This window comes from Ovis aries, chromosome 8 (assembly GCF_016772045.2).
Source record: "Ovis aries strain OAR_USU_Benz2616 breed Rambouillet chromosome 8, ARS-UI_Ramb_v3.0, whole genome shotgun sequence".
Classification (NCBI taxonomy): Eukaryota; Metazoa; Chordata; class Mammalia; order Artiodactyla; family Bovidae; genus Ovis; species Ovis aries.
The window spans coordinates 75,312,393-75,384,481 of record NC_056061.1 but is presented as its reverse complement, the minus strand read 5'-3'; the positions used below and the strand labels follow the sequence as shown (position 1 = coordinate 75,384,481).

General features: G+C 43.4%; 1 protein-coding gene across 1 annotated transcript; it reads right to left on the bottom strand.

Annotated features, from left to right (window-relative positions):
- Window positions 1–32,847: 32,847 nt before the first annotated feature.
- On the bottom strand, window positions 32,848–67,245 carry IYD (iodotyrosine deiodinase). Its single transcript, XM_004011409.6, has 5 exons — window positions 67,049–67,245; window positions 48,854–49,045; window positions 46,762–46,921; window positions 41,170–41,326; window positions 32,848–38,622 (listed from the first exon to the last, which is right to left on the bottom strand). Exons 1-5 carry the CDS (start codon window positions 67,218–67,220, stop codon window positions 38,440–38,442), a joined length of 864 nt encoding a protein of 287 aa, XP_004011458.2. The 5' UTR covers window positions 67,221–67,245; the 3' UTR covers window positions 32,848–38,439.
- Between the last annotated feature and the right edge of the window lie 4,844 nt (window positions 67,246–72,089).

Below are 72,089 nucleotides of genomic sequence, written 5' to 3'. Positions count from 1 at the left end.
GGAATGAAGGGTTGAAACAGGGGTGGATTAATCTTTTCTATCCTCTATGCCCCCAAAGGATGTCAAATCAGAAGTTCAAGTTCACCTAGGTGGGCAAATGCTATCAGAGCAAAAGGAACTTTGGTGCTTCTCCTTGACCTTTCTAAGTTTCAGCTTTCGATAATGTTCTGACCTGATCGTGCCTTACTATCTTATTGATGCTTTAATAGTTTTAAGAAGATAGTTTAAAATCTTTTCATCCAGAATTTTTAGCTGTCTGAAGAAAGACTGATCCAAATAACAGAGTCCACCATGCTACCAGAAGCAGAAGCTGAGTACCTGTATGGAGTAACAGCCAAAGAAAGGATTTGGGATGGGTGGATTTCAGGAACGTGGAAGGAGATTCAGGAAACATCTTTAGGAATAAGAAAAGCTTACTCATGTCTCCTCAGAGGATGGTGGTATCTCCCCATTGTGCTGGATGGTGGCAAGAGAAATCCCAGGCCAAAGCAGTATCTTTCAGGGAACAGCATCTGAATAAGCTGCCAGGTGATGAGTCAGTTTTTCACTTTCCTTTAACTCGCCACCACTTTCCCCAGTCTGTGTAGTCAGAACCATAGGAAAACAGGACCAAGATGCTCTCTCCATCGCCTCCAGCACCGCCACTCACACTGTTCTCATCTCTCTTCTCCAGACTCATCCCCCCTCTCCCTTCCCCAGCTTCTTTAAATGTGGCCTTCTTGGCATTTGGCACTCTTCTCCGCATTGTTTTGGCCCTCTCCTGGGTCTATGCCCCTCATGCTTCCTAGCCCCACTTGCCCCTGGGCTGCCCACCTGGGTGAGCCCTCAGAGGATGGCCTGCTGCTGACATTATCAGAGCTTTGAGCAGCAGCTTGATGGTCCATGAAGGCTTCACGGTCCTCTGCACTAGAATCTTCTACTCAAATTCAAAATGTGAAAGTTAATTCAGTCTCCACAACCTTTTTTCACTGTCCAGTGATCCGTTTCTAGGGTCAATGGCATTTTAAATGCTACTGGAAAGTGCAAGTTTCAATTTCTTACATTTACCATCTTGTGTGACTCATTTAAGGGTTTCCCTGATAGCTCAGCTGGTAAAGAATCTGCCTGCAATGCAGGAGACCCCAGTTTGATTCCTGGGTCTGGAAGATCCACTGGAGAAGGAATAGGCTACCCACTCCAGTATTCTTGGGCTTCCCTGGTAGCTCAGCTGGTAAGAATTTGCCTGCAATGTGGGAGACCTGGGTTTGGTCCCTGGGTTGGAAAGATCCCTTGGAGAAGGGAACGGCTACCCACTCCAGTATTCTGGACTGGAGAATTCCATGGACTGTATAGTTCATGGGGTCGCAAAGACTCGGACATGATTGAGGGATGATTAGCTAGCTATGACTCATTTAAAAATTCAATGGAAATGAAATATATGCCACTCTGACTTTAATATCTTTTGTGTGTAGCCTTTACATCACACCCAAAAAAAAAAAAATCTCCATTTACAGGAAACATACAATTAAAGCCAATAACTTCTTTTTTCCTTTTAGTCATATAACTTACTAAGATACAAAGATCAGCTTTAGGGGCATCCAGGGATAAACAATTAGAATCATATTGTGTTGGCAATTAAATGACTATTTCTCAATATCTAAGATGGGCTCATGCAATAAAGATGTGTAATTATATCATAAAGCCCAAGTCTGCAAGTCGATGACTCGGGTTAGCTTGGTGTCCTACAAACCCCATGCTCTTTTGCTCTACTCTGACACCCTCATGAGACGCCTTTGTCCAGGGCGTGTCTCGCACATCACAGGATGGCTCCAGAGCTCCAGCTCCCAAGGTTTCACACACCAAGTGCAAGGCAGCAAGAAGGGAAGGCCACCTCACAGCCCTCTCTTTTCATTATTAGGGGGACAATGTCCTCACTGAGCACATGGACCAGAACACACTACGTTCAGGTCCCAGGGCTGCCATGACGAAGGACCACAGACTGAGTGGCTTAAGCAACAGCACTAGCTCCTCTCACAGTTCTGGAGGCTGGCTGGCTGAAATGTAGGTGTCAACAGGTTGGTTCCTTCTAAGGGCTGAGAGGGAGCCTCCATTCCAGGCCTCTCTTCTTGGATTGTCCACAGCCATCCTCTGCCTCCATCTCTTCTCACTGTCTTTCTCCTGTAGCATGTCTGTCTGTGTGTCCAAATGAAACAGACGCAGGACCAAGGACATAAAGAACAGACTGGTGAGCGCCAACGGGGAGGGGGTTTGAGGGAGGGATGGGGTGGGAGGTTGGGGTTAGCAGACGTAAGCTTTTATATACAGAATGGTTAAACAATAAAGTCCTATTGTATAGCAAGGGAACTATATTCACTATCCTGTGATAAACCATAATGGAAAAGAATAGTAAAAAAGAATGTATATATACATACACACATATAGGTGTAACTGAATCACTCTGCTGTACAGTGAGATTAACATAACATTGTAAATCAACGATGCTTCAATAAAAAAAATAAAAAAAGAGAAATGACCATTGCCTTGATGTCTCATGATTAAAATGAGGTAATACAGAAGCGAGTAAGAGGAAAAAGTATTGATCAGAATGCAGTCTCCTGTGGCCCAGACATCCTGTGGTGAGAAGTCTCTAAAATAGAATCTGTTCTCAAAAATGAAATCGTCAGAATTCAGCTGGACCTTGCAAGCAGTCCATGCCACACTTGCCAATGCACCCACTCATTTTCCTCCTTGACTGACCTTCTGTTTAATTCTTCTCTTTTCCTAAGTTCAGGAGGGCACATGCATGTACAGTTCCTCCAACTAATGTACATTCTCAAGAAAAACAAAACACAATAGGAGCAAAGGAACAAATGCAAATCAAATTCTCAGGAAAAACAAAACACAGTAACAGCAAAGGAATCAAATGCCAACCAAATGGAATCAAATGTGATTTCAATGTGACTCCAATCAAACGGAACTCAAATGTGACATTGGAATCAAATGCTAGTCAAATGGAATTAAGTGAAAATATCAAATAATGCAGATACTTAACCATATATTGAGTTGTCTCCTGTACGTGTGGCACTTCTTGGAAAAAATGATGATTTGCTCCTAAACAGTCCTCAGAAATCCTGCAATGTTTCTGAAATTTAAAACTATGGTGTGTGTATATCCATATATGTATGTATATGTGCATGTGTATATATCAGTTCAATTCAGTTCAGTTCAGTCGCTCAGTCATGTCCGACTCTTTGCGACCCCGTGAATCGCAGCATACCAAGCCTCCCTATCCATCAGTCCAAGGGACTCTTAAGAGTCTTCTCCAATACTACAGTTCAAAAGCATCAATTCTTCGGTGCTCAGCTTTCTTCACAGTCCAACTCTCACATCCATACATGACCACTGGAAAAACCATAGCCTTGACAAGATGGACCTTTGTTGGCAAAGTGATGTCTCTGCTTTTGAATATACTATCTAGGTTGGTCACAACTTTTCCTCCAAGGAGTAAGCGTCTTTTAATTTCATGGCTACAGTTACCATCTGCAGTGATCTTGGAGCCCAAAAAAATAAAGTCTGACACTGTTTCCACTGGTTTCCCATCTATTTCCCATGAAGTGATGGGACCAGATGCCATAATCTTAGTTTTCTGAATGTTGAGCTTTAAGCCAACTTTTTCACTCTCCACTTTCACTTTCATTGAGAGGCTTTTTAGGTCCTCTTCACTTTCTGCCATAAGGGTGGTGTCATCTGCATATCTGAGGTTATTGAGATTTCTCCCAGAAATCTTGATTCCAGCTTGTGCTTCTTCCAGCCCAGCATTTCTCATGATGTACTCTGCATAGAAGTTAAATAAGCAGGGTGACAATATACAGCCTTGACGGACTCCTTTTCCTATTTGGAACCAGTCTGTTGTTCCATGTCCAGTTCTAACTGTTGCTTCCTGACCTGTATATAGGTTTCTCAAGAGGCAGGTCAGGTGGTCTGGTATTCCCATCTCTTTCAGAATTTTCCACAGTTTATTTGTTGTGTATATATCTACTAGGTATATAAATGTGAAAGTGTTTATACAGTTGTACACACACTGTGCACATAGTATAAAAGTATACACATATACCATGTATGTAAGTAGAAATTAGAGGTGCTGCCTGTGTGTGCCCTTGGCTTTTCTTCATCACTTCCTGTCATGTTCTGGCCTCTCACTGGTCCCAAGCGGGCCCAAGAAAGGAGAGCAATTGACTTCCTCCCTCATGGATCATCAACAGAGCCTGACTCATGGATCACCAGCCCTTTTTTATGTTTCAGAAAGGAACCTATAGCTCCCTAGTATACAATGAGAGTTTCATTTAAGGCAATGACTTCATGCTTTAATGACTTCACACTGCCCCTTTATTATTGGTTTCTCTGCCTCATTCCATGATCACCAATAGTTTTATCATTAAGATCTGTTTGGGGATTGTTCAAAAGGACTATGAAAGATTGCCCATGAACTTTGGCAAACTCTGGGAGATGGTGAGGGACAGGGAGGCCTGGCATGCTGCAGTCCATGGGGTCTCAAAGAGTCAGACATGGCTGGGTGACTGAACAACAACAACAAAAGGATTATGACTTGAAGGAAGATGACATCAAGGACGCAAGTAACTGAAACGTTAGAAGCAAAAAGAGAGTATCTGTCTGACATTGATACTGTTCATGTTATTTCTTAAGCTTATTTGCTGCTGCTAAGTCACTTCAGTTGTGTCTAACTCCATGCGACCCCACAGATGGCAGCCCACCAGGCTCCTCTGTCCCTGGGATTCTCCAGGCAAGAATACTGGAGTGGGTTGCCATTTCCTTCTCCAATGCATGAAAATGAAAAGTGAAAGTGAAATCGCTTAGTCTTATTTAGAGGTGACAAACTGATCTTTCCAGATATGGCCTTGCCTCTCTCATGCAGTTTTATGGGGAGGGGGAAACTGACAGCATGCAATCTCCACTCTTTCCCAAACATCCATCAGAGGTCACTTCTAAGCCATGTGAAAAGCAGCAGAACCAAGTGGTCAATTTTAAGGGTTTTGAATTGATACAGGGAAAACTGGTGTATGCTAGGCCTAAGGCAATCTACCTGTAATATTAAACTTAAGCTGCTATTCAATATCACACTTTAACAGACCAGTTATTGATGTGTGTGTTTAGGGAGAGGACTTTAGGCAGAGAAGTATCCAGAGCACCAGACCAGACAGAGAGGTTCTTAAATCTCTGAAAACTGACATTTTGGTAAATCTCCACTCAGATATACAAGGCTCTGAAGCCCCTCAGTGGCTATTTATGTTCCCTACTTCTCATTCATTCATTATATGCTAATCAGGCATCTATATTTCAGAGTTTCCTAAAATTAAGAATAACTCTTTTCTCTGAAATAGACTACCTTTTGACTCTTTTACTAGCAATGAAATGGAAATTTCAGGACATCTACACACAAAGCTCCATGAAGGGTTTCATATCCCTCTTAACCCCTTTTGAGAGTAATGTCTGTGCTGCAGGGGCATGGAGGAGGCCGGGGTAAGAATGGATATGAGGAAGGGAATCGAGAGTTCTGGTTCTGCCATGTTCAACTCAAGATGCCTGTTAGACATCCAAGAAGTGAAGTCAAGTTGGCAGTTACCTAAGGTCAAGGAAGAGGGCAGAATTACAGATACAAGCTTGAGAACCACTAGTACATATGTGACATGTAAACCCATGGCAATGGTTGAACAGCTTTGAGAAGGCTGAGGACTGAGTTTGAGAACATTCCAACAAAGACTAGGAAGAAGAGACCATAGAGGTCAAAGGAAAATAAGGTAAGTGTGGTGGCCTGGAAGTCAACTGTTTAAGGAGAAGTACTTGCCTGGTTTGATGGTGCTAAGATAACCTCATGGGAAATAGATGGAGAAAGAGTGGAAACAGTGTCAGACTTTATTCTTCTGGGTTCCAAAATCACTGCAGATTGTGACTGCAGCCATGAAGTTAAAAGACTCTTACTCCTTGGAAGAAAAGTTATGACCAACCTAGATAGTATATCCAAAAGCAGAGACATTACCTTGCCGACTAAGGTCCGTCTAGTCAAGGCTATGGTTTTTCCTGTGGTCATGTATGGATGTGAGAGTTGGACTGTGAAGAAGGCTGAGCGCTGAAGAATTGATGCTTTTGAACTGTGGTGTTGGAGAAGACTCCTGAGAGTCCCTTGGACTGCAAGGAGATCCAACCAGTCCATTCTGAAGGAGATCAGCCCTGGGATTTCTTTGGAAGGAATGATGCTAAAGCTGAAACTCCAGTACTTTGGCCACCTCATGCGAAGAGTTGACTCACTGGAAAAGACTCTGATGCTGGGAGAGATTGGGGGCAGGAGGAGAAGGGGATGACCGAGGATGAGATGGCTGGATGGCATCACGGACTCGATGGAGGTGAGTCTGAGTGAACTCCGGGAGATGGTGATGAACAGGGAGGGAGGCCTGGCGTGCTGCGATTCATGGGGTCACAAAGAGTCGGACACAACTGAGCAACTGAACTGAACTGAACTGAAGAGATCAAGTGAATGTCAACTAAGAACAGACCACTGAACCTGGTCAGATAAAAATGGTACAGAAGACTGTCAAGGGTGATGTCCATGGAGAGCTGCAGGTGAAACCTGACAGGGTTGAGAAGAGAATGAGAGAGGAAGAGCTGGAAATGTCAAATATGGATGATTGTTTTAAGAAGTTCTGCTGTAAAGCAAGCAGAAACTACCTCTAAGAGATGGTGTCTTTTACAAGGGGATGATCCTTCAACTGTCCCCTCTAACTTGAGCAGCTGCTTTTCTGTTTTTTTTGTTTGTTTGTTTGTTTACTTTTTATTTTGTATTGGGGTAATGGTGATTAACAATGTTGTGATAGCTTCAGGTGAACAGAGAAGGGATTCAGCCATACATATACATGTATCCATTCTCCCCAAACTCTCCTCCCATCCAGGCTGCCACATAACATTAAGCAGGGTTCCCTGTGCTATTCAGTAAGTCCTTGCTGGCCATCCATTCTAAATACAGCAGTATGTACATGTCCATCCCAACCTCCTCAACTATCCCTTCCTCCCATCCTTCACCCCAGCAACCATAAGTTCATTCTCTAAGTCTGAGTCTCTTTTCATTTTGTAAGTTCATCTATATAATTTCTTTTCAGATTCCACATATAAGGGATGCCATATATTTATCCTTCTCTGTTTGACTTACTTCATTCAGTATGACAATCTCTAGGTCCATCCATATTGAGCAGCTGCTTTCTTGAACCAGCTTCCTCTTGTTCTGTTTGTACCACAGTCCAGGGCAAGGCACTCTTAAGCACCTCTCCTGTTGCTGGGTATCTTCCAGGTTGGGTACCTACTAAACAATGAATCCCACTGGAGACAGAAATCTGAACACTGTGGTTTCCCTGAATAAAGCTATTTGTTCATCATCCTTCCTGGCTGCAGGTTTTGATTTTGAACCACTTCATGTTTCTTGTGACAGGGCCTCAAGTGAAACAGAGTTGAGTTCATTTCAACATTGTTGTTGTCAACAAAATAGATTTTATGTGATTTGAAGATTTTCTTTTCTAAATTCAGTTTAAGGTAGAAATCTGAGTTAAATACAGTGCCAAAACATAAAGTTAGGCTACAGACTTTATCTTCTTCTTAAAGGGAAAATTCTAGCTGTGCATTATACTTCTGGATAGGAAAGTAGAGCCCTAAAGACCCCACAATTGCATCGCAGGTGAGTTATGACTTTAGGAAGTGCTGTCCTCCTGTGGATAAGGAAGCAAGCCCTAGTGACACAAGCAGGTTTGGAGGGACAAGGCTCTTGGACACATGATAGTAACCTCCACCAAAGGGCCACCATGGGGTGTGCATGCCCCCCAAACCCACCAGCCCCACACATTTTATATGAACATGGTTGAATGAAAGATAAATAAGTGAAATGCCCTTCTCACTTTTGGTTCCATTAGAATGAACCTAAGTCTTATGGAAGAGAGCAAAGAAAAACTAAAGAGCTTCTTGATGACGTGAAAGAGGAGAGTGAAAAACCTGGCTTAAAACTCAACATTCAGAAAACTAAGATTATGGCATCTGGTCCCATCACTTCATGGGAAATAGATGGGGAAACAGTGGAAACAGTGACAGACTTTATTTTGGGGGGGCTCCAAAACCACTGCAGATGGTGACTGCAGCCATGAAATTAAAAGATGCTTGCTCCTTGGAAGAAAAGTTATGACCAACCTAGACACCATATTAAAAAGCAGAGACCTTACTTTGCCAACAAAGGTCTGTCTCGTCAGAGCTCTGGTTTTTCCAGTAGTCATGTATGGATGTGAGAGTTGGACTATAAATTAAGCTGAGCGCCAAAGAATTGATGCTTTTGAACTTCGATGTTAGTGAAGACTCTTGAGAGTCCCTTGGACTACAAGGAGATCCAATCAGTCCGTCCTAAAGGAAATCAGTTTTGAGTATTCTTTGGAAGGACTGATGCTGAAGCTGAAACTCCAATACTTTGGCCACCTGATGTGAAGAACCGACTCATTTGAAAAGACCCTGATGCTGGGGAAAGATTGAAGGCGGAAGGAGAAGGGAACGACAGAGGATGAGATGGTTGGATGACATCACGGACTCAATGGACATGAGTTTGAATAAACTCCGGGAGTTGGTGATAGACAGGGAAGCCTGGCATGCTGCAGTCCATAGGGTTGTAAAGAGTCGGACACGACTGAGCCACTGAACTAAACTGAACTGATTCATCCCTATGTGTAACAAAAGGTATATAAGCAAACCCAAAAATAAAGAAATCGGATCAGTAAAAAAAAAAAAAAAAAAAAGAATAGATTGAAAACTCAACCAAAAAGAAAAAAAAAAAAGTGTTCCACTATGGAAAGAGGGCCGGGAGTGTAGACTGGCAGGAGTCTAGAGCTGCGGGAGGGGCACACTCACAAATTATTCAGCAGAGCCCCTCCTTCCACAGGACTGAGGCTGAAGCCTCCCCAGAAGGCAGCCTTGGGGAGGAAGATGAGAAACCTGCTCTCGGGGATCGCTGTAAAAATCCCATGACCCTCACCTCTCTTTAAACATTTTCTAAATTGTCAACTCTATCATATACTCCAAAGAACCTACATATCATATACGTACTGTTCCCTCCTCCTTTTCTATATTCTTTTGTAGGGAAAAAAAATCCCGGATGAAAGAACTAGCCTTTTGCACATCAGTGCTCAGAAGGGAGTGGGGATGACCAAGGGGAGAGCCCGACGTCATGCATATATTAGCGGCGATCTACCAGGTAGGCCTGTGTAGCTTGATAACCCCTGACTCACTGTGCGTTATCTCCCTCGGCATCGTGGCTGGTGGGAGCCAATGCGGGGCAGGAATCTGGGCAGGGCCAGTCCCCTCACCCAACCTTGCACCCCTTGCAGCTGGCTGAGCAACACGGCAACAGCGCAAGGCTGGAGCAGCAACCATTCTTCTCGTCATTGTTGAAGCCGTGACCTCTTCCGGCAACAGTCCACAAGGACAAGACTGCAGGAATCCCCTAACTCTTCACAGCTTAATGCAAATATTTAAAGGCACCAGGCACATACATAAACTGGTTATTTGCTCTTCGTAAAAATAAATTTTGGAGCCATAGATCCTGGTTCTTAATTCATAAGGTAGAAACTCTTTTATCCAAACATTATTGATTATGGGACCAGGGCATCAACTGGTCACCTAGTTAAAAATAATCCAAATGAATGGATTGCATAATCCTAACAGCACTGCAGAAGTTGTCCTTTTATTGATTCTTAACAAACCCTATGATTCTCATGGATAAATGGAGTCACTGTCCCAATGGGGTGGGCGCCCCACACAGCTGCCTCTTTACCCCTGGGCTTGGCACAGAAGTTCCAAAAGCACCTTCCTGCCCCAGGGCTCTTCACTCTTGGGATATTCGCAAGCTCCACCTCTCCAACTCCCTTGCATTTCTCTGTGGCCAAACTTCCCCTTAAAATCCACCTGGCACCTCAGCTTTATGAGCAAAAAAGGCCTTTTTTCTCCCAGGCCTATTTCCACTCTGACTCCAGGAGCCAGGTCAAAGTCCAGTCCCACCTTCACGGGTCTGCGTGTTGGATGACCATGAACGCCTCACACTCCAGACTCCTGGAGGCTCCAGCCTGTCCCCAGACATCCTCACTCAGTGTGCCCTGGGGCTGGTCCTGCGGCTGCTTCTGGTGCCCCACCAGGATGCAGTGTGTCAGGAAAGAGACCCTTCTCTTGCCCTTCACTGTTCTGAGAAGTAGAACAGGTCTCTCGGGCGTGGTGTTTAGAGTCTCACTGCAGCTCAGGAACTACGGCTGGAGATGAGAACTCACCAGAATGGCCCCTTCAGCTTCACCACGTGGCTTCATCTCTTCCAAGCCTAGAGATTTGCACCCCAACCGGAGGCCTTCCCGCCCTTTTTCCTACTGCCGGGCTTATACGGGCCACATTCAGGTCCAAGTTTGTGAAAATAAGTTGGGGAAAGAAGGTTGGGGGGGTCTCTGATGGGAACGTTCCTTGAGGAGGGCAGGCATTGTCCTGGCTCCCTGATCATCAGGACGGATTGTTCTCGATTCTTTTCCCCTTTTGCTACATGACCGTGCAGTGTACGCGCTGGGGCAAAGTGTCCTTACCCGGCAGCTATGGGCGTGGCCACGTGAACGACTTCAACCAATGAAATGTAAGCAGGCACCATCCACTCGGGGAACTTACTTCGATGTTCTCGCGAGCTTTGGCTCATCTTCTCCATGTTGAGGGCTGCCTTGCCTGGCGAGTATGAATGTGGTCCTTGCCGGGCGCGTATCAGTGTTATCATTACTTGGCCCAGGAATAGAGCTAGATGTGGGAACCCGGAGAGTGAAGAGAAGTGATCAGCCTCTTTGCCCACCTTGTACCTCCGCTTAACCCGTGTTCGGGTGCTCCAGGACCCTCCTGCTCCGGCCTTTACCAAGACCTCCTTAGTTTTTCTATCTTTTGTGGAAGATGCCCCTGCAGGTTCCTCCACCACATCTAGGGCTGCTATGTCCTTTAATCTGATCCCACATTCTCGTTGGCTCTCAAAACTTGAACGATTTGTGTCATCAACTGACCCTTTGTCTTACAGCTCAAATCACTAATTGAGCCTTCTACTAACTTGTCAAATAACGTTAGTGAGAGAGTTTTCCAATAAAGCACTTAAATAAACCACACTTTTGAGTATAATAGCAGAGGGCAGTGAACACATTTCTATTAAAGGAGAACGCAACAAAGGAAATGGGATTTCTAAATATTTAAGTGTATTTTCAAAACCCATTATATCAAAGATTTTTAAATTTTTTTTTTTTTTAATATGAAAGTGACACAGTTCCAAAGTGTGTTAAATCCTGCCAGCATGGGGACATTTGCAGACACGCGTGTGGTACTCAGGCAGGCCTGGACAGCTCTTCCCCAGCATAAGCATCTCACAGACAAAAGTCCACTTGTGCCAATTCAATATATATGTCAGAGGAAAATTCATTCCTTTGCAGGATTATAGAAAAGTTATTCGAGGACTGTTCATTCTTGCTCTATAAGACAAATTAGTGAGTGAATTAACTCTCTCAGAGTAAATTAGACACATTTTGGAAACTGCCTTAAAGCCTCACGAGCATGCCACCTGTTCAGTTGCCCAGGGCCTGCACTCTGAAAGAGCCTGCTCCTGCCCTAGGAGTCTTGGAATTCTTAATAATCATTGAACAGAAGCCTGCATTTTTCAGTTTGTGCTGGGCCCCACAAATCATGTAACTGACCCTACTTTCAGGTCCCTATAAGAAAGAGAGAGGCTCTAAATAGTCCTTTGGTATTTTTTGTTCTCTAATCGTTTGTTAATCCACATGGATTCTTGGCATCTACTTTGGTGACTGAAACCCTTTTCCACAGTAGACTGAATTTTTAGAAACCATCTTTCACCTCTTTTAATCGTGGCTGGAAGGGTCATGGGAGTGGGTCTGATGTCACTGGTTTAATGGCCAGTGGAAATATCACATTCCCTCATCAATTCAAAACACGCCCTTCGCTTTATGTTCACTGTCCCCAAGCCGGCTTTTCTGACGCCTGCCTTCTTCCCAGAAATCAACGGTGAGAATTTGCTCTTTAGGGAAAAGTGGCCAGTTCAGCCATCTTAAGTTTGTTTGCGCTTGTGGCAACAGTTTAAAAAGGAAATCCTGCCCCTCCACCCCGCCCCCGCCACCAAAAAAAGAACATGGTAGGCAGAGCAGAGATTCAAAGGACTGTCAACTTGCAATGCCGGTATGCAGGGAGGACGGGAGGTGGCCACCAGAGGGAGGCTCTGAGGGAGATGAATGTCCCTTAAAGAAGAGGCAGGCAGCCCACCTCCTCCTGGAAGAATGCCCATTAAGGATGTGGGATTGTGCGTATGAATATTTAATTTGTGCCTTTTAATGGGTTTGTTTTTAGCATCTTTCTTATTTAAAAATAATTCTGACTTCATTTCCCTCGCTCCCCAAAAGGTAAATAAAGGCGAAATAGCGCTGAGAAAGCATCTCCAATGGCTTCCGAGTCATTTTGCTTGTTTTAATGCCCAAGACTCAATGTTCCTCGGGTGTCCTTGAGGTTAAAAGGATTCTCTGAAGCACACCATCTTTTCTTGCCCTCCTCCCACAGTTCCTGTCCTTCACCTTTTATAGGAAGACCATCTAAATGACAAATTACCAACGAGAGATTAGACTAGTCCTGGATCTTTAACCTCCCCCACCCCAAATATTCAGTATAATTATAGAGACAGTTTGTCTTGTGGATGATGGTTATGCTGGTTCTTCTCCGACAGAGACAAATGGCAAGAGGTAATTAACCTGTTTGCCAAACTGATAACTCGTAGACATGACTACCTCCTGAGAGTAACTCAAAGAGCAACACAGATGAATGGAGAATAAGCACCTTTAGGCTAAATGGCCAGTGGTGAGAAATATCAAAGAAAAGACATTATTTAACCATCTAAACTGTCCCACCATGACCTGGCCCTAATCTAGGCTCAACTGATAAATAGCTGCTGACATTGATGTAGGTTCCTACTGATTATAAAGTGTCTTTGGGTGCATTATCCTATCTTCAAGTCCCTGATCTGAGAATATACAAAAGGGTAACTTCCCACTGGAGAGATTCATTACACACTTGGAAAATAAATAATGAAAATAAGCCTTTTATTTATATCGACTAAGCATCTGAGGGGCTTCCCTGGTAGCTCAGCTGGTAAAGAATCTGCCTGCAATGCAGGAGACCTTGGATCTATCCTGGATTGGGGAGATCCCCTGGAGAGTAGATAGGCTATCCACTCTGGTATTCTTGGGCTTCCCTGGTGGCTCAGCTGGTAAAGAATCTGCCTGCAATGTGGGAGACCTGGGTTCAATCCCTGGGTTGGGAAGAACCCCTGGAGAAGGGGACAGCTGCCCACTCCAGTGTTCTGGCCTAGAGAATTCCATGGACTGTATAATCTATGGGGTCGCAAAGAGACGTGACATGACTGAGTGATTTTCGCTTTCACTTTCAAGCATCTGAAGGGGCAGTGTTGACTTGACAGTAATGCCTGGGTTACTGAGGTTGCTGTTCTTCTGCAAAATTGCCTATGGGTGGGTTTCCTCCATTTTTCTTGGCTCCTTTTCCCTGCTGTATGTACTGTTCTTCCACTTTTAGGCTCCAATCTCAGTCTTTTCCGTGGCTGACTTGCACCCGCCCCCACCTGGACCTTGGTTCTCATTGCCGCATCTTCCTGGTTCCACAGCTTCCTCCCCATTCCGTGCAGGGCACTGTCCAAGTGAAAGCCTTGACCTCTCCATGATGTGGCCCTGGCCTCATTTCCTCCTCTCTCTGCCTCGCCTCCATGCCCAGATCACAGTACCCATAGTGGGCAGCTTTCCATGGACTTTCTCACCTGGAGCCTCTCCTGCATGTCCCTTCTATCTGGGAAGGAAGTCATCACTTTCTGCTGAGACAGAAGGTCCCTCTCAAGGGCTTGAGAGTAAACATTTGAGGATTTGCCTGCCACAGGGTCTCTGTGGGGGCAACACACATGGAAGCAGTCATAGACAATACATAATTAAGCATTCTGGGTTCCACCAAAACTTGATTTTGAGATATGAAGAACTGGAATTTCAAATCATGTTCACATGTTGTAAGATAGTCTTCTTCTCTTGATTTTTCCACCCAATCATTTAAAAATGTAAAAATTGTTCTCAGGTCTTGGGTTGTACGAAAACCAGGCACTATCTGAATTTGGCTCATGGTATGTAGTTTGACGGAGAAGGCAATGGCATCCCACTCCAGCACTCTTGCCTGGAAAATCCCATGGATGGAGGAGCCTGGAAGGCTGCAGGCCATGGGGTTGCTGCGAGCTGGACACGACTGAGCGACTTCACTTTCACTTTTCACTTTCATGCATTGGAGAAGGCAATGGCAGCCCACTCCAGTGTTCTGCCTGGAGAATCCCAGGGACGGTTGAGCCTGATGGGCTGCCGTCTGTGGGGTCGCACAAGAGTCAGACACGACTGAAGCGACTTAGCAGCAGCAGCAGCATGTAGTTTGACAATTCCTTGATTTAGACTAGTATTAGCTCTTCACAGCCAGGTCAGGTGGTATCTTCAGGAAACTTCTCTGAATGTTGGGCACATTTGGCAAAAAAAAAAAAAAGAAAAAAAAAATCCTTTGTCTGTGTTCCCCTGGGATCAGTTTCCATTTTTTCATCTCTTCCCAAAGGATTTTCCAGTCAAGTGCCCTGCCACTGAGACGCAGCTCCATCCCCAAAGCATTTGGCAATGACCTGCTTTTGTGCCTGAGTTCCTACTAACAGCTTAGTCCCCCAGAGCAGAGCTGGAGCTTCCCTGCTCCTGGGCTCCAAGCCTGGCCCTGTACTCCCAGCCGGGTGAGGGCCGAGGCTCTGAGTGGCCCCTGGGTGGAGCTGGGTGTTCTGGGGTGGTATCTGAGCCATCTCCCCTGGTTTGCCTGGGCCTTGCAGGGAAATGGGCTTCCCAGGTGGTGCTAGTGGGGTAAAGAACTCATCGGCCAATGCAGGATTTGATTGAGAGAAGGGTTTGATTCCTGGGTCGGGAAGATCTCCTTGAGGAGGGCATGGCAACCCACTCCAGTAACCATGCCTGGAGAACCTCATGGACAGAGGAGCTGGGTGGGCTACAGTCCATGAGGTTGCAAAGAGTTGGACATGACTGAAGTGACTTAGCACACACACATGCAGGGAGACAGGTCACTGTAAATAAGAAAGCAGTGTGTAGGTTACACTGTGAACCAGACAGTTACCTGATCTAGAGAGAAGGAAGCAGTGATTATGGGGCAAAAAGAAGCATCATGTACTTGGAACATACGAGAGCTCTAGAAATGAGAGGGACTCTTAAAACATGGAGACTGTGAAGGGGAAGGCATTTCCCTGCCACAGAACTCTCCTGAGAGCCAGAGGTGTCCTTCTGCCTCAGAATCACCAGCCTCATCTCAAGCTTACAGCTCAGAATGGCCAGGGGAGCTTGGGGATCTGCATTTTAGTTAGCTATTGGTACAGAACAAATTGCTCCTAAATTTAGTGGTTCAAAATAAAAAAAAATAAAAATAAAAATAAAAATAAACATTTATCATTTCACTCCATTGCTATAGATCAGGAGTTGGAGAGTGGCTTAGCTCATAACTCAGCTAGTAAAGAATCTGCCTGCAATGCAGAAGATCCCAATTCAATTCCTAGGTTGGGAACACCCACTGGAGAAGGGATAGGCTACCCATTCCAGGCTTTCCTGGTGGCCCAGCTGGTAAAGAATCTGCCTTCAATGGGGAGACCTGGGTTCGATCCCTGGGTTGGGAAGGTCTCCTGGAGAAGGGAATGGCTATCCACTCCAGTATTCTAGCCTGGAGAATTCCATGGACAGAGGAGCCTGGTAGGCTACAGTCCATGCAGTCACAAAGAGTCAGACACAACTGAGTGACCTTCACTTTCACTTCACTTAGCTGAATGGTCCTGTCTATGGCTCTCTCAGAAGATGATGGTCAAGAGGTCAACCAAGGCTATGGTCACCTGAAGTCCCAACTGGAGTTGGAGGATTTGATTCAAAATGGCATACACAGTGGTTCAGAAGTTGGTGCTGGGGGTTAGCAGCCTATCTCCTTTCTTCCTCAGGTGGATCTCTCCGTGTGTGTGTGTGTGTGTGTGTGTGTGTGTGTGTGTGTGTGTGTGTGTGTATTTCACTGCTTCATTTCACCAGTATTTGTAATATGGCGTGATAGATCTTATTTTGAAGATGTTAGGATCGGTGGCCTCTTTTCATGAGCTTCTGAATCCATCATGTTGCTTAGGATCTTTCTTCTTCACAGGGATTTTTTTCACCCATTCACCACAAGCACTCAGCTTCATGCCTGGTAGCTTCCTCCACCAGGGCTTCCTGGATGTCCTTACAACATGGCAGCTGGATTGTGCCAAGAGATAACAAGGTGGAAGCTGCAATGGTCCTCACTGTCACATTCTTTCCTTTTCACCATGTCTGTGGTTACCCAAGTCAGCCCCATTGCAGCATGGCAGGAAATGGTTCCAGGGTGTAACTATCAGGAGGCAGAAATCACTGGAGCCATCTTGTAGACCGGACATGGCAACAAAGGACTTAGAGCCTGTTTTCTTAAGGGCTAGATTAAAACAACTTAAAAAAAATTATGTATGCTGTTTTATAGAAAAACTTCCTTGATCCAAACTTCATCAAGATCCCTTAATCTAGACAAATGCTAAAAACAGAAAGCTATTTTCCAAGGCTAGATTTTGCTTGTGCCTGACTGGGTCTGGTATGAGTGGACTGGTTTTTGGGGAGTGGAACATGACATTTCCCACCCTGAGACAAATAGTTTTAACAATAGTTTTGTATCTTACCAAACTCTATATTGCTGGTGAGTATGTATAGTAAATGGGCTTCCCCGGTGGCTCAGATGGTAAAGAATCCTCCTGCAATGTGGGAGGCCTGGGTTCAATCCCTGGGTTGGGAAGATTCCCTGATAAGGGAATGGCTACCCACTTCCGTACTCTTGCCTGGATAATTCCCTGGACAGAGGAGCCTGGTGGGCTACAGTCCATGAGGTCGCAAAGAGTTGGACACGACTGAAGCAACTTGGCACACACACACGCTTCTGTAGTGAACATTGGACTATTTTACATCAATATCCAAGTTCTCTTCTTCCAATTCCTGAAACTGGTTCTTATTGACGGAAGGTAAATGGAAGTGTTGCACATTACCTCCAGACCGAGGCAGTTAAATGAAACAGGATTTACCCATCCTCCTCTCCTGACTGCTGATCGAATGCAAAGCCCTGATAGAGGAAACCAAGGCACCAAAAATGGCAGAGCCACTAACTGAAAAAAGCCTGGATCCCTGAATGCCTGGAGCAGGGCTCCCTGCCTTTCTCCTGAGAGACCCATGTTAAGTTGTGAAGAAAGTGAGAAATAAACCTCTGCTTTGTTAAACCACTGAAACTTTCAGGTCTTTGTTCATGTGGCCAGCACTGCTTGCTATGACTCATGCAAAGTATAAATCTTACGTAAATCTTTGCCATCCTAGAATTGAACTTAATTTTTCCAAAACTGAATCCCTGCCTACTTTCTTTTGTATTTGTGCTTTCTCATAAGATATTTCATTTTTAAACTAATAACAACAACAAAGCCCCAGACTGTTCTGGATCTTTATAACGGGTTGGTGACAGCTGTTGAAGGCCTTTGGGGGGAAAAATGTTGCCTTCTGGGTTGTAGCTTATGAGGTACAAATGTATTATATGATGTTACAACATATGACATGACACCTGGATAAAAAAAAAGGAATGTAGGGATTAAAAATAAAAGTAAATAAAGGTTATTAAAAATGATATCCTGTATACAAATTGATCCAGTATATTCAAAAATTAAAATAACTTTACTTCTTTATGAATGTCAGAGGACCACAAGGTTCTTTTTATATCCCAAGGACTGAACCAATTAAAAAAAAAAAACAACCTTTAACCATATACTTCTGGAATTAAAGGTCAGCTCTGAAAACTTCAATAACAGACTTATAAATACGAACAGTTCCTAAAATGCTGTCTGCATAATCAAGGACTATTTCTCAATGCTGCTCTATAAAAAACTAGATCACACCCTTATTTTGTGACTTAGACTGTGAATTTTTGTCTTCTCCTTGTGTTAATGGAGCACCACGAGGAAACTGAGGAAAGCACGGTCAATGTGTCCCCTTTATTCCATCCATCTTTCACCCTCTTGGATCTACTGTCCCTTCACACCAGCCACTCCAGGAGCCACCAACACCCCAGGGGGCCTCTCCTTCCATCTCTTGGCTCAGCAGCAGGGCCCCAGCCAGGAGGTGGGCCTGCCAGCCCCCAGGCTGCCCTGCTTTCCACTTCCACACAGGGAGCCTTTCTGTGGCCACGTTTGTGGCTTGATGATGTCAGACTAGCTAAATCTCATTTCTCTCTTCCGGCCTCTAAGTCTCTTAGTTCCCTTTATTGGCTCTGGACTTGGTCCACAGGATGTCCTACCAAACTTTTCCTCTGGGGGCCTGTGTCTCGCTCTAGAGGGAGTGCTGGCTGGGGCGGGGCGGGGGAGGGGGGGTTAGACTGGGAGATGGCAAATCTCAGTGACCACAGGACAGGCTCGTAACATGGCTGGTCTTGCTGGTTCAGATTCAGGCTGGGAATATTTCCTCTTCCCCCCACTTCCTCTTTTTTCAAAAGGCAAAGACAAATAAAGCTGAATAAAGAGAGCTATCATTTGCTTTGTATCTTGGGACATTTCTCTAACGTCTTTCCAAAAGCTGAGCCCCTTACATGCAAAATAAAATGAATGATACAGAGTGAAGTAAGCCAGAAAGAAAAACACCAATACAGTATACTAACACATGTATATGGAATTTAGGAAGATGGCAATGACGACCCTGTATGCAAGACAGGGAAAGAGACACAGATGTGTATAACGGACTTTTGGACTCAGAGGGAGAGGGAGAGGGTGGGATGATTTGGGAGAATGACATTCTAACATGTATACTATCATGTGAATTGAATCGCCAGTCTATGTCTGACGCAGGATGCAGCATGCTTGGGGCTGGTGCATGGGGATGACCCAGAAAGATGTTATGGGGAGGGAGGTGGGAGGGGGGTTCATGTTTGGGAATGCATGTAAGAATTAAAGATTTTAAAATTTAAAAAATAAAAAACTAAAAAAATAAAAAAAAAAAAATAAAAATAAAATGAATGGCATCTTTAAGAGGGTTGGGGAATTGATGTACTATACAAGAAAATTTCCAGAACGTTCGAGAGTATGTTTTTCCTCTCCATCAGTATGTGTAAGAAAGAAAAGAGACCCAGACCACTGATGGAAGTGGATGAAAAATAAAGGAATCTGTGGCAAAGGAATAGTCAGAATACTTGAGCTGAAAACAAAGGAGAGTGATCGTTTTTACAACCTAGCCTTAGACACTGAACAGTTGATTCGGGTGACTAACTCTAGCACATCTGTATTTACATGATCTAGAAACGTAAATTACGAACACACAGGAAAATTCGGGGGTTGCCCGGGGAGAGAGAAAAGATAGTATCTGATTACATTGGTGTCTTTGTCCTTATCTATATGAAGTCCTGATCTAGCATGCGTGCGCCACCTGGTGGAGTCACAATACCTACCTTCACTTGGAAATGGATTCAATTCAGCAAGATGCTTTCAATTTCCCATCAACGGCAATGAAAGGGGATTGAAAAAGTATTTTTGTGGCAACCACATGTAGGGTATTTCCAAATTATGTAAGCCAATGATGAGTGAAAACTTACGAACTTCACACAAATGCCTGATTTCATCATCTAAAGGCATCCATTCAATGTCAAAGTGTGTATTGTGTCTGGACACCAAAGACACCCACCAGCTCTGCAGATAGTTCCTGCCTTCCAAAGCAGTTACAGACATCTCCCTTCTGTTTTCAAGGTACTAAGAGGTAGTGATAGTAGTACTAGTGGCAGCTAATAAAGAGAGAGAAGAATCCCTAAACTCAGTAGCCATCCTTCAAATAACCAACAGCTGATGTTTGCCATAAAGCAATAACATTGACCTGCCGAATCTCTTGCTCTGAAATTGTGGGGTGGGGGGCGGTTTTTGTAAATCTAGTTACTCTAAATGTGAAGACTTCCCACACCAACTCTGACTCTCTCTTTCTTTAAACCATTTTTTAAATTAAATTTTTATTGGCATATGGTTGCTTTACAATGCTATGTTACAAAGCTATGTTGCTTTTTACCATACAGCAAAGTGAATCAGTTATATGTGTATATATATCTCTTTTCTGGATTGCCTTTGATTTAGCTCACCACAGAGCACCAGATAGCATTCCCTGCGCTGTACAGTAGGTTCTCATTAGTTATTTTATACTTTTATACACACTAGCAAATATACGTCAATCCCAGTCTCCCAACTCATCCCACCCCCTACATTCTCCCTTGGTGTCCATTATTTTTTTCCTCTGTGTCTCTCCTTCTGCTTTGGAAATAGGATTTCTAGAGTCTGCATGTATGTATTAATATACGGTATTTGTTTTTCTCTTTCTGACTTACTTCATTCTGTATCTGATTCGTATTTACTTGGAGTCTCCTGTTCTCTCTGACTTGTGTTCTGAAGGTCATCAACATCCACCTAAAGTTGTCCCCAGCTCTCAAATTTCCCTACTTATGCGCAATTCTCCGATCAACCACTTACACTCTCAACTCTATCACCCACAAGGAAAGAGTCAGAAGGAACTCAGGGAAGAAAGAATAGAAAATATCCAGAGGTGTTTTTTTTTTTTTTTTTTTTTTTGTAAGTTGCTTTGAAATGACTGCACATTTTATATGGAATCTACAAAAACATAGAAATGTACAGAATGGTAAAATAGCTGACGTGAGAAGGAAGCAAGACCAAGGAAAACATCTCAGCAACTTTTGGAAACATTGGAAAAGTGGAAATGTGCCAACATTTTAAAACATGGATTTTTAAAACGAAAATAGAATATTTCAAATAGCTGTTGATGTTTGTTGATTTATTTACTGTTTTGTTGTTGTTGTTGAGACGTAATTCACATAACATAGAATTCACCATTTTAAAGTATATAGTTCAAAGTTTTATTTTTTACTCACAAAGTTGTGCAACTGTCACATCAAACCAATCTTAGAACATTTCCATTACTCCCCAGAAAAACCCCACACCCATACCTCACTCCCTGTCCCCTCTTCCCTTACCAGCCTCCGGCAACCAATAATCGACTTTTTATCTCTACAGATTTGCCTGTTCTATATACTCTGTGTAAATGGTAGCATATAGTAAGAGGTCTTTGGTGTTTAGCTTCTTGCGCTTAGCACGTTCAAAGTTCATCCATCTTGTAGCATTATAGGCCATTGTGTGAGTATATTGCACATCATTTTTCATACATTCAGTAGTTAATGGACATCTGGATTATTTCTACTGTTGGCTTTATTGTGAATAATGCTGCTATGAACATTCATACACAAGTTTTTATGTAAATATACATTTTCAATGCCCTTGAGTGTATGTTTATATATATGAGTGGGATTGATGGGTCACATGGTAATTGTATGTTTAACTCTTTGAAGAACTGCCAAGCTACTTTTCACTGTGGCTGCACCATTTTATAGTCCCAACAACAATGTATGAGTGTTCTAATTTCTCTGTATCCTCACTAAGACTAGTAATTTTCTGTTTAAAAATTACCATTATTATTATTTCCATCCTACTGGGTGTGAAGTGATCATTGATTTTTAAGAGTGAGTATTTCAGGTAATGCAATGGTAAGGAATCTGCCTGCCAATGCAGGAGGTGCAAGAGACATAGTTTCAATCTCTGGATCGGGAAGCTCCCTTAGAAAAGGAAATATATTCTCTAGTATTCTTGCCTGGAGAACTCCAAGGACAGAGGAGCCTGGCAGGCTACAGTCCATGGGGTCGCAGAGTCAGGCAATGTTAAGCGACTGAGCACACACTCAACACACATTAATGCAAATACAGACTAGAAAACAAAGGAGATGCTCTTGGGCATAGAAAAGAACTTTCAGATCAGTTCAGTTCAATCGCTCAGCCGTGTCTGACTCTTTGAGATCCCATGAACTGCAGCATGCCAGGCCTCCCTGTCCATCACCAACACCTGGAGTTCACCCAAACCCATGTCCATCAAGTCGGTGATGCCATCCAACCATCTCATCGTCTGTCATCCCCTTTTCCTCCTGCCCTCAATCTTTCCCAGCATCAGGGTCTTTTCAAATGAGTCAGCTCTTCGCATCAGGTGGCCAAAGTATTGGAGTTTCAGCTTCAACATCAGTCCTTCCAATGAATATCCAGGACTGATCTCCTTTAGGATGGGCTGGTTGGATCTCCCTGCAGTCCAAGGAACTCTCAAGAGTATTCTCCAACCCCACAGTTCAAACACATCAATTCTTCTGTGCTCAGCTTTCTTTATAGTCCAACTCGCACATCCATACATGACCACTGGAAAAACCATAGCCTTGACTAGATGGACCTTTGTTGGCAAAGTAATGTCTCTTCTTTTTAATGTGCTGTCTAGGTTGGTCATAACTTTCCTTCCAAGGAGTAAGCTTCTTTTAACTTCATGGCTGCAATCACCATCTACAGTGATTTTGGAGCCCAAAAAAATAAAGTCTGACACTGTTTCCACTCTTTTCCCATCTATTTGTTATGAAGTGATGGAGCCAGATGCCATGATCTTAGTTTTCTGAATGTTGAGCTTTAAGTAAACTTTTTCACTCTCCTCTTTCACTTTCATCAAGAGGCTCATTAGTTCTTCTTCACTTTCTGCCATAAGGGTGGTGTCATCTGCATATCTGAGGTGATTGATATTTCTCCTGGCAATCTTGATTCCAGCTGGTGCTTCTTCCAGTCCAGCGTTTCTCATGATGTACTCTGCATAGAAGTTAAATAAGCAGGGTGACAATGTACAGCCTTGACGTACTCCTTTTCCTATTTGGAACCAGTCTGTTGTTCCATGTCCAGTTCTAACTGTTGCTTCCTGACCTGCATACAGGTTTCTCAAGAGGCAGGTCAGGTGGTTTGGTATTCCCATTGAACTTTATGTTTATATATTAAGGTCAACTACATACTTGGCCCTCATCTAACCCAGACAAGAATAATTACCCAGCTTGTTTACCTAAGTATTCTGCTACCAGGGTGTTTATAGAATCACAGAGTCTTAGAGTGAAAACTGCCATAGAGAAGATTCCTCAACTTGTGCTACAGTTTCTAAATTGCAGAAATTTCTCTACAATTTATCTGATAGTTAATCATTTCATTCCACTCATGCAATGACAGGGAACTCTTTTCTTCACAAGACTTCCCATTTTATTTATAATTTCTAGAATAGCCTTCCTTACATTTAAAATGTAAATTTTAAATGCCTTGCCTTCTTATAACATCATGTAAATTTTGAGACCACATGAAAAATCTTGAATTCCATTAAGCCACCGGTCATGTCCTTGTCCTCAATATTTCTCTTCATCTAGCTGTCTTCAGAAGGTTACCCATCCTATAAAGTCATGGATTCCTCTCCTTCACCATCTCCGATGTCTTCCTCTAGATATTAAAATGGGTCTATATCCCTCTAAACATGAATCACTGGGGTGTGAGCCCAGCACGCTCTGGACAGTAGGGAATACAGTGAGAGTGTTATTTGGCTGTGACGCTGTGCTTCCTCTGATGATGTTGTGAGACTGCATGCCTTTCTGCAACTGTGTTATAATTGCAATTTGTTTGCTCAAATTGTGCTTGAGCCAATCAGCTAAAACCCACCAAACTTTTTCAAATGATATGCTCTCACTCCCCTGTTCTTGGGCAGTTGGTTTTCAAAGCTTGTAGGACTCTTATCCTTTTAAAATTTCATCTTTTAAATTTTAGTCTCTAACTCCAAAGATTGTGACAATCTTTTGGACTCCTGAGTCTGTTTCCACTTCACTAACTGCTTCTCTCAGGCTTTGTGCCCATCACAAATGAGAAAGGCATTTTATCGGTCTTTGATCAATTCATGGTCATGAACCACATATCCAGCCTGCTCTCCTGGATGGCATCTGTTCTCACAGAGAGCACCACTATGCAGTTCAAACACCTGTTCAAGCGTCTGTCTCTCTATTAGATTGGACTCTCATTGTTCTTTCAAGTACTAGTCACTCAGTAAGTTTTGGTGAATCGAGTTGGACTGAATCTCCTTTTCAAATGCCAGCTTAGAGTTTTTTTGGTAAGACCACTTGCCAAACATGTGAGAACATCTCCTGTCTTGCTAAAATCTCACTAATTAGTTATGTTAAACTATGGTCAAGGGGGAGGAAAAAGCTGTTCATTTATACCTTCTCCTTAGTTAGTAACTCATTTCCTAATACATCATCCTTCATCTGCTAAGTTCTTGTAATGATACGTGCTAGGATCTGTATTAAGCATTTTGCATATGTTATCTCATCTCATCCTTAAAGGAAACCTATCAGGTACAATTATTTCCCAGTCTAGAGACGAGGAAGCTGTGGCACAGGGGTAATTTAAGTAAATCATTCAGGGTCACGTGTCCAATAACCAGCCAAGCAAGCATCGAAACTCAGGTCAAGTCTAATATGGAGCCAGAAAGCCAATCGCTATGCACCCTGTCACCTTTTATGAAGTCATGACTTTCACCCAGAAAAGAGACGAAACGCTATTATAATGTGTCACTGAGGACATCCATTTCCTTATCGGTATCCACAGATTCCTGCTGGTGATTAATACCTTCCATTCAAAGTGACCCACAGAGAATGGCTGCCTCGGAAAAAGGAAGGAAAAACATGAGACCCTGAGACCATAGAGGGTCTAATGAGATCTTAACATGCATTTCTAATGCTTTGGTTCTTGTATTTTAAAATAAAGAATACAAAATTATACAATGCAAATACTCACTAATACAAAGTGCTGGGTTTATGTGTGTTTTTATGTTCTCAATACTTGCCTGCATTTTTCAAATTACCAAAATAATATTTCAAAACAAAAATCTATAGATACGTGGAAATTTTCATCAGCATGTGAAACTGCTGATGCTACAGTTCCTTTTGATGTGGCTAAATGAGGCGGGCCACAGATTTCCCTGTTTCATCACAACAAGTTTAATGTACATCAGCAAAATCATAATTTAAAAATCACTTCAGGCTGTTTAGCTGAATGTATATAATTTCTTCTAGAAGAGCAATTCACCTCCCAGCACTAGAGGAGAGAGGGAATACCCAGAATCCTCTTGACTCTGCGGACTCCATGCTGGAGCCCCGACAATTAAGCTTCTGTTGGAAGAGCTAGGCTAGGCCATTAGAAAATGAACTAATATGCATTCTTAGTGCTGCTAATTTATTGCACGCGTTGACAACTAGGAAGAAATAAAAGGTTCCCAAAGATTATTTCTAAGTCATAAGATCAACGAAAGATTTCTTTTCATATTCTTTATACACATCCCAAATTTTCCACAGGAAAAAATAAAACTTTAATGTATTCTCTTTCGTCCTCCAATGTTTTAATATTCATCTAGAGGTTTATATGCTCTGAACCAGTGATATTGTTAACACTACTGAAGTTGCAAGCACTTTAGATAATTAACTGTCCCCAGATTGCTAGCAGCTTAGTGCATTGAGGCTTCTATCTGTCTGTTGCTTCCCTGGTAAACTGTCACATCTTTCTTAACGTTGCTTCTTCGGTTTTTTGTCACCTTCCAAGTTCCTATTTCATTCACTGTATCCGAGGGAATTAAATGAATGTGCTTGTTAGGCCTGTTTGTAGAGTAAATAGACCTGAGTAAAGGTCTGAAGGCCTTTGCTGTGGAGGACTGCTCTGGATCTTTAGGGTGGGTTTGTGACAGCAGGTGAAGGCCTTTAGAGGTGGGAAATGCTGCCTCTGGATTGCAACTTGTGAACCAGAGGATTGAGACTTTTTATAAATCCAAACATCTGTCAAGTGAGTCATTTCCGTACTTGATATAAACTCTATTTTTTTGTTGTCGTTTAGTCGCTAAGTCGTGTCCGACTGTTAGAGGCCCATGGACTGTAACCCTCAGGGCTCCTCTGTCCATGGGATTCTCCAGGCAAGAATACTGGAGTGGGTTGCCATTACCTTCTCCGGGGGAGCTTCCAACCCAGGGACTGAACCAGAGTCTCATCCATCGGCAGGTGGATTCTTTACCACTGAGCCACCAGGAAAGATGTATAAACTCTACACACATCTCCTTTTTACCTCTAGAGTGTGTGGAAGAAGTTAGCTGCTTGCTGCTGAAAATAGTGTTTTGAAATCAAAGCAAAAATACATGAGCTTTATGAAGACATTGCAAACTTTTTTCTAGTTTTATTCTTTATTAGGTGAAGAATGTCAATCTTCTGATTTTTTTTTAATCTAGTACGTTTTATTTGGAGCAAGTCCACTTAACAATTTATACCCTGGGACTAGGCTATGAGATTAGACATTATAGATTGGTTTTTGAAAAGTACCATTTTAATATATTATCATTGTAGTTGTTGAGTGTTTAAAATACATTTTATACATTTGTTTATATTTCCCCCAAGAAGCCCATGATTGGATCTATTGTGTTTTGACACTGCAGATCATTGGAAAAAGTTTTGATTTTCAGAGATTAGGGAACTGTTTTGACTCCACTGTAAAGTGTTTATTTGACTTGCTGTCCTTCAAAATAGAGACCAATGATAAATGGATCTGTTTCATAGGAATATACTTTGGGTTATTGTTTAGGAGTAGGAATAGTTTGCAATGAATCTCCATCATTTCTGTCTTCACTATGACTATTGCATCTCATATATACATGATACTTTGTAGCCTCAAAATATAAATCATCTCAGTTGATTCTAACACCTAACAGTAGGAGTGATTCAGTTCAGTTCAGTTCAGTTGCTCAGTCATGTCCAACTCTTTGCGACCCCATGAATTGCAGCACACCAGGCCTCCCTGTCCATCACCAACACCCAGAGTTCACTCACACTCACGTGCATCGAGTCCTTGATGCCATCCAGCCATCTCATCCTCTGTCGTCCCCTTTTCCTCCTGCCCCCAATCCGTCCCAGCATCAGAGTCTCTTCCAATGAGTCAACTCTTCGCATGAGGTGGTCAAAGTACTGGAGTTTCAGCTTTAGCATCATTCCTTCCAAAGAACATCCAGGACTGATCTCCTTTAGAATGGACTAGTTGGGTCTGCTGGCGGTCCATGGGACCCTCACTGCCCACCTCCTAATGAGGAAGAGCCCAGTGGCTCTTGACCCCGCTGTCTTCTGATTCTTGGTATAGGCGGCTTCTGACCACTCAGGGTAGTAGAGAGTGTCTGCTCCTGAGACGGCTGGTTTTCTGCAGTCCAGCGATCCTGGCTGGCCTGTGTTGGCTCAACAGTTTTATCTGTATTTGCTTCTTAATTACCAGCTATGACAAAGAATCCTCACTGTCAAGTCTTCATCTTATAAATTAATAATTCCAAGTGAGAAAGAGTGAATCTCACACATATGTTTTAGAAGAATATCAGTGAGCTTCTCAGAATCTCTCCTTCTAACATTGACTTTGAAAAGGACAGATCTTCTGGCAATTGGCTGGCACGTATTTGAGTTTGCTTTTTATGATCAACCATAGAAATATGGCTTAGAAAAAGGAAAATGGAATTTTAAATCATACCTATTTGTATGTAAGGCTTAGAGTTGGTTTAATACTTCAATATAACTCATCATTTTGAAGTGAACCATTTTTCTCAATGACTGTGGTGTGTAGCTTCTTCTATGACTAATATGCCATATATCGTATTAAAATTGTCAAAGACTGCGCTTTTCTGTGATGAAGAGAAAACACTGAAATATCATATCCAGATTATTGTCAAAAGGTCTTATGTTTAGATAACAATGTAATGTGGTCATTTGCCCCCAAGAATGGTGGGAAAAGCAAAATATCGCAGAAATTGCCTTTCTTATTGCCTCTATTGCTCCCCATTTTTTGTTTACTTTTTGACAAAAGAAGTTGCAGTAGTGTCAGCTGCCTTCAATCTTTTTTTTTTTTCTGCCTTCAATCTTTATTGAAAGTAGATATATTAAAAAATAAGCAAGGGAGATTCATGCATTTAACAAATACCCGTGTGTGCATGTGTGATCATTTGCTCAGTCATGTCTGACTCTCTGCAAGCCCATGGACTGTAGCCCAGCAGGCTCCTCTGTCCACAGAATTTTCCAGGCAAGAATACTGGAGTGGGTTACCATCTCCTACTCCAGGGGATCTCCCTGGCCCAGGGGTCAAACCGGTGTCTCCTGCATCTCCTGCAATACCAGGTGGATTCTTTAACCACTGAGCCACCTGGGAAGCAATAAGTAAGAGATTCATGCACTTAACAAATAACCACATGCCTCATATATGGATTTAGCCATGAAAACTGGGTTTGGATACAAAGTCATAAAGAATTAAAGCTACCATCCATTAGCTTTGATATTTGTGCCCGTATGAGTTGTAATAATTAGTGGACATCTGCCTCTTTTATTTCCCCTCCAGCTTCTCCCCCACAATTTTCACCTTTACACCTTTATAGGTCACTACTAGGGTTCACGCTGTCTCTGGTTTAGTTTCTGCCTCTAAGCTTGGAAACTCTTAGTTTGACCTTCAACATTAAAAAAAATATTCACACAGTGGATGAAAACTGGCGTAAGTTAAATCACTTCACTCTCTTAGACCTTAATTAAGGAAATTGCAGAAGTGTTTATTTAATTACATTCAAATACCTAATTGAAGATCAGAAGTCCACTAGCTTCTAGGTACATGAAGAGTTTGTGATGAAAGTTTCTCCATTTCAATGTTATGAACTGAATTATTGAAACTCACATGCTTGATATGGTCCTTTTTTGTTTCAATAGTTAATAGGCTGAGCCTACTATCATAGAGCCTCCTGGGATCACTAGCTCAATATTTCTCTTTCAGATATTAATACTATAGAGGTAAAGGAAGAAGACCATGTATCAAGTTTTTTATGTTTAATTTTAAATATGCTCTTTTCTTTTCTAGATATATTAGTAAGCACCAGAAAAAAAATATTTCCCTGTTCTAAAAAAAATTTAAAAAAAATATAGGGAAGAAAGGAAGGCGGAGGAAGGGAGAAAAGAAGGAAGTCTCAGTCAATGAGAAGCACTGGTGGGAGTTCGGAGCATCAGAGGAAGGGTGAAGTCAGAGTACTTCTCTGTGTGTGTCTCAGCCCGTGTCCTGAGCTGCACAGCTCTGGGGTCTCTACCAGGCAGGCCATCCATGTTCCCAGCTTCCTCCATGTAGCCCCTCGGGGGAGACCTTCACCATCACCAGGAAGGGGAGGGTAACAGCCCATCAGTCGTTGCCTCAACATCTACTTTGGTTTGGCAGTGCTCCCATCAACTTTGCAACCAATTTCTTTTTTTAAATCCTCTTATGTAAATAAGTGATCTCCATTTAGGCCAGACCTGACTGATACACCCAATAATACCTTTCTTGGAAGGCAGCTATATGGGTGGCATGCACCCTTTCCAAGGGCAGAAAATGGGCTTTCACTTCCTTTTTCAGACCAAAACTCTTTAGTGTTTAGTACGTAAGTTTAGTAAGACCAATGCTCCAGTTTGCAACCAGAAATTAAATTATAAACTTAGAGTGCCAAAAGTGAAGAGACACCACTTAGTCTAATCCCATCCCACCACGCCACTCTCCAAATACCTACCTCTACTCTGCCCATAATTATGTGGGGTTTGTTGTAACTGGTTTAATCTCATCAGCAAACCTGAGAGACCCAGGCTTTCCTTTTTTTACCCCCAAGAATTTCCCACTGAAAATGCAGAAAAAGTTTTGGTGAGGTCTCCCAATCATCGAGTGATAGCATCAAATTGCAGGGCTTCCCTGCAGTGTGAATCGTATCAGACAATAATCACCAAGCACCTACCATGGGCCAGGCCGTGTGCCAGGTGCCCAGGGGACACCGAGCTTGGTTTCTGCTCTCTAAGAGCTGAGGGTCTAGTAGACAGTTTGGGTCGAGAAGGAGGGTGGCAAGTGCCATGGGAAGAGACACCACCGATGCTCCAAGGAGAGGGTCTGACCTTGGCCTTTGCCTCTGGAAGTCTCATTGGAGAATCTGGGGGACTTCTTCAGCAGAGTGGCAGAAAGTTGGGCCTTAAAGGATGGAAGATAAAGCTGTGAGAAGTATACAGAAAGATTATCTGGGTCTGATAAGGAAGGACAACCGTGGGGAATTGGGGGCACAGAAAATGGTCCAGTTGGACTAAGCAGGAGTCTGAGTGATAGCAGGACACTGCGATGCTGGATTCTTGGGCTAGTTCTTTTTCATGTATTCTGACCAAATGCTCACTCTAGCTTGCTCTCGCTCTCTCTCTTTCCAGGTATCCAAGTCTGGCAGAGCTGGTCCTCAAGGACTAGAAGACCCTGTTACTGCCTCTGGGACTCACATCCCCACCCCTCTCAGCCCCCAGCCCATGATCACTCCCTCTCTCCAATTGCTCCCCTTTACCCCCACTTTGGGGGTTTCACTTTCCATCCCTTTGGTAGCCCTGCTGTCCGCTCATTTGCTAAGTGATGTATACATTCCAGGTTGGATCCAAGACAGTGTGGGATGAAAACCAAATGCAAATCCAACTAGGAAGAAAGGCCAGAATAAACACAAACTTCAAGACCTCAAATGAATAGCTTCCAAGGCTGAGCCTCTGTCTGAGCCATCCCCCAGGCCTCTGCGGCTCAGCCTGAAGCAGCCCCCATGGCTGCCTTTCGAGGACTTGCGGGGAGCTGGACGGAAGAACTCTGGGCATTTCTTCTTCATCTTTTAAAGATTGATGTGACCTCAGGGCTTCCACAGGGAGCCTCCGCTGGGTCAGCATTCCCTTTGCCAATATAGTGGCCTATCCCCCTCCCTGCTCTGTCCCCTTGGCCAAGATCCCCCCCATCACCATAGCCCTGACGGTCCCTGGCAGTTCTGTTCCTATACTCTTGGATCAGAGGCTCACCTTCTGAAGAATCTTCAGGAACTGTACCTCCTGCTTCCAATGGCATGTCTGTTTGGCTTGCACCAGCTCAGCCATTAGGGAAAGCCCTCAAGCTGTCATTCCAGACTTTCTTCCTGGGGACAAAACTTTGGACCCATAGCTCAAGGGACTGTGTTTACAATAACTGCTTCCTCTCAGGCGTCAGGGAGTCAGCAGCCTGGGCTTGAATCCCAGCACTGTCCTCAAGATAGTCCGTAACCCTGCACAAGTCACTGTACCCCCTTGGGCCATCATATCTTCAGCCATTCAATAAATATTCATGTCACAGCCACTGCTCTGGGCACTTTGGAGACAGAGTGAAGCATGCATGAGGGATAAGACATCTTAGAATTCAAGTCTGCTCATGGGAGATGCTCAATAAGTGAGTTCAAATCTGGGACAGGGGAACCTTGGGAGAACAATTTAGTTGAAATTTCTAATTGAAATATGAATGCTCTTTGACCCAGCAAGTCTCTGTTGATGTATATACCCTAGAGAAATCCACATTTACACAAGGAGAAAGAATGAACAGAACAAAATTTAAATGCCAGCTCACAAGAGATTCAATTCCTGGTCTGGTTCAATTCCTGGATGGGGAAGATCCCCTGGAAATGGGATAGGCTACCCACTCTAGTATTCTTGGGCTTCCCTTGTGGCTCAGCTGGTAAAGAATCCGCCTGCAATGCGGGAGATCTGGATTCAATTCCTCAGTTGGGAATATATCTTGAGAAGGGAAAGGAAACCCACTCCAGTGTCCTGGCCTGGACAATTCCATGGACTATCCATGGGGTCGCAAAGAGTCAAACACGCCTGAACGATTTTTACTTTCACTTTCACAAGATTGAAAATTGTGGGATGTGTTATGCCCAAATCGTGAAATCTCCCAATGACCACCAGGGAGCCAATATCCGATGCAAAAACAAGAGAGTTTTTATTACCAAGCTCGAGCTGGGGCTCCCACCATTACCGACGCAGCGGCTATAGGGAAGAGCCCTGGGTTTTGGATTATATTGCTTATATAGGGAGTGTTCACGGAAAAAAAAGAATTTTTAGGTAGGGGGACGTCTGATTGGTCACTTTCTTTCGAAGGGTTGTGTGTTGGTTTCTGATTGGTCCCTGTTACCTAGGTAGACCACAAGTTCCTGAACGTTAAGTCAGGAGATTCTGATCTGGGGTCCGATTGGCTCGTGAGTGGTGGGGTGAGGTCAGGGGATTTCCAAAGGCTCTTTTCCCAGAACCTTACAAAATGGAGTTTTTCTGTTAACAAAATGGAGTAGCTTAGGTTCTTCAGGATGTAGTCCTGAATGATTTTGTCATGGATTTTACTGAACCCTGGACCTGTATCCAAACTTACCATTATGAGGAACAGATCCCCCTCTATGGTTGGGGTTTTTTTTTTTGTTTATTCGTTACACATAACAAATAGGGGTAGGGGAAGACCCCCTGGAGAAGGGGTAGGCTACCCACCCCAGTATTCTTGGGTTTCTCTGGTGGCTCAGATGGTAAAGAATCCACCCACAATGCGGGGGACCTGGGTTTGATACTTGGGTTGGGAAGATTCCCTGGAGGAGGGCACAGCAATCTGCTCCAATATTCTTGCCTAGAGAATCCCCATGGACAGAGGAGCCTGGTGGACATAGTTCATGGGGTTGCAAAGAATCAGACATGACTAAGCAACTAAGCACAGCAGAGTGCATTTAAATAACTTAAAACTAATTATTTTGGGGAAGAAAGGCTTTGATTAATGCTTGATTAAAACTCAAGTTGAATAAATAAAACTCCCTTAAAACATCTGTCTCATTTACCAGAATCATTTATTATAATCTCTTAAACATGTTAAACTCCTTCTATAGACTTAATCATAGTTGATTTTCTGTTCTAGTACTTCATATAATTGACCTGGCAAGTCTATCACCAATTAAGCCAAAATGTTCTCATACATTTAAACAGCTCTTCTAAACTTGATAAATTAAATTGATAAATATAATAAATCTATTTTAATACTCTTAATGAGCTACCCTGTAAACTTTCTTATACCTTTCAACATAAAATTATAAGCCTAAATCAATTTCACATTTTAAATTGGAATCATAAGTTTAAAAAAATTTAATTATTTAATAAGAAACATAAGCAAGTGTGAGAGTATCAATATTATGGGTCTGATTTATTTCATTATCTCCGTATTGATTCTAAACATTATCAGACTTGGGAAGTCACTTATTCAACAAAGGAACAGATTTTTGACCTCAAGGGAGTCAAAGTTACTTCATCAAGGATTCATGACCACAATATGGTGGAATCTCAGATAAACCAAGGGCTCTGAGGAGCCAAAATCAAGAGAGCCAGCCCCCGACCCTTTCTGTGGTCGCCCACCATGACAACAGGGGACAACTTCAGAGGTGTTTGATTTTGGAAGCTTCATTCCAGCTACCTCTTATTCTTCTTTATTCTTAATTATTATTAGAGGAGAAGAAAGTTGTTGACTCCTCCTCCACCCAAGTTAGCTGGCTTCCTCTATTACATCACTGGCTTCTAGGTTTGCTTGGCTCTCTGCAGACACTGCTCACATACTTCCAGATTGCCCTAAGGACATTTTAATGGTCTTGAATTGAATCCTGAACATTTGGTTCTGCATCATGCTTCTAAAGTCATAAGAATAACATGAACCATTCCCCTTCCTTGTGACTTTTCAGGAATTCCCCACATGGGATTATAGCACCTCACTTTTCATCACACTGCTTTTCCTTGATGCAGGCGGCTGCGACCGGGTGCACTAAGCGCAACTGAGAGGAGCTACCTCACATCCAAGGTCTGGGGCAGAAGCCAGGAGGACCCTATGCCCGAAGGGCGGTGGCCAAGAGGAGTTACCCCACGTCCAAGGTTAGGGACAGAGGCCAACAGTGCCAGGCTGCGACAGTGCAGGAATGGCTGGGAGGAGCTACCCTGCGTCCGGGGTCAGGGGCACCGGTGGAGGAGCAATCCCATGTCCAATTGCGCGGGTGCAGGAGGGCCTAGAGGAGTTATCCCACGTTGAAGGTCAGGAAGGGTGGCAGTGAGGAGATACTCCTCATCCAAAGTAAGGAGCAGCGGCTGTGCTTTGGTGGAGCAGCCGTGAAGAGATACCCCACGCCCAAGGTAAGAGAAACCCAAGTAAGATGGTAGGTGTTGCAAGAGGGCATCAGAGGGCAGACACACTGAAACCATACTCACAGAAAACTAGTAAATCTAATCACACTAGGACCACACTCTTGTCTAACTCAATGACACTAAGCCATGCCTGAGGAGCAACCCAAGACGGGCGGGTCATAGTGGAGAGGTCTGATAGTATGTGGTCCACTGGAGAAGGGAATGGCAAACCACTTCAGTATTCTTGCCTTGAGAATCCCATGAACAGTATGAAAAGGCAAAATGATAGGATACTGAAAGAGGAACTCCCCAGGTCAGTAGGTGCCCAATATGCTACTGGAGATGAGTGGAGAAATAACTCCAGAAAGAATGAAGGGACGGAGACAAAGCAAAAAAAACACTTAGCTGTGGATGTGACTGGTGATAGAAGCAAGATCCGATGCTGTAAAGAGCAACATTGCATAGGAACCTGGAATGTCGGGTCCATGAATCAAGGCAAATTGGAAGTGGTCAAACAAGAGATGGCAAGAGTGAACATCAACATTCTAGGAATCAGCGAACTAAAATGGACTGGAATGGGTGAATTCAACTCAGATGACCATTATATCTACTACTGCGGGCAGGAATCCCTCAGAAGAAATGGAGTAGCCATCATGGTCAACAAAAAAGTCCAAAATGCAGTACTTGGATGCAATCTCAAAAACGACAGAATGATCTCTGTTCGTTTCCAAGGCAAACCATTCAATATCACAGTTATCCAAGTCTATGCCCCGACCAGTAACGCTGAAGAAGCTGAAGTTGAACGGTTCTATGAAGACCTACAAGACCTTTTAAAACTAACACCCAAAAAAAGATGTCCTTTTCATTACAGGGGACTGGAATGCAAAAGTAGGAAGTCAAGAAACACCTGGAGTAACAGGCAAATTTGGCCTTGGAATGTGGAATGAAGCAGGGCAAAGACTAATAGAGTTTTGCCAAGAAAATGCATTGGTCATAGCAAACACCCTCTTCCAACAACACAAGAGAAGACTCTACACATGGACATCACCAGATGGTCATCACCGAAATCAGATTGATTATATTCTTTGCAGCCAAAGATGGAGAAGCTCTATACAGGCAACAAAAACAAGACCGGGAGCTGACTGTGGCTCAGATCATGAACTCCTTATTACCAAATTCAGACTTAAATTGAAGAAGGTAGGGAAAACCGCTAGACCATTTAGGTATGACCTAAATCAAATCCCTTATGATTATACAGTGGAAGTGAGAAATAGATTTAAGGGCCTAGATCTGATAGGTAGAGTGCCTGATGAACTATGGAATGAGGTTCGTGACATTGTACAGGAGACAGGGATCAAGACCATCCCCATGGAAAAGAAATGCAAAAAAGCAAAATGGCTGTCTGGGAGGCCTTACAAATAGCTGTGAAAAGAAGAGAAGTGAAAAGCAAAGGAGAAAAGGAAAGATATAAGCATCTGAACGCAGGGTTCCAAAGAATAGCAAGAAGAGATAAGAAAGCCTTCTTCAGCGATCAATGCAAACACATAGAGGAAAACAACAGAATGGGAAAGACTAGAGATCTCTTCAAGAAAATTAGAGATACCAAGGGAACATTTCATGCAAAGATGGGCTCGATAAAGGACAGAAATGGTAAGGACCTAACAGAAGCAGAAGATATTAAGAAGAGGTGGCAAGAATACACAGAAGAACTGTACAAAAAGATCTTCATGACCAAGATAATCACGATGGTGTGATCACTCATCTAGAGCCAGACATCTTGGAATGTGAAGTCAAGTGGGCCTTAGAAAGCATCACTACGAACAAAGCTAGTGGAGGTGATGGAATTCCAGTTGAGTTAGTTCAAATCCTGAAAGATGATGCTGTGAAAGTGCTGCACTCAATAAATTTGCCAGCAAATTTGGAAAGCTCAGCAGTGGCCACAGGACTGGAAAAGTTCAGTTTTCATTCCAATCCCAAAGAAAGGCAATGCCAAAGAATGCTCAAACTACCGCACAATTGCACTCATCTCACACGCTAGTAAAGTAATGCTCAAAATTCTCCAAGCCAGGCTTCAGCAATACATGAACCGTGAACTTCCAGATGTTCAAGCTGGTTTTAGAAAAGGCAGAGGAACCAGAGATCAAATTGCCAACATCTGCTGGATCATCGAAAAAGCAAGAGAGTTCCAGAAAAATATCTATTTCTGCTTTATTGACTATGCCAAAGCCTTTGACTGTGTGGATCACAATAAACTGTGGAAAATTCTGAGAGAGATGGGAATACCAGACCACCTGACCTGCCTCTTGAGAAACCTGTATGCAGGTCAGGAAGCAACAGTTAGAACTGGACGTGGAACAACAGACTGGTTCCAAATAGGAAAAGGAGTCCATCAAGGCTGTATATTGTCACCCTGCTTATTTAACTTATATGCAGAGTACATCATGAGAAATGCTGGACTGGAGGAAACACAAGCTGGAATCAAGATTGCTGGGAGAAATATCAATAGCCTCACATATGCAGATGACACCATCCTTATGGCAGAAAGTGAAGAGGAACTAAAAAGCCTCTTGATGAAAGTGAAAGTGGAGAGTGAAAAAGTTTGCTTAAAGCTCAACATTCAGAAAACGAAGATCATGGCATCTGGTCCCATCACTTCGTGGGAAATAGATGTGGAAACAGTGGAAACAGTGTCAGACTTTATTTTGGGGGGCTTCAAAATCACTGCAGATGGTGACTGCAGCCATGAAATTAAAAGATGCTTACTCCTTGAAAGGAAAGTTATGACCAACCTAGATAGCATATTCAGAAGCAGAGACATTACTTTGCCGACTAAGGTCCGTCTAGTCAAGGCTATGGTTTTCCAGTAGTCATGTATGGATGTGAGCGTTGGACTGTGAAGAAGGCTGAGTGCCGAAAAATTGATACATATTAAAAAGCAGAGACATTACTTTGCCGACAAAGGTCTGTCTAGTCAAAGCTTTATTTTTTCCAGTGGTCATGTATGGATGTGAGAGTTGGACTATAAAGAAAGCTCAGCACCGAAGAATTGATGCTTTTGAACTGTGGTGTTGGCGAAGACTCTTGAGAGTCCTTTGGACTGCAAGGAGATCCAACCAGTCCATTCTGAAGGAGATCAGCCCTGGGATTTCTTTTGAAGGAATGATGCTAAAGCTGAAACTCCAGTACTTTGGCCATCATGTGAAGAGTTGACTCATTGGAAAAGACCCTGATGCTGGGAGGGATTAGGGGCAGGAGGAGAAGGGGACGACAGAGGATGAGATGGCTGCATGACATCACTGACTCGATGGACGTGAATCTGAGTGAACTCCAGGTGTTGGTGATGGACAGGGAGGCCTGGTGTGCTGAGATTCATGGGGTCGCAAAGAGTCAGACACGACTGAGCGACTGAACTGAGTGTGGGGAAAAACAGTGCTCTTTAAGAAAAAGAAATCAAGTCCTGATTTGCGTGTCTGCCAATTGCCTTGATGTACTCCCACCGTCGGCAATTTCAAGCTACAAATGGTTTAATAACTGGCATGGAAAATTCATGAATATTTAACCATTAGCTTCCACTAGCTGGTGCGAGCCAGCTCCAACACACACTGGGCTGGACAGTGTGTCTAACCATTTATATGCCCAGATGGTGGCCTGTTCAACTCACCTGCACAAGCACGCGCTGTTCTGTTCTGTGCTTGTGATGTTTTAAATATTTTGAAGGTTATTTACTGAAAACTAGCAGAGTATCCATGAAGCTCAGAAAGAGTTCCTCTTAAAAATAATCCTTGCTTAAAAGCCACCAGAAAGCGTGAGGTGGAAAGCCATTTGATCAGTCTAAATTTAAATTCAGAAATCATCACACAAGCTGAATTCTTGGGACTACACTAAATTTTCTAATAACTCTTTCCTCTATGAATTTTTAAAGAGTAAAAGAAAAAAAATCCCCCATGATTTTTCTGGAACAATTTAGAAAAATGTAAAAACCAGGGCATATTCTTAATAAATATTTAATGCATTTCCAAAATAGATAAGAAATGGAAGGGAACATACCTGTTCATCCCTTATTCTGTATGTTCAGCTAATCTCACTAACGGAACCAGGCCTTCTCAGACTCAAAGTGCTGGAGAAAGTGGAAAGGTTTCTTGACACACAGCGTGGCCTCCCCTGCAGAGTGGAGTGCCAGGGAGATGGGACACCCAGGGAAAGAGGAACTGGAGAGGGGAGCAGGGCATCACCTTCCAGCGTCTGCCTGCCTGGGTCCTGCCTACACAGTCACCATGATCTGATCCAGAGTTTTCCGTGCGAGGTTGGGCACCGTGGCATCTTTGCTGGGGTACCCCACAGGGAGCAGCATCAGGAGCTTTTCATTGGTGGGGCGGTTCAGAAGCACTCTCAGACGGGGGCCACAGTTGAGAGGCGTGGTGGTGACCGTCACCAGTCCAGCATTCTACAGCAGGAGAGAAAAAGAAAATACATTTTAAAGTCAGTAGGCAAAACCCCAGCTCTGCTTGTAGCCTGGGCACGTTCTAGTCCCTGTAAGACTGTTTGTCCCATAGATGGGCAGAAAAGAAAGCTACCAACTTGGGCAATGGTGCCTTGAATTTTTCCTACCCTCCTCAACCTCCCCAGAACCCATCTTTGAACCAAACAGTGTGAAGCTTCTCAGAGAAAAAAGTACCAGTCTTATTTTTCACTGGTGTTTAAAAAATGGGAATGGTTGTTTCATGGAAAGAAGTTTCAGGTATCTAATCATACCAAGACAACGTATTATATGTCAGCATACCTAGAAAGCATAATAAAAAGCAGAGACATTACTTTGCCAACAAAGGTCTGTCTAGTCAAAGCTTTATTTTTTCCAGTGGTCATGTTTGGATGTGAGAGTTGGACTATAAAGAAAGCTGAGCACCGAAGAATTGAAGCTTTTGAACTGTGGTGTTGGAGAAGACTCTTGAGAGTCCTTTGGACTGCAAGGAGATCCAATCAGTCCATCCTAAAGGAAATCAGTCCTGAATATTCATTGGAAGGACTGATGTTGAAGCTGAAACTCCAATACTTTGGGCACCTGATGCGAAGAACTGACTCATTTGAAAAGACCCTAATGTTGGGAAAGATTGAAGGCGGGAGGAGAAGGGGATGACAAAGGATGTTGATGGTTGGATGGCATCACCGATGTGATGCACATGAGTTTGAGTAAGCTCTGGAAGTTGGTGATGGACAGGGAAGCCTGGCGTGCTGCAGTCTATGGGGTCACAAAGAGTAGGACATGATTGAGTGGCTGAACTGACTCATAGCAAAGAAATGGAATAACAAAAGGCAGTTCCTGTGATTATACAACCAATCAGTGAAAGCAGAGCATCACCCCAGCTGAGAATACTTGACGTCCAGTGATGGAGGACCCAGTGGCCAAGAAGTACATTAAGAGGTCGAGGAAATATTCCACCAACCTCTGCCCAGTCCCCCCGAATAATAAACATTCAATAAAAATCGTGTAACTTCAAGACACTTTTCCAGTTGGCTCTCTCTATCCTCCCCCTGATTTTCCCGTTAGATGATCAACGATAAGCCTGGGCCAGAAGGAAGTTCTGGAATTGTCTTTGGGAATCAAGCATACCTACAGTCTCTGAGCAGTCTGTTCAGACAGGGGCTCCTGGAAGATGCTTTCCTTTCGCATAAATCACAAAACCCACACAAAACCTACACTCAGAACCTCTGAGCCACCAGGGAAGCCCCAATTACACGTTAAAGAACGCTAAAGGAGAACCCGGGTCTCCTGCATTTCAGGCAGACGCTTTACCATCTGAGCCTCCAGGGAAGCCCTTTAAAGAACGCTAGAGGGCAGCAAATTCCCACGGTAAAGTGGAGAAGTTTGCGTAGTCAAACCCGCAGAAGCCCCGCTTGAAGCCAGCACAAGGCGAAATTGCTTCTTCTGGGACCCTATGCAGGATAGTGGCGGTGCCCTGAGGTTTGACCTTTGTGATATTTGCATAGCACCTCCTTTATCTGTTTCAGAATCAGGAAGGAGACAGGAAGCCAGCTACTTTGTAACCATTTTTCAAGTCATCTGAAGTGTTTTTTATGATTTTTTTAATGTTTTATTTTTTGTTTTTTCCCCTCTTTTATGCTACAGTGACTATTTTACAGGTTTTCAACAAGCACGTTTTCCTTTGAGATAATGAAGAAGCACATAGGTTTTTGCAATCGACTGTCCCTTGAACCCTTGAAGGTGGGCTTATTCGCTCTTCTAATACTGTTTGCTTTGTTTATTTCTCTTGTTTACCATCGCTCTCCACCCTTTCCCAGGACCGCAGTCCCCACTAGAGTATATTGTTCACACACGGATGCAACTGTTCCTGGTGCCTCCTGGAATCTGCCACATGAGAGGAGCTCAGAAACTATCTGGTATGTGAATGACTTGAATCTTGTGAAATCCTGCTCTATTTCATGCTTAGTGTTACTGTAGCTCCTATATAGGTGGAATTTTTTTTTAAGCACATGAACATGTTTCCTTTTTTTTTTTTTCATCATGGACACATTTCTGATGCAATATATAAACAACTTCTCAGGATAGGAGCTCCATAAGAGAGTTCCCCTTGTCGCTTTTTAATCCTCCCACTGGCTCAGACAACAGTGAACACAGCTGAGAAGCCAGGCCCTGCAACTTTCAGATTCCAAAGCTCCTCATGGGTGTTTACCAAAACGCTTAAAGTTTCATGTCCTTACAGAAGAAGGCAAACACAATGACCATTTTGTTGACCCTTAACTGATGTTATAAGTAAACTTCCAGGAAGGATTCTAGATTGTTTGAACCATCATCTTCACCAGCCCAGCTTTCTAGAGGTAGTTTATACATCAGAGTAACTTGCCTTAGGAATTCAACTTTAGATAAAACTCTACTAGTCCCTGAACTAGAAACTCAGCTGAAATTTGCAAATAAAACCACAGTCGGCCCCACGTATCATGTCTCTTTCTTGGACAGAGAGGGAGGGCGGCATACCTGCAGGGCAGCTACGAGGATGCCACAAGCAATGGAAACACTGATCTCATTGTAGTAGTGAATCTTTTTCTTGCCATTTGCAGCAAATCCGTGGACTTGCTTGAAAATGAGAATCAAAACAGGGGCAGTGTCCAAGTACTCTTTAATCCAATTGGTCCTAAAGGTGAGAAAAAGACATTCAGAATAATATTTTCTCTTAATGATTTTTTGTTCCCCTTTTACCACCTTACTGACATGAAAAATAAAAACATTTATTCATCTTTTATGGTTAAATAGAAAAAGACCAGGATTATTCTTTTGTCATATTCATCTTTTCCTAGCCAAAGTCAATAAACAGATATTCATAAAAAGTCACATGTGAAATGCTGAAAAGACACAAAGATGGATCTTATAACCCAGAGGGTAATAAGTCACGTTTAGTAAAATAAAAACTTGGTAAATTTTATGAAAGAAAAATAAGCCAAATGCCTTAGGAGCTCAAAAATGAAATGCTAATTTTAAATAAGAAGGTTGTCAGAATGTATGCAAGATTTCTCTTGAGGAGGGACGCTGAAGACCAAGTGGAGAAAGGGCATTGGGGAGGGCACCCTAGTGAAGAGGGGAGCAAAAGGCAGAGTCGGAAGGAAAATCCTTGGCCAGCCAGGGATTTCAGAAGTCTGATAGGCTGGAGGATGGTGTGCATGGTGGAGCATGTGTTTGGAGGGCTGGCAGTTTTCATACAGATTTTACACAGGGCTTTGTTCAGCGGGGCATGAAAAGTTACCATGCTTCTGAGCAGAAGCATCATGTGATCAGATCTGTTTCAGAAAGAGCCAGGTTGGTGAGAACCAGCTCCGGGGAGACCAGAGAGGAGAAGATGGCGTGGCCCAGGAAAACCTGGGGAACTGTGAAGGCTGGAGCTGACAGATATGACACAAGAGAGCGAAGGGAGAAGGAAAACGATGCAGTGAGGCTGAAGCGAGTCTCCAGACGGCGATGCTCTCAGCCTCGTTACGGAGAAGAGGAAGGAAACCTTTGTGGGAGAGGGACACAGCTCATGGGAGGTATAAATGCTGAGTTCCCATTTTTATTTTCCAGCTAGGAGCATGTCTTTCACTACCCTGCCCATACATTTTGACAAATGTTTCATTCTAGCACAGATATTCAAAGGAAAGACCCCCCATACAATGCTATGTATTTGAATTTTCCCTTAGGGTATATAATGTCATCAGTAAACAAGAGACAGTAATTGTTCATTTCATTTTTAACCTAGGAAGTATAATGCTTCCTTGTTAAACATACACTAAACTCACATGTATATTTTTCTACTGTTTCTTTCCCCTACTTACTTCTGTAGATTACTTGTTCAAAGCTATGTCACCATACCTCAACCAGTTTACTCACATTTGACTAGGATCAATTTTTTTCCTCTTTAGAAGGAGGGAGAATGCTAATAGTTTACCAGAACACTCTGGAGTCAATTAGCTTTGCCATGTTAGGTAAGCCTCTCCCTTTCTCGCAGCTCATCTTCCTCATGTGTAAAACGTACTCACCCCAAAAGGTTTTGTGATGGTAAAATCAGTCCAAATAGATCAGGTGCTTAGAATAGTACCCAGGGCATGGTGGCATGCCTGTGATAGCTAGTGTTATTATCACAACTGTATTTTATTTTACTGTGAATAATTCAAAACAATTTTTAAATATAAGGTGAAGAATAAGTAATTTACTTAGCAGTTTCAGAGGCAGGGTAGTAATTTTGTACAATTTTTCTACTTATTTTCCAGGGCACACATTGGTGGCTAGTATTTTGGTGTGTTCAATTTTATAGGAATGTATTATGACATTATATTAGAACTAATACAGATTGCGACATGCTGAGGCCTGTTAAGAAAGGACAAGTAACACCTTCTGCCTGGGCGGAGGGCCTCATGCCAGCAGCAGGAGAACAAAGCTTAACAGATAAGTTGGACCAGGTTGTGTATTATAGGCTTTAATGATAGTTCTGAGTTTCAGAGCTGACCTAAATTGGATATCAGGAGGTAAGTGAGATGAGTGTTCATTCGCAATGCAGTTTAGCAAACATTTGTTCAGTTACCTATTATGCATTATCACTGTGCTAAGTGATACAAGCTGGGCCCTAGAGTTATAAACATATCTGTGCGTACATATTGTCTGCAGAGAAAGTCTGTAATGCTCATTGGATTCTCATGAGTATCTTGGTGTACAACAGAGCTTTCTAAAATATGGACTAGAAAATGAGAAGAAAAGTAAGCCAGCAATTAAAGTACTGTGTGCTGTGCTTAGTCACTCAGTCACTTCTGACTCTGTGACCCCATGGACTGTAGTCCACCAGGTTCCTCTGCCCATGAGGATTCTCCAGGCAAAAATGCTGAAGTGGGTTACCATGCCCTCCTCCAAGGGATCTTCTCAATCCAGGGATTAAGCCCAGGTCTCCCTGCATTGCAGGTGGATTCTTTACCAGCTGAGCCACCAAGGAAGCCCAAGAATACTGGAGTGGGTAGCCTTTCCCTTCTCCAGGAGATCTTCCCAACTCAGGAATTGAACCAGGGTTTCCTGCATTGCAGGCGGATTCTTTACCAGCTGAGCTACTAGGGAAGCCCCAAATCCTGTGTGGTAATGGCTATTTCAGATGCATGGAAGGTGTGTATTAAGTACTTTGCGCACAGAGACAAGAGAGCAGCCGATTCTGCCTTTACTGGGGAGAGACGGGGCTGGCAGTGTGTTGTAGGTACTACACACACACAGAGCAAACGTCTCTCTAAGAGGGACGGGCTCAACTGGACTTTACCTGTCTATGTTTTCTCATGAATATGCCATAAGATTTATGTATTTATTATTAATACCCTGCACTTATTCCAGAACACAACCATAAGTTACAATGCCAATAAACATCCATTTTGATAGGGTTTAAATAATGTCTCAGGAAAAAAAATGTCCTCTGAGGCCAAAGACATGAAAAGAGCGGGACTACGAGGCCAGCCTTCTCATCACCCAGCCTTGTCTACCAGAGGAGAAACCCGCTTTACCCCACAAGATGGCGAGCCCATTGCCTTTCCTCAGGCTCCTGTCACGCCGGGTGTTGGATGGCTGGAGCCGGAAGTGGCCACTAAAGGCCCACAGATGGCAGCCTGGGACATAAGAACTTCTACTTATACACGGCAAGGGCTAGAGCTGGCATCCCACCCCTCCTCATGCTCAACCTGAGAAGAGTTCAGAGGGGAAACGAGATGCCTGTGAGGAGTGCAGTGTTTGTAAAGGGGACCCTGCGACCAGTGTTCTAAATGGCAAGGCTGAGGGGGGCTTCCCTTGTGGCTCAGCTGGTAAAGTACATGTCTACAATGTGGGAGACCTGGGTTCGATCCCTGCGTTGGGAAGATCACCTGGAGAAGGGAAAGTCTACCCACTCCAGTATTCCGGTCTGGAGAATTCCATGGATTGTATAGTCCATGGGGTCACAAACAGTCGGACACAACTGAGCGGCTTTCACTTTCACTTTCTCTGCAACAAGTGAAGCTATGTGCCTCAACTAGAGAAAGCTCATGTGCTGCAACAAAGACCCAGTGCAGCTGAAAAGATAAAAAACAAACTAAAACATTTTTTTAATTAAAAAATAAAATAACAAGGCCTAGTTTGAAAAAATGGAGTGTTCTTAACTATGAAAATGACTGAGAAATTACTGAATTCATCCTAGATATAATGTAGGGTGACTGGTCCTCAAAGAGGAAAAATGGGCTCAACAAGGCATAGTCAGTTGCAGGTTCTAGAAAAAAAATGAAACTTCTTATGTGTCTACTCTAATACATTGAAGCCTCATGGTAAAGCCAGTTACACTGAATTCCAATCCACCCTAGAGTTAAGAAAGCGGCAAAGTTACTAATGCCTAGCGGATATTAAACCTGCACTAAATTTGTACTTTTACTGAGCATGTATGAAAACTAAACTCTGCTCAGTGAGATCATGTGGAAAATGTGATCATTATAGCAAGATGTCATTTACTTCATTCAAGATCCTGAGAATTTCACAGTCTTATGTTCCAGATAGTAGAAAAATACATCCTCAAAGTTTAGTTTGCCAATAATTATTTGGGTCAGAGCCTGTTTGTTTACCAGACTTACTATGCATCATCACTGTTCTGCATGCTCACAAACGCATCCAAATTTCATAATGAAATAGATATTAGACTTATTCCCATTTTGCAGATGAGGAAACTGAGGCACAGAGAAGTTACTAAATAGTAGATCTCATATTTGAACCCAAGCACTCTGGCTTCTAAGGCCCTACTCTTGGCCTCTATCTTATTTAATCCTGATACCAAGTTTTTAACATTATTTGGGTTGAAAAAATAGAAGCTTAATGTGATGGTTAAGTTAAGGTGCCAACTTGACAGGGACACAAGGAACCCAGATAGTTGCTTAAGCATTATTCTGGGTGTGTTGAAAGGATGTTTCTGGATGAGATTAACATGTGAATTGGCAGACTGAGTAAAGCCGATTACCTTCCCAATGTGGGTGGCCTGGTCTAATCTGTTGCAGCCCTGAGTAGAAAAAACACAGGTGGAGTAAGGGATAATTTTCTCCTTCTGCCTGACTGTCTTTGAGGACATCAGTCTTCTCCTGCCCTTGGACTCAGACTTGGACTGGAACATACACCATCAGTTCCCCTGATTCCCAGGCCTTTGGACTCAAACCAGAACAGCAGCATTAGATCTGCTGGGCCTCCTGCTTGCTGAGTGCAGGTCTTGGGATTTCTCAGCCTTCATAATCACTTAAGCCAGTTATAGTAAGTTGGCTCAAGTAATTATGAGCCAATTATGAACAGTAAATAAATTGTCTACTATAATAAATAATGTGCTAAAATGTGTTTAGTCTCTCGGTTGTATCCAGCTCTTTGTGACCTCATGGACTATAGTCTGCCAGACTCCTCTGTCCATTGGGATTCTCTAGGCAAGAATACTGGAGTAGGTTCCCATACCCTCCTCCAGGGGATCTTCCCAACCCAGGGATCAAACCTAGGTTTCCTGCATTGGAGATGGATTCTTTACCAACTGAGCCACCAGGGAAACCCAAGAACACTGGAGTGGGTAGCCCATCCTTTCTCCAAGGGAACTTCCTGACCCAGGAATTGAACCAGGGTTTCCTGCATTGCAGATGGATTCTTTACCAGCTGAGCTATCAGGAAAGCTCTATAATAAATAATATTATCTATTATATATATTAATATAATAAATCTCTTTCTCTCTGTGTTTCTATTTCTCTCTGTCTTTGTCTCTCTCTCTCTCTCTCCATTGATTCTGTTTCTCTGGAGAATCCAGACTCATGCACTTAGAGACTGCAAGCAAACACCCAAGGTCTTGCACCTGGAAAAACCAGAGCTGAGACATGAACTGAGATGTGATCCCAGCTGGCAGCCCTAACACCTACCCAATATGTATGCTCAGAGCAACACAGACATGAGGCCTGACTGCACTTCCATTATTTCTCCCACAGTTAAAATGAAACTTTTTAACACCTAAAACAAACCAGGCAATTGAATCTTAGTTATCTCATTTTAAGAAACCAAACCAAGCATGCCTGATTCTTCCCACTTTTGTACCTGAATTTCTTCAGGTCTGTGACCCATCGAGGTCCCATCCTCTTCAGGTAGTTTATTTCCTCTTCCTCCTCAATGATCTCCCGAATCTTATGCTTCACGTCTGGGTCCTTCACAACCACAAATGTCCAGGGCTCTGTGTGGGCCCCACTTGGGGCTGTTCCTATCACACATTCAATTAACATCAGAAATTAAAACTGCAGGAAAATGGAAACTGTTAGCTAAGAATTCCTATAATTCATATTTGCTCAAGATAATGTTAGATCACCTAGGACACAAAGTGCCCAGCAGTAGCCTCTGGGGTCCTGCTGACATCCTGTTCTGTTCCGCCTCACTGTCAGGATCTTTGAACCAACTAACTGAGATCAAGGCCAGTAGTTCCTGGACTATGGGAGTTTATCACTGCTTCTCTAGTTATGTGGGAGAAGACCTCCCTTGAAAATTGCACCGTGACCAGTAAGGAAACTCAGAGGGGAAGTTCTGTCACACAAAATCCCCCCAAATCCATTATTTGTTTTGGTAAATATTTGTGTTGGTATTCTTGAAAAAAGTGTCAAGTCGTGAAGGTTATTGGAACTCGAAAAATTTTAATGGCAGAAAGCATTTAAAATTTTTAAATGGTAAAAAGCACTCTCCAGGGCTTCCCTGGTGGCTCAGTGGATAAGAATCCTCCTAGCGTTGCAGGGGACATGGGTATGATCCCTGATCCAGGAAGATTCCACATATGAAGAAGCAACTATACCCATGTGCCACAAGTACCGAAGCCTGTGCTCGAGAGCCCAGGAACTGCAACTACTGAGCACATGTGCCCCAAGTACCGGAGCCCCTACGCCTGGAGCGTGTGCGCCACAGGAGAAGCCAGCTCAACAAGAAGCCTGGGCATCGCAACTAGAGGAAAGCACACACAGCGACGAAGACCCAGCACAGCCACTAAATGAATGAACAGATTTTTAAAAGAGCGCTCTCCGAAAGGCAACTGAACTATAAGTTGTTTAGTGCCTATATCACAGTTCTGAGGATGGCACTGTGGGCTTGTGGTCCTATGTGGATACATGAGAACTTCTTGGCCCTGGGCGCTTGGACACATAACAATGTGTTTTTCAGCTCTCACAGGCTTTGGGAAAACTCAGACCACACTTGGATCAGTCCCGGTATCCCTGACAAAGCTTCATAGTGCCTCGTGGACTCAAGGAGCTTCACTTCTCCTTAAGATTCCAGCTAAGGAGCGAGCCAGGTTCTGGTCTGGAAGTCACCACTCTCTCAAGGAGCTTCACTTCTCCTTAACATTCCAGCTAAGGAGCGAGCCAGGCTCTGGTCTGGAAGTCACCACTCTCTCCTAGAAATCATTCACTGTTTCTAGAAGCAGACCACAGTGTGGGATATTTCAGAAGTATTTCTTTTCCTTCCTAGTGAGTAATTCAATGGCATAAACTCTATAGAAGGGCTCTCAAGCCTGCCAGCCTTCATGAGTTCACCATCCACCAGTCCCCGTGGTAGAGAGGGCATACTGAATTGTAAAATCAAGTCAAATCAAACATAAAGCCCTCTAGGTTGATACAGAGCCCCCTGTTTGAGTTCCCTGAGACACAGAGCAAATTCCCATTGGCTATGTATTTTACATATGGTAATGTAAGTTCCCATGTTACTCTCTGATGTGAACCCCCCCACCAAATGGAAGGTGTTAACTATTTGACCCCATGAGCTCCTGGAGCCTAATGTCTGATGAAGTTAACCCTTATGACACCCCCCTGCGACCTCACCATCAGCCAGTCAGAGACTTGTACCTGAGAGGATCGCATACCCTGCGACTCCTCTCCCTCACCTGCTGTTTAAAAGTGCTTTGAACTCAGGGGGCTTTTAGGGAACGAACCACCCCTCTCTTTGCACGGCACTTCAATAAACCTTTCTCTGCTCCAAACTCCTACATTTGGTGTGTTTGGCCTCACTGTGCATTGGGCATAGCAACTTGCACGAACAAGACTTTGCAGGTGAGCCTATCACTCCAGGCTTTATCTGCTGTGTTTGAACTTCAACATTGCTCTGCCACCGTCACTTGCAGCAGACATTCTCAAAGACCCACTGCGCATGGACAGACCTGCTGCTTTGATGACATTGTCAATGACCTCCATTGGGACTTGCTCGTTACTTATGAATCTAACAGACCGTCTCTTATTGAGAAGTTCATAAAACTCCTGGGATCTCTTAACCATTTCCTTCTCTGGGTATCGGTTGTGGGAGAACGGGATGTGTTCCACCTCGTCCTCTGACTCTTGCCATTCATCAGCCTCTGCAAGTAGGAACAAGACAGCAAATTAAATGATCTCTTGGTTTTGAAAGGGAATGCTCCTTTCCCGCCCCCACATGCCTCATTAGCATAAGAATTCTTTTGAGTTGACTGTTTTTAGGAAACAGCAGACACAGGAGAAACTCTGAAAACCAGAGTAGAAGTCACCCTTTGGTAAGTAGACGTTTACATGTATAAAGGAATTCTCCATTTGGAAGTATCGTCCTCTCTGCACCAGGAAGACAGGGATGATTCTAAATCACAATGAACTCTTGCCAATAGAGAAGGTGTGGCCATAAATCTCTGTAACAACTTTACCCTTATTTACTCTGCTTTTTCTGATAACCTCCCATAACTGACTCTGCCCAGCCCCCAACACCTTTGTTTTGTCTTTATCTGAAAATGATATTTAAGGTGGTGGCTGGGGCCATTTCCCTGGCAGCTCAGCTGGTAAAGAATCAGCCTGCAATGCAGGAGACCCATGTTTGATTACTGGCTCGGGAAGATTCCTTGGAGAAGGGAAGGGCAACACTCGCCAGTATTCTTGCCTGGAGAATTCCCATGGACAGAGGAGCCTGGCAGGCTACAGTCCATGGGGTCACAAAGAGTTGGACACAACTGAGCGACTTTCACTTTCTTTCTAGAGCCATTTCAAGGGGGTTACTCAGTTTTCCTGGGTCTCTCTCATGTACACAAGAAATATACATATTGTTAAATTTCTGTTTGTTTTTCTCTTGTTAACCTGTATTTATTATGAAGAAGAGATGTCTCAGCCAAAAACCTAGAAGAATAGAGGGAAAATTTTTTTTCCTCCTTTAGAGTCACAAAGCAACCACTAGGGAAAGGGAAATCAAGTTCTCAAAAATATCTATAAGGATATGAGCTCAAAAACATCATAAAATTGAAAAGGGTCTGAGAATCCTGAACTCTGGTCTTGACTGTCCTTCAAACCCCAGACTGGTTACAAATCAAGAAAAGGAAAATTTTTGCTTCCTCATAGATGAAAAATATAAATTTCTGTTAATGGTGAACTAGCTTATTGAAGCTATCTCCCACCAGCTGAAAATCACTAAAGTGAAAGTGAAGTCACTCAGTCATGTCCGACTCTTTGCAACCCCATGGACTATAGCCTCCCAGGCTTCTCCATCTGTGGGATTTTCCAGGCAAGAATACTGGCGTGGGTTGCCATTTCCTTCTCCTGGAGATCTTCCCGACCCAGGGATTGAACCCAGGTCTCCCACATTGTAGGCAGACACTTTACAGTCTGAGCAACCAGGGAAGTCCAAAGTGTTAGTCGCTCAGCAGTGTCCGACCCTTTTGTGACCTTATCAACTGTAGCCCACCAGGCTGTCTGTTCATGGAATTCTCCAGGCATGAATACTGGAGTGGGTAGCCATTTCCTTCTCTAGGGGATCTTCCTGGCCCAAGGATTGAACCTGGGTCTCCTGCATTGAAGGCAGTTTCTCTAACATCTGAGCCACTAGGAATCATCAAAAATCACTAAGATCTTGGAAAAAAAAAAAAAGTATTACTTTAAAGCCTATTGTAAAATCATTAAATTGCTAACAGCATAGTAAGACATACCCAGGCCAAAACTTAAGGGAAATTAGGAACCTGCAAAGGTAAATAAGTGCAAAAGCTGCATTTGCCCTGTTAGTATCTGCCAATCCCTACATGTTTATTTTTATATTTTCAAGGATCAAGAGAGACAGAAATCAAAGCCCAGACCCATATACAATGGGAAGTCTAACAAGCTGGGACCCCAAGACTACATCCTTAGAAAAAGTAAGAAATGTAAATAAGTCAGCCCTCAAGAGGTTACAGCATTTTTGTGAGTCATGCCTCAAAATTGAACTTGGAACAATGTGGTCCTGCCTGAAAATAGCCCCATCACCTAACAGAAGCAAATGCCAACATACAGATAATTTTAAGTACAATAGTCAGCAACCCACCAAAGACAACCAGACATACATAAAACCAAAACACCTTGAACAAAATATAGCAGAGCAGATTTTTAAAGATAGAATCAGACACCTGAAGTCTCCAAATATGGAATTGTCAGACTCAAAAGATAGAAAAACTTTGATGGCTAGGTTTAGAGGGAAAAAAGGACAAGCATTTATAAATCTGTAGGATACAGGAAAAAATGAAAAGTTACATGGAAAATAGTTTAAAATAGAGATTTTTAGAACTGAAAAATAAAATAACAGAACTAAGAACTTGGTGGATGAGTTTAACAGCAGGTTAGACATACCTAAAGAAAGAGTTAATGAACTGAAGATAACTCAGAAAAAAATACCATGAATAGAGCAAGGAAAGACCAAAAGACGGAAAACATAAAAGATCAAGAAAAATAAAGCAGAATGAGAATGTCTATTATATGTCTGATGATAGTCACAGCAAGAGATGGGAAAGAGAATGTGGCAGAGGCCGTATTTGAAGGAGACTATTTGTTAAAAGGGCTTCCAGGGTGGTTCAGCAGAAGAAAAGCCACTGCAATGCAGGAGACACAAGAGACTCAGGTTCAGTCCTTGGGTGTGGAAGATCCTCTGCAGGAGGGCATGGCAACCCACGCCAGTGTTCTTCCCTGGAGAATCCCATGGACAGATGCATGCATCTGATTTAAAAAAAAAAAAAAAGCTGATGAAAAATGCCAAATCTACAGATTCGAGAGCCCCAGTCAATCCCAGGTAGTAAAAGAGAAGGAAATGGCAGCCTACTCTAGTGTTCTTCCCTGGAGAATCCCACGGACAGATGCATGCATCTGATTACAAAAAAAAAAAAAACCTGATGAAAAATGCCAAATCTACAGATTCAAGAGCCCCGGTCAATCCCAGGTAGTAAAAGAGAAGGAAATGGCAACCCACTCTAGTGTTCTTGCCTGGAGAATTCCAGGGACAGAGGAGCCTTGTGGGCTGCCATCTATAGGGTCTCTCAGAGTCAGACACAACTGAAGCGACTTCGCAGCAGCAGCAGTGGTAAAAGAGAAAAGAAGCCCACATCTTTTATAATCAAATATAAAATCTCAAAATCAGCCAGAGGGGGATAAAAAGATTCCTTTAGGAAGAGGCCCAGATAGCTTCCTAAGGGAGTTGGTTCTATCAAACACTCAAAGAACATGCATGCATGCATACTGAGTTGCTTCAGTCGTGTCCAAATCTCCAGGCGCCTCTGTCCATGGGATTCTCCAGGCAAGACTACTGGGGTGGGTTGCCATGCCTTCCTCCAAGGGATCTTTCCAACCCAGGGATCGAACCCTTGTCTCTTATGTCTCCTGCATTGGCAGGCAGGTTTTTTTTTCACCACTGGCACCAGCTGGGAAGCCTGAGTAATATTGGAGTGGGTTGCCATGCCCTCCTCCAGGGGATCTTCCCGACCTAGGGATCGAACCTTCATTTCTTAGTTTCCTGCACTGGCAAGCAGGTTCTTTATCACAAAGAACAATTATTGCTAAATTTTCTCAAACTCTTACCAAGAATAGAAATAGAGGAAACATCATTCCCAACTCATTTTATGACACCCACAACCTTGTTACCAAGTGTGACTAGGATATTACAAGAAAGAAAGGCTACAGATTCAACTTCCTCATAAATATAGATGCAAAGAGTCCTGACCAAAATATTAGTAAACAGAATTCAACAATATAAAAAGAACAATGCACTTTGATCAAGTTGGGATTATCCCAGGAATGCAAGTTAACAACGTTAGCAAAACCATGTTTGTTACATTCACAAACTAGTAGTCATTGGAATATGGAAAAAGTGTTTGATAAAATTAGGCATTCGTCTCTTAGTAAATTGGAAGTATAAAGGAACTTTCTTATCCTGATAAAGTCTAGCTATGGGGAAAAAATGAAAACACCCAGAACCAGCTGCATAGTTAATGGTGAAACATTTAAACTCTTCCATCAGATATTGAAATTAATATTGCCTATTCTCACCAGAGTTTTAATTATGAAAGACTAAGTTTTGAAGCTTTTAGGAAAGAATGTAGGAAACTGTCTTCATGACTTTGTAGAGAAGAAGAATTTCTTAAACAAGAGACAAAAATATTAACCATAAGGAAAACACCTGTTCTGCTTACCTACACTAAATTTTATCTTTACACCTGCCTGCTTCTGCCATGTTTTTTGGTTTCCTCTGCTTCCATCCTGTTCAGAGAGCTGTGGAAATCCATTATGTATAGTTCAAGATCGTACAGAAGATGAAGATGCAATGGAGGATTCAATAGGTGGAGCTGAAAATAGTAAAATGAAGAAAATGAACTCACAGATCCGGTAGAAGATAAACAGGGAAGATACATCTGGTGAACTAGAAGCCTCACCACGGGCAGACCCAATCACCTCATTTTAGAAGGTTTTCCAGTCAATAACACTGTGAAGTTCTTGGTAGGCTTTTCAAACAAAAGAGTTCCGAAGACCTTGTTGCTGAATTCCCAGATGCTTCATTCCAACATTCTTGAAATTGTTGGTTATATATCCAAAATATCACAGTTCTAGCTCTGAACATGTGTGTTTCTTCATTCCTTTCACCATAACTAGACAGTATTTTTGGTCTGAATTACAAAGATTCAAATGTGAACTACAAAGATTCCAACTGAAAGAAATTCTAAGATATTGTCTTAAAAAATTAAAGATTATGAAAAATAGGAATGCTTTGAATGTAGACTGTGTGTGTGTATATATATATAATTAGGCATTCATCTCTTAGTAAATTGAGAGTGGAAAGGAACTTTCTTAACCTGATAAAGTCTAACTATGGGGAAAAAACAAAATCAAAACACCCCAGAACCAACTACATAGTTAATGGTCAAACATTTCAACTCTTTCATCAGATATTGAAACTGAATGAATATTGCCTGTTCTCATCAGAGTTTTAATTATGAAAGTCTAATTTTTGAAGTTTTAAAAAATGAGTGTAGGGGACTATCTTGACGACTTTGTGGAGAAGAAGAATTTCTTAAATAAAACACAAAAATATTCAGTTCAGTTCAGTTGCTCAGTCGTGTCCAACTCTTTGAGACCCCATGAATTGCAGCACGCCAGGCCTCCCTGTCCATCACCAACTGTGGAGTCTACCCAAACCCATATCCATTGAGTCGGTGATGCCATTCAACCATCTCATCCACCGGCCTTCAATCTTTCCCAGCATCAGGGTCTTTTCAATGAGTCAGCTCTTCGCATGAGGTGGCCAAAGTATTGGAGTTTCAGATTCAACATCCGTCCTTCCAATGAACACACAGGACTGATCTCCTTTAGGATGGACTGGTTGGATCTCCTTGCAGTCCAAGGGACTCTCAAGAGTGTTCTCCAACATCACAGTTCAAAAGCATCAGTTCTTCTGTGCTCAGCTTTCTTTATAGTCCAATTCTCACATCCATACATGACCACTGGAAAAACCATAGCCTTGACTAGATGGACCTTTGTTGGTAAAGTAATGTCTCTGCTTTTGAATATGCTGCCTCAGTTGGTCATAGCTTTCCTTCCAAGAAGTAAGTGTCTTTTAATTTCATGGCTGCAATCACCATCTGCAGTGATTTTCGAGCCCCCCAAAATAAAGTCAGCCACTGTTTCCACTGTTTCCCCATCTATTTCCCATGAAGTGATGGGACCGGATGCCATGATCTTAGTTTTCTAAATGTTGAGCTGTAAGCCAACTTTTCACTCTCCACTTTCACTTTCATCAAGAGGCTCTTTGGTTCTCCTTCACTTTCTGCCATAAGGGTGGTGTCATCTGCGTATCTGAGGTTCTTGATATTTCTCCTGGAAATCTTGACTCCAGCTTGTATTTCCTCCAGCCCAGTGTTTCTCATGATGTACTCTGCATAGAAGTTAAATACAGCCTTGAGGTACTCCTTTTCTATTTGGAACCAGTCTGTTGGTCCATGTCCAGTTCTAACTGTTGCTTCCTGACCTGCATATAGGTTTCTCAAGAGGCAGGTCAGGTGGTCTGGTATTCCCATCTCTTTCAGAATTTTCCACAGTTTCTTGTGATCCACACAGTCAAAGGCTTTGGCATAGTCAATAAAGCAGAAATAGATGTTTTTCTGGAACTCTCTTGCTTTTTCCATGATACAGCAGATGTTGGCGATTTGATCTCTGGTTCCTCTACCTTTTCAAAAACCAGCTTGAACATCTGGAAGTTCACGGTTCACGTATTGCTGAAGCCTGGCTTGGAAAATTTCGAGCATTTCTTTACTAGTGTGTGAGATGAGTGCAATTGTGTGGTAGTTTGAGCATTCTTTGGCGTTGCCTTTCTTAGGGATTGGAATGAAAACTGACCTTTTGCAGCCCTGTGGCCGCTGCTGAGTTTTCCAAATTTGCTGGCATATTGAGTGCAGCACTTTCACAGCATCATCTTTCAGGATTTGAACTAGCTCAACTGGAATTCCATCACCTCCACTAGGTTTGTTCATAGTGATGCTTTCTAAGGCCCACTTGACTTCATATTCCAAGATGTCTGGCTCTAGGTGAGTGTGAGTGATCACACCATCATGATTATCTGTAAGGAAAAAATCTGTTCCGCTTACCTACACTAAATTTATCTTTATACCTGCCTGCTTATACCTGCTTTATACCTCTACCTACCATTATGGTAGAACATGGTAGAAGCAGGCAGGTATATATAAGGGCTTCCCTGGTGACTCAGAGGTTAAAGCATCTGCCTGCAATGCGAGAGACCTGGGTTCGATTCCTGGGTCAGGAAGATCCCCTGGAGAAGGAAATGTCAACCCACTCCACTATTCTTGCCTGGAGAACCCCATGGATGGAGGAGCCTGGTGGGCTACAGTCCACGGGGTCACAAAGAGTCAGATATGACTGAGCGACTTCACTCACATATATATATTATATGTTCTACCATATTTTATATATATATATATATATATATTCTACATGCATACATATACTTAACTTGAGTTAGTTTTGGACTTCTGGTTATTGCTGGGCTTCACCAACTACTAGAATCTTGGAGGCAGAAGATGCCAAAAAGAGACCAGTACAGAAGTGGACTTCAGTACATCAAATCAGAATAAATTGATGTGAGTTGGACTTTTGAGGGAAATTTAAATCAGATAAACAAGGCTTCACCAAGAAGGCTGCCAAAGAAATAGACACTGAAAATATCAGTGGAATCTAATGAGTAGATAGTTCTTTTATACAAAGGCTGAAGTCTTTCCTAAACCTGATCTGATATTTTTCAGCCTGATGGGGATTGGTGCAGAGAAGCCACATAACCAGCAGAAGGCAACTCCTACTAGATAACAGCAGGTAATCAGAATCCACTATAATCAAATTCCCAAAAATGCTCAGCACTTACTTTCATTAAGGTAACAGATTTAGATTGTTTTAAACCATAAAATTTATCTGTATGTATATGCATGGGTTACCTGAATTATTACTGTACTACCTAAACTGAATCTTTAGAAAACTGAATATAATGCTATCATATATCTTTCTCATTCACAACCTAAAACCCAATGAATATTTGCCTGATAAGACATATTATATCCCATGCCTTCAGCTGTGTGACAGGAAACAGTTAGCTGTGACTTTCTTCCTTGAGTAGATACAAATCCATTTTGATGCCATGGATTAACTGATGTTGGAGTTATGATTATATTGTGGTTGTTGTGACATTTGCTAAAGGGTTCTCATTTCCAGTAATGGTTATTTACATAATTTAAACCTTACATAGTTGAAATAATTTAAATTTCACTCTAAAGTAAAAAAAGATAATAAAATTTAGAATGTTTTCTTCTACATATTAATGAGCTAATCTGTAATTTCCCTGGTGGCTCAGTGGTAAAGAATTCCCCTGCAATGTAGGAGACTTGGGTTCGCTCCCTGCGTTGGGAATATCCCCTGGAGAAAGAAGTGGCAACCCACTCCAGTATTCTTGCCTGGGAAATCCCATGGACAGAGGAGCCTGGTGGGCTATGGTCCATGGTGTTCCAAAGGGTGGACACCACTGAGTGACTAAACCACCACCACCAATCTGTGACTATAGGACATCATAGTTAAAAATCTAGGTGAAGGTTAGTACCAGGAGAGGTAGACCAGCAATCAAATGTCCGGAGAATATTTTCCAGTTGCCTAGAAACAGCCATGAGGCTGAGTTGAGACAAAGAGATGGTGACAAAAGTCGAAACCCTAGGGTCACCCAGGGCTTGAAGGTTTATGTTCCAACAGTAAGACTAAAACATAACTAATCCAGCCCTGGTAACTTAGAGCCTAGAATAATATCCTGTGAGTGATCCAAGGAACCATAAAACCTGACCTCATATTAAAGATGTCCCAGTGTTACAATGTTGCTCAATTTGTAGGTGCAAATGTGACTATTCCCTGGAATAAGTAACAATATCTTCTTATTGTTGGTTAGTTGCTAGGTCTTGTCTGACTCTTTTGGGACCCCATGAACTGTAGCCCATCAGGCTCCTCTGTCCATGGGCTTTCCCAGGCAAGACTACTGAAGTGGGTTGCCATTTCTTTCTCTAGGGGATCTTCCTGATCCAGGATTAGAACCACTGTCTCCTGCTTGGTAGGTGGATTCTTTACCACTGAGGAAAGCCTAACTATATCACCTGGGAAGCCCTAAATATATCTCAGTCCTCAAAAAAAATTATGAGTAATTTTCCAAAAGAATAACCAGTGTACATTAAAAAATAAGTGTGTTCAAGAAAATAGGAAGTCATGAATAATAACCATAAACCACAGGCATCAGAAATAGACATACAAAGATTTGAGATATTGGAATCATCAGACAGATCATGAAGCAGTTTCAAACTAAGACTAGTGTGTAGGATGTTTACAGGAAGTAGCTTTGGGAACAAAATTTGTGGAAAGGAAAGGCAAGAAACACGATTGGACAGAAGACATCATATTTCAATGTAAGCCTTATATGATGGCTTAGCCAATAATAGGGCTTCATTGGAAGAAAAATATCCCATCAGAGTTGTCCCCAACTAGCCCCAAATGACTGGGCCTTTATACCCCTAAGCCAATCAGTCATTGCATATAAACCACCCTGGGAAAGGCAGAATCTTGGGCAAAGCAAAGGTAAATCCTGAAATATGCAGACAGTTGAAGGCTCTTTGTTTACAACAGTCCCAATAGAAGGGGCAACAAGTCTTTCCTTGAAGGGTGATCTAGGTGATACATTTCCATGCCCATCACACTCTAACTCAGCAATCCCATGCATACCTCAGAGAAAGTCATGCATGTGTATTCCGGAAATAAGTATTAAAATGTTCCTAGAGGCATAGTTTATCATAGTTCTGAACTGGAAATAGCCCAGATCTTCATCAACAGTAAAATAAATAAATTGTGATATACTCATGATGGCACCCCACTCCAGTACGCTTGCCTGGAAAATCCCATGGATGGAGGAGCCTGGTGGGCTACAGTCCATGGGGTTGGTGAGAGTCAGACACAACTGAGCGACTTCACTCTCACTTTTCACTTTCCTGCATTGGAGAAGGCAATGGCAACCCACTCCAGTGTTCTTGCCTGGAGAATCCCAGGGACGGGGGAGCCTGGTGGGCTGCCGTCTATGGGGTCGCACAGAGTGGGACACAACTGAAGCGACTTGGCAGCAGCAGCAGCATGAAACAGAGCACTACACAGCAGCAAAAATGAATGAACTGCAGTCACTTGCCTAACCTGAGTGAATTTTACAAATAAAATGTTAAGCTAAAGAACAAAGTCAAAAGAATATAAGCAATAGAGCTCTACTGTTTAGGAATGCATGTTTAGGTGACACGTCTATAAAGCACAGAAGTAATTTCTATAGACTTAAAAATAGTAGTTATGTCTGTGGGATGAAGAGGTGTGACTGGGAATGCATGGATTTATGGAGTACTAGAAATTTATACTTCTTGATCTAAGTGATGATTATATGGATTTTTGCTTTCAAATTACTTGTTAAGCCATCCATCTATGTTTTATACACTTTCCCAGCCAGCATATGACATATCACAGGCTTCTCTGGTGGCTCAGGATAAAGAATCCACCTGCCGTGCAGCAGATGCAGGTTCGATCCCTGTGTCCGTGAGGTTGCAAAGAGTTCAACATGACTTAGTGACTAAACCAACCGCTACCTTACATTTCACAATTAAGGGATTTGTGTGTGTGTGTGTGTGTTGTTTTAATAAGAAAGCCATAGAAATGAATTGCGCAAAAAAACCCAAGGGTAGATCAACTGAACACAACTGTTAAGACACTTTATGGTCTCTTAAGTGAGACAGAAGGATGAGAGATGAACCTTCTGGGGAAGGTGGGGCAAAAGTAGGAGATGGAATGAAGGGATACAGTTAATTTGTCCTAAACATGCAGTAATCTTTCATGGAGCCAGAACTATAGCTCAGGTTTCTTAACTCCTAAATCAATGTTCCTCCCTTCCTGCCCGCCAAGTACAGAGGTTTTGCTTTCTGAGGCAGGTTTCAGTTACCCAGGGTCAACTAACTGTGTTCTGAATATATTAAGCAGAAAATTCAAGAAATAAGCAATTTATACCAGTAGTCATCTATGGATGTGAGAGTTGAACTATAAAGAAGGCTGAATGCCAAAGAATTTATGCTTTTGAACTGTGGTGTTGGAGAAGACTCTTGAGAGTCCCTTGGACTGCAAGGAGATCCACCCAGTCCATCCTAAAGGAAATCAGTCCTGAATATTCATTGGAAGGAGTGATGCTGAAGCTGAAACTCCAATATTTTGGCCACCTGATGCAAAGAATTGACTCACTGGAAAAGACCTTGATGCTGGGAAAGATTGAAGGCGGGAGGAGAAGGGGATGACAGAGAATGAGATGGTTGGATGGCATCACCAACTAGATGGACATGAGTTTGAGTAAGCTCAGGGAGTTGGTGTTGGGCAGGGAAGCCTGGCGTGCTGCAGTCCATGGGGTCGCAAAGAGTCAGACACAAATGAGCGACTGAACTGAACTGAAGTTTTAAATTATGCACCATTCTGAGCAAGATGATGAAATTTCATGCCTGTCCTGCTCCGTCCCCCTACCTACATGAATCATCCTTCTGTCCACATATCCACCTAATTAGACACTTACTAGCCTTTTAGGGCTTACTTGGTGGCTCAAATGGTAAAGAATCGACCTGCAGTGCTGGAGACCTGAGTTTGATCCCTAGGTTGGGAAGATGGAGGAAGGTGTGGAAACCCACTCCAGCATTCTTGCCTGGAGAATCCCCATGGACAGAGGAGCCTGATGGACCCCTGAAAGAGGAGCCTGGTGTGCCCCAGTCTGTGGAGTTGCAAAGAGACGGACACTACCGAGCGACTAAGCACAGCACAGTTATCAGGTCAACTGATGAGGTATTGCTTCTTCTCAAGTAACCCTGATTTTACTTAATAATAACCTCAAAGCACATGAGTAATGATGCTGGCAATTCAGATATTCTCTTACTGTGTCTAATTTAAACTTTACCATAGGCATGTATGTATAGGAAAAGCTTAGGATATGTAGGGTTCAGCACTATCTGTGGTTTCAGGATATCCACTTGGGGTCTTCCCGTCAGGATTGAGGGGTTCCCCCCATGGTTTCCCCTCAGGATTAAGGGGGACTGCAGTCAATATCCAGGAGGTGAGATGTCACTAAGGGAGCCCTCAGATAAAGATGAGAATGATAATCGAAACAGAGGGATGAGAGCAAAAAGACCCAGGGCCTGGCCCTAAGGGCCCTGAGGGGCATTCCAGGTGGAATTCAGGTAGAGGAGAGTCCTCTGCCCCTGGGAGCACCCACACACTTCACTCCTGGGTATGTGAGGATGGGGAGAAAAAGGCAAGAGGGAGAAAAGGGGATTTGAGGGAGACTGAGAACCCAACTACAGTACTAGTAGGGACCGTGGTAGCTCACTGTTAGTAATGAGAAACTTCTTACACTTTACTAGCCAGGGGCAGTGGGAGCCCACATGGTACACATTTAATGAGATGGCCCAGTTATGAAATCAAATGCACTAGATGTGATGGGGGAGGGACCACTAACACCTACCAGCTTTCTAGCATTTCACTGTGAACCAAACCCAGATGTCATCAGGTCAACTTTATCAAATGCATCAGCAAAGACTTCCAACACCGTGCTACTCCCCACCCATGTGTCACAAAGTCCAGCAACCTGTTTAGTTAGTAATTGGTAAATGAGAGAAGGCATGAAAGGCCTCCTTAACTTCAGGTCTGTCCACGATTTGCAGAAACTAAAGGCAGTAGAGGGGCATGACTCAGCAGTTTCTGCAGCCACTGAAGTCCAGGGTAGTTGGTCCTACTCTGCCATAATGAAGGGGCTGCTTCTCAAGCCTTATCAGAACAGCCTTGTCTCTGAGCAGGGCAGACACTTGGCCCCAACCACCACTGGGTTGGATTGTCCTGAAGGGCTTTCTGAGCAGAGCACAGAGGGGCTGCTGTTCCTGGAACCTCTCCCAGGACAGAAAGTCTACACTCGACCTGGAGAAAGGGGTCAGCTGAGCCAGATGGAGAGAAGCTCTGAGGGACTGCAGTGCAGTGAACCGATACAAAAGGCACGGCTCTCTCCTTCCTCTTGAACTCCTAACCATCGCCCCCAGGGAATGTGGGCTCACCAAAGGAGAGGGAAGAGCCTCCATTCTGTGGCTTTTCTGCCTCCAGCCCAGACCAGCCAAGCCACTCTGGTGGATTCATTTAAGTGGTAGAGCCCACATATTCCAAAATAAATGCACACCGCTGTGGTCTGCTTTTAACAGAAGTTCTGTGCCATCACACATGGAGTTTGCTATTGACACCAAAACCAACTCGCCTTGTATTGTGGTTTGAATGCCAAGGAGCCAAATTGCTCCCTAATTAGGTTTAATGGCCAAGTAATTCCAGGTCCTGTCTATCCTTTAATGTTTAACTTGGAGGCATTTTTCTGGCTGCATCTCCATGTGAACTGCTTTTGTGTTTTTGCAGTTCCACTTCCAAATCTTGGCAAACGGGCCAAATGTTTTCCGGCTATGAAACCACAAGGCCAATTTGTGTCGTATCATCCTTGTTCCCTCCCTGCAATTTTGATTTTGGAGGAGCCTTCAGCAACCATGTTGATAAGGCTCTGGGTGACACAGCTCTTGCAGTCGACAATGGGAACAACTCTGGGGCTCAACATTGGCCCAGAGAACTTCTCCTTCCCACTTCCTCAGCCATCGCTTTCCTTTCTGTGTGGGCCTCTCAGCCATTTGTTGCAGTGTAAATTGACTCACTAGCAACAACAAGGGTGGGTGGGGTTGGGGAGTCTGGGGGTGTTCAGCTGGAAAGATCTGGATTAGAGCAATGCTATCCCAGGTGAAGTGGACAGAACTCGTTTTCTGAGCCCCTCCACCTCTTCTGGGGTCCCCAGTGTCCTGTGCTGACCTTTACTCTCCCCAGTAGTTACCTACCCAGATTTGATCCCAAGGATGACATCTCCATCAAATCCTTTCCTGTCCCTAATCTTCTCTCATCTGAATTCAAATTTACCTCTCCTTTCTCCTAGGACCATAATGTCTTACAGGAGTCCTGGTGAACCAGCCTTTTAAAATTAGTCATGCAGAAGTATGCATGGGTGTCAAAAGATGATGAAATGCAAAGATGAAGCTGAATTCCTTGCTTCTTACAGCAGAGGAAAGCTAGGCAGGTCTTGAGTGCTGCTGTTATATAGCATTTTTGTCAGTGGTGTGCTGGTAAACCAGCTCTCTGAGAGTAGGGAGAAAAAGAGCACTGAATTATAGCACTGGCCAATTTCCAGTGCTATAATATAGAGTCGGCACTCCCATCATGGCCTGACTTCAAGCTGCTAGCAAGTGAACAAATGGCCCATAAATTTTCAGAACCTCTAAGATCTCCTCAGGCTAGTTCTTGCACACCACTTGGTTGGAAAACGTGGAGTTCAGGCATTGGTTGGCTTCCAGGCATGTAAGAGGGTTAATATCATCTGTAGGAACAGTGTTACTTGGTTGAGACTGTTGTTGATTAGTTGGCATGTGGAAGAGCTGGAACTGGAATGAATCCATCTTTAATTGGTTGACTTGTTAAGCTTTTACTGAAATGAGCTGTCATTGATCCAATGAACAGGTTTGAAACAGCTGCATGTGGGTACATAAAAATCTCTCTGTTCCTAAGTCTGAGGAACATTTTTATTCTCAGGTGTTGAGCACATTAGATAAAAATTTTGGCAAAGCCTTTATTAGCAGTGACTGGGACAATGAAAATTCAGTTAGAATACTAGCTTTTGATGGCTAGCGACGCCAAGTAAAGAAAACCCACACTAATGTTAAAATGGACACATCTTAATGTGTTTCCTGTCTTTTTCTCCATGAGCTTTCATGAATCCGGGACTGACTAGAGGATTTTTGTGCAGTATTTTCAGTTCATTTTGGGGAAACAATCTGAGGTTTCCTGTTTGAGATTAAATATGGGTCATTTATCTTCCTCAGACCTCTGCCACAGATAAAGAGGAACAGAAAATCCTATGAGGACACCATGTGTGACTGGTCCCCAGACAAAGTCTGTGTCTGACATCTAGTCAGCATGTCCCCTCTATGTCCCGCCCGCTCCTCTCCTCCCCTCACCCCCCACCTTCCCCCCCCCCCCCCCCCCACACACACAGGCTGATTCCCCGATCTGTGAAAGTGGAACAGGAATCTTGTGAGGCAGAGCTGGCAGAGGCTGGATTGGTGCTCATATTTCCCTCAGCTCACACTAGAATGGCCTACAATACTTATTGAACTGTTTTGTCTCTGTTAATTTTCAAAATGGCTTGCCCCTGTTCTCTCTTCGCTGTTAGCAAAGCCATCTCATGTTTCCTTGTCTGCTGCTGCTGCTGCTAAGTCACTTCAGTCGTGTCTGACTCTGTGCGACCCCATAGACAGCAGCTCACCAGGCTCCCCCGTCCCTGGGATTCTCCAGGCAAGCAATGGTAGCCTTCTCCTCTCCAATTATACCTGCATCGGAGCCTCAGTACTGGCAGGGTATCCTCTCTTAGACTGTGTCCACCCACCCAGTGGTTAAGAGCAGGGACTTGAGTGCCAGAGGAGATGGAGTTTAAACATTAGCCCTGCTTATCACCTGTGTGCCCGTGTGACCTCAGTAAGTATCTCTTATGTAGACAAGAAAAATCCCAACAAGAGACTGTGAAGTCTACACTTGGGGAAAATTTGCTCGTGGTTGCTGAGGCAGGTGCTACATGTTCACTTTATTCCTCCTTGTAAAGAATAGAGAATGAGAAGTGAATCAACAGGCAGAGAAGCAGAACGGGGCCGCACAGCTCTGGTATCTGGTCCCAACCATCAGGCGCAGGTCCCTGGTCCCAGGTCCCTGGTTCCCCACCAGCCACATTGATCCCTCTGTATCCCTTCAACCCTTGGGTCTTCAAAGCCAGTGGGTTTTTCTCAATGCACACACTACTTCTGATCTCTCAGGAAACGTTTAACTCTGTGGGCCATCTCCTGCCTGCTCTGTTCTGGATCATTCTTTGGAAAAGCCTGGAAAAGCCTTCTTTGTAGACCTGGGACTCTGGAGCCAGCCCCCGCTGGGTCCTGGCTCCACCACTAGCTGCTTGGACAGATGATTTAGATGATCTGAGCTCAGCTTCCTTATCTGTAATCTAGGGATGATAATAGTGCCTGCTCCCTGTATTGTTATGAGTCACCCTATGTAAAAATGACCTTGGATATAGAAAATACCTGGAAGGGCTTGTTACTAACCTGGCCCTTCTTCCCTACACCTTTTCTTCCAAGTCCATTCCTCCCAGGCAGTTCCTCTCATCTGAATGTGCTCCTCACCAGGTTCTCTCCTCAGCCTTCTCTTTAGCAATACCCTCTAGTGAATTCATTTTTTCCTCAACTTCCAAGCATCACCTTAAGCTAGTGACTCTCCAATCAGTGTCTGTGGCCTAGATCTCTCACCTAGAAACCTGCCTATCTTTCTGCTTCAATGTCCCACTGTTCCTTCAAGCCCAACACACCCTGCATTACACTCAACAGCTTCCCCTTTAAACCGGGTCCCCTCCCCTCACCTGCTTATGACAGTGTTGTTCTGATTCTTCCAGCCTCTAAATCATTGCCCTCCTCTTCCTCTCCCAGCAGCTAACTTATTGCCAGAGCCCATTGTTCTTCCTTGACTGTCCCTTGGATCCACCTCTTCTCTTGCATCACGCTATCCCCACCACCCTGCCCATTGTTACCGGAGCAGATCCTTACCCAGCTTCAAAGTGGATCTCCCCTCATTCAGGAAAGTGCTTCTCAGCTGGCATAGTTGGCATCCAGGGAGGAGAGTGAGAGATAGCCCTGCTAGGAGGCTGCCTGGGCTTGGACCCTGTGTGGTATACTCAGTGTACATGGTATAGCCAGTGCTACATGGCTTCCAGCATGGATTGCCAGCTTTGTACCCCACTCCCGAATCCTAAGGTTAGGACAACTCAAAACACACACACACACTTATACACATATGCACACATATACTTCCAGGTGGCCTCTTTTGAAGGGAGGGTGGAGCTTTATTTATTTATTTATTTATTTTTTTTGAGAGGGGACTGCAAAATCACTGCAGATAATGACTGCAGCCATGAAATTAAAAGATGTCTGCTCCTTGGAAGAAAAGTTATGACCAATCTAGACAGCGTATTAAAAAGCAGAGACATTACTCTGCCAACAAAGGTCCATCTAGTCAAAGCTTTGGTTTTTACAGTAGTCATGTATTGATGTGAGAGTTGATTATAAAGAAAGCTGTACACCAAAGAATTGATTGTTTTGAACTGTGGTGTTGGAGAAGACTCTTGAGTGTCCCTTGGACAGCAAGGAGAGCCAACCAGTCCATCCTAAAGGAAATCAGTCCTGAATATTCACTGGAAGGACTGATGTTGAAGCTGAAATTCCAATACCTTGGCTACCTGATGTGAAGAACTGACTCATTTGAAAAGACCCTGATGCTGGGAAAGATTGAAGGTGGGAGGAGAAGGGGACAACAGATGATGAGATGGTTGGATGGCATCACCAACTCAAGGGACATGAGTGTGAGTAAACTCCTGGAGTAGGTGATGAACAGGGAGGCCTGACATGCTGCAGTCCATGGGGTCGCAAAGAATCGGACACGACTGAGCAATTGAACTGAGCTGGTGCCATTACTACCCCAGCTGAGAGTCACTGAGCCTCTTCCAAGTCAAATCCAGCCCACAGAACCTCCTCAGACCCACCCCAAACACAGATCACTCAGAGCTCCCCAAAACCTCTCCCTGCCTGCCTGCCTCCTTCATCATCTTGTCTTCCTTGGGTCAACCATGCCCCCGCCCATCCTCAACATCCAACTTCATTTTCGCCCCTTCCCTGGTCAGCATAGTCCTTCCGTCTTCTCAGCATCTTTCCTAGCAGTTCTGTATTCAGGCTCCTTCTGTTCCCCTTAACCTTCTCACCCTTACTATTCATATTCTAGTAATCCACCTGGCCTGGTTCAGCCCTTCTGTAATGCCTTGCCAAGATCCTGAGCCTTCTCCAAACACCTTATCATCAGTTCCACCTGTCTCTTTTTTACTCTCTTTCAGTTGTCCATTCATTGCCTTGTCTACTGAATCAGACACTCAGCTTTGAGGACCACAGCCACTCTTGTCTGTAACCCACAGGGCTGCTATAATGAGTAGTAGTGAGCACTTACACAGCTGCCCTTTTTTTTATTTCAAATTTTTGATCAAAACCTGACTGCTTATCTCATGGCCACACCAGCCTGTGATGTGCCCCCTGCAGAAAGATTTTAGCAGCCAGTCAGGACAGGAGCTGGGGAAAGCCAGCCCTTCAACAGTGTTTTTTACTGATGATCCAGCTTTTTACTTGGTCACAGCAAACGACAAGCTGACACCCAAGAGAAATGATGTCTCCGTCACACACTAATTTGTTTGCACAATAGAAGTTGATGATAAAACTGACCTGCCTGCACTTATTTCTCTCCATAAGCCCCACCAGCCACTTGCCCTCATCGTAAAAATACAGAAGATGGGAACCAAGTGGCAGAGCCAGTGTCTTTACCTGCTTCCTCCTGGTGGACATCGGTGCTGTCTTTCAAGTCTTTATCTACCCAGGGATGAGCCTCAGCCCTAGGCTCCCCCTTCTTTCTGTCACTGCTCCCATCAGCATTTTTAAAGATCCACACCATCAAAATGCAGACGATGGCTACCAAGACTGGAGTCAGAAGAAGCATGGTGGTGAGACTGATCCTGAAGGGTGTCCATACTTCCCAGGCTGGGGTTTAAACAAACAGGGACAGGTGTGGGGAACGCTGGGAGATGAGTGAAGAGAGGGAGGGGTTTGCTTGAGGAAGGGACAGTGAACCTGCTGACTCCACGAGGACTTTGCCAAGGAGCAAAGATCGCAGCTGTGTGCATCAGGGTGTGTTGTGGGTCTGGCAATGCATGGGTGAGTGCACTTTTGTAAACTCTGTGCTCAATCAATGTATTCTTAGACAATCATTGCCAGGATTTGAGGATATACTTTAAAGCACTAGACCTTGCCAGCCATGGTGGAAGGTATTTCATCTTTCTCCTGTAGATTTTCTCTGAGAGCAATGTGTCTTCGACTGGCCTGATGCCAGGAGTCACTTAGTGTTGGCCCCTTTGAACCAACCTCCATTTCCGTTTTGAGCGGTTCCCAAATCTGGGATGTTTTCCTGTGGTTTTAGAGACTGGGCAAAGGATTGGCTATCTCAGGCCTCTCGTGCACATTTTGCCATATATATATATATATATATATATATATATATATAATTTGAATTCTTTTCAACCAGCATGTACTATTTTTTACTATTTCTACTTTTTTATTGTGATAAGATATAATAATATAAAATGTACTATCCTAGCTCTTTTTAAGGCTCTAGTTCAATGACAGTAAGTACATTCACAGTGTTGTAAACCCACCACCACTCTTCCAAAAACTGCTTAATCATCCCAATCAGGAACCCTCTAACCGTGAAGCAGTAATTCCCCACTTTCTCTTCCCACAGGCCCTGGTTACCTCAAACCCACTTCCTACGTTATGATTCTGACTGTCCTAGGAACCTTCTGTAAGTGGACTCATACAGTATTTGTCTTCTTGTGAATGGCTTGTTTCACTTAGCCGAAAGCCTTCAAGATTCATCCATGTTTTAATACGGATCAGAACGTCATTCTTTTTCATGGTTCAATTGCTCAGTCGTGTCCAGCTCTTTGCAACCCCATGAATCGCTAGCAGGTACTATATATTTTTATGGGGGCTTCTGCAATGGCTCAGCAGGTAATAAATCTGCTTGCAATGCAGCAGATGCAGGTTTGATCCCTGGATTGGGAAGATCCTCTGGAGAAGGGAATGGTAATCCACGCCATCATCCTTGCCTGAAAAATCCCATGGACAGTGGAGCCTGGAGGGCTACAGTCTATGGAGTCGCAAAGAGTCAGATACAACTGAGCACTCGGCACAGCACATGTATTTTTATACTTAAAAAATAGACACTAAATAAATGTTACATTTACAAAAAGACCATTACAATACAGTGCAATAAGTGCTATAATAGACAAGTATGCCTGGTCCCTTATTCCATCTGAGACAGGACAAGACCCCACGGAGGACATAGCTTCTACTGTCTCAACAAACTCAGTGTGACCTGGGACAGTGCAATTGAGGGAGCCTGCACCAGAATCTAATCTACACACTCTCCCTTCCTTGAGAAACTCTGCTACAAAAAAAAAAGTCAGCTGACCTAGACAGTGTGTAGTGTAGTGACATGGTTACTTTGCCTGAATTTCCATTCTACTGTGTGCTCATGTCTCATTTCATGACTGGTGATCAAGAGTGGATGGATTGGTCAGTCTGCAGACCACACTGTGAACATCTTTACTCTAGAGAACACATTTTCCCAAGACACACATATGAGTCTTTACTTCCAGCGCTGGTGCTGAATCTAATGATCCCCATCCTTGAATCCTTCTGCTTTAGTAACACTCCGCAAGTGTATTTGCAGGGTAAGTGAAATGAGGTGAAAGAGCACTTTCCAGGAAAGAGACTTTCCGGGATTGAGAGAGGCAACACCGTTTCTAATGATTCACACAAACAACCTGTCATCAAGCATTTCTATTAAGTACTTATTTAACAAGTGTTATATCAAGTATTCACACTAAAGGCTTAAAATAGGACGTGCTTGGGACTTCCCTGGTGAAACACTGGTTACAGCTCTGCACTTCCACTACCAGGGACATGTTCAACCCCTGGTTGGGAAACTAAGATCCCACATGCCACGTGTCATGGCCAAAACAGAAACAGACTCACAGATTTAGAGAATGAACTTGTGGGTGCCAGGAGGAAGGATGGAGTGGAGTGGGGGAAAGGATAGTTAGGAAATTTGGAATGGACATGTACACATTGGTGCCCACCTGAAATTGTTATAACATTGTTAATCAGCTATACTCCAACACAAAATAAAAAGTTTTTTTTTTTTTTAAAGAAGAACCTTATGGCTAAAAAAACAAAAACGATAGAGTGTGCCTATGTCTGCACCAAAATCTTATCTCAGTTCAAGTGTGAAGTTAGAGGAAAAAATTCAGAATGCTTTTAAACCTAACCGACCTCACCTATACACAGTCCATACTCACAAATAACTTTAACACCATCAAAGGATATTTAGTTTATATAGATCTAATGACCAGAGGACTGTGTGATGCAGAAGTTTATATTTCTATGTGTGATCACTATGTTGATTCTTTATCTACATTATCCCATATAATCCACAGGATGAGTCACTTGATAAGAAACTCCACTGCTCCAGCCATTCCACTACATACAAGAATTGAAAGCAAGGTCTCAGAGAGATATTTGCACATTTATATTCACAGTACTATTTTTCACCATAGCCAAGAGATGGGAGCAACCCAACTGTCCATGGACAGAGGAATGGATAAACAATATAGCAGAGACACTAGAATATTATTCAACCCTAAAAAAGAGGGAAATTCTGACCCATGAATTTTGAAGACATCTGCTAAGTGGAAAAACATCCATTCACAAAAGGATAAACCTTGTATAAATCACATGTATGAGATCTAATGTAGCCAAATTCATAAAGATAGAAAATACACTGATTGTTCACTGGCTGGGGGAGGGGAAAAGGAGAGTTATTATCTAATGGGTGCAGAGTTCCAGTTTTGCAAGACAAAAAGAGTTCCGGATTGTGGTGGATAGTGGTGATGGTTACACAACAGAGAGAATGGACTTACACTGTTGAACAGTATGCTGAAAAAAAGCAAAGATGGTACATTTAATGTTGTGCACTGTGCTGTGCTCAGTCACTCAGTTGTGTCCGACTCTGCATGACCCCATGGACTGTTGCCCGGCAGGCTCCTCTGTCCATGGGGATTCTCCAGGCAAGAACACTGGAGTGGGTTGCCATGCCCTCTTCCAGGGGATCTTCCCAACCCCAGATGGAATGCAGGTCTCCCGCATTGCAGGCAGATTCTCTATCATCTGAGCCACCAGGGAAGTCCTCAATGTTGTATATATTGTACCAAAAATATTTTAATTAAAAAAAATCTCCTCTGCCTTGAAGGAAAAGTGAAGAGCTTGTACAACAGTGCCTAAAGCACCATGAATGAGTGGAAACAGGTCCTTAAAGTGTAGTCCTGGATCCCCATCATCCACACCCCCAGAGGATTTGTTAGACATAAAAACTCTTGGGCCCTACTCCAGATCCACTGAACCAGAAGCTCTGGAGGTGGGTCCAGCACTCAGTTTCCACAAGCACCCCAGGTGGCGCCGACCCTTGCTGAGGTCTGAGAACCACTGGACTCGAGAAAGGCTTGCTCCTCATGTTCCCGCGTTGCTGTTGTTTAGGCGCTCAGTTGTGTCTGACTCTTCTGTGACCCCATGAACTGTAGACCTTCAGGGTCCTGTGTCCATGGAATCCTCCAGGCAAGAATACTAGAGTGGGTTGCCATTTCCTTCTCCAGGGCATCTTCCAGACCCAGGGATCGAACCCGCATCTCCTGTTTGGTCTGTTTGGCAGACCTATTGTTTACCACTGTGCCACCATCAGTTCAGTTCAGTTCAGTCACTCAGTCATGTTCAACTCTTTGGATCCCATGGACTGTAGCACACCAGGCTTCCCTGTCCATCACCAACTCCCGGAGCTTACTCAAACTCATGTCCATTGAGTCAGTGATACCATCCAGCCATCTCATCCTCTGTCGTCCCCTTCTCCTGCCTTCAATCTTTCACAGTATCAGGGTCTTTTCCAATGAGTCAGCTCTTCCCATCAGATGGCCAAAGTATTGGAGTTTCAACTTCAGCATCAGTCCTTCCAGTGAATATTCAGGACTGATTTCCTTTAGGATTGACTGGTTGGAACTCCTTGCAGTCCAAGGGACTCTGAAGAGTCTTCTCCAACACCACAGTTCAAAAGCATCAATTCTTTGGCACTCAGCTTCCTTTATAGTCCAACTCTCACATCCATACAGGACTATTGGATAAATAACTTTGACTAGACAGACCTTTGTTGGCAAAGTAATGACTCTGCTATGGGAAGCCACAGCCCAGGGAATTATACTCAATATTCTCTAATATTGTATATGGAATAAGAATCTTAAAAGGATATGTGTGTGTCACACACACACATATATGAATCACTTTGCTGTACACTTGAAGGTAACACAACATTGTAAATCAACTATAATCTAAAAAGAACCACTGCAGCCATTCAGAGAAGAGCTAACCAAGGACTCGACTCTTGGGGAAGAAAACTGGGGGAGTAGGAGGAGGAAATGGTGGCATAAAGTTTGGAGGTGGTAGAAGTGAACAGGTCCAGATGTGGGGCTATTACAAAGCGGGAATCAGAAATGACATCCCTCCTTCTCCCAGCATAGTCCAGTCTGTACTTTGTCTCATTTTCTTGGGAAAAGACTTTGGGATTTCATGGACTTCATGTTATTTAACCCAATGAGCATGTAAGTGGAGAGACTTCTATAAAGAGCTCTCAGGGAAAAAGCTGAAATGACAACGCAGCACTCACAAAGCTGGGGATTGTTCCAGAACGTGATTCATCAAGTGAGAC

Coding starts and splice junctions, on each gene's coding strand:
- IYD (XM_004011409.6), bottom strand. CDS start 67,220: ATGCTTCTTCTGACTCCAGTCTTGGTAGCCATCGTCTGCATTTTGATG. Junction 46,922..48,853: donor CAATGTCATCAAAGCAGCAG/GTCTGTCCATGC, acceptor AATGTGTGATAG/GAACAGCCCCAAGTGGGGCC. Junction 38,623..41,169: donor TCCTCGTAGCTGCCCTGCAG/GTATGCCGCCCT, acceptor CTCCTGCTGTAG/AATGCTGGACTGGTGACGGT.